Source organism: Solanum lycopersicum, chromosome 3 (assembly GCF_036512215.1).
Source record: "Solanum lycopersicum chromosome 3, SLM_r2.1".
Taxonomy (NCBI): Eukaryota; Viridiplantae; Streptophyta; class Magnoliopsida; order Solanales; family Solanaceae; genus Solanum; species Solanum lycopersicum.
Window position 1 is genome coordinate 13,862,622 of NC_090802.1, and position 72,089 is coordinate 13,934,710.

Genomic DNA, 72,089 nt, shown 5'->3' on the forward strand with positions numbered 1-72,089 from the left:
TCGGTAATATATCAACCGATCACTAATTCATTGGTAAAATTTACCAACATATTAATTATTAGTTAGTAGTTTGACATATGAATGTTTAGTTGAATAGTAACTTTTACAAAATATGTTAAAATTTATTGGTAAATTATTAATTACTAACTTATATTTGAATAGTTGAAGTTAAATGGTTTGGTAAATTAGCATCTAGTGTTGAGGCTTTCATATTCAGTTTATATTGTTAGGCGTTTGAACTTTTAAATTTTAGTCAAATCGTGTCTTAAATTTTTATAAATATGCTCAGATTAAAACTATGTCAGTGTAATTAGTTTTGAAAGGTCATTTTTTATCTAACAGGTAGGTTGGTTCAATTTTTGAGGCTTTCATTTTTTTGTTTGTGTTGTTAGGTGTTTTAAATCTTATGTTTTGGCCAAAATATGACTTTGGTCAATATTTTTGCGAACATGCTCAAATAAGAATTCTGTCAGCGTAATTAACTTCAAAGGCCATTTTTTATCTAATAGGACGGTTCGTTTGAATATTGAGGCTTTCATTTTTAGTGTGTGCCATTAGGTATTTTAACTTATAAATTTTGGCAAAAATTTAATTTCGGTCAATAAATTTGATAAATGTGTTCAGAGTAAAATTTTGCCAGTGCACTTAGATTTCGAAAGGTCATTTCTTTATGTAATAAGACAGGGGTTTGGTTTTGAGGTTTCCGTTAGTTTGTTCCGTTAGACATTTTAACTTTTAAGTTTTGACCAAAATTTCACTTTAATGAATATTTTTGGTAATCGTCCTCGAATTGAAATTTTGTCATCGCATTTAGCCATACAAGTTCAATTTTGATCTTATAGGATGGTTGGTTCGGATTTTGAGACTTTTATTTTCATTTTGTATCGTTAAGCGTTTTAACTTTTATCTTTTGGCTATTTTTTTTAGAAACATGCTCAAATTTGAATTTCTTTAACGCAATTAGCTCAGAAAGATTGTTTTTCGTCTTATAGGCAGGTTGGTTTGGATTTTAGGTTTTCATATTTGGTTTATACCTTAGGCGTTTTAACTTTTAAGTTTTAGTCAAAATTTAACTTTGCTTAACATTTTTTATGAACGCGCTCTGATAAGAATTTTGTCAGTGCGATAAGCTTTCGAAGGTCATTTTTATATCTAATAGGATAATTGCTTCAGATTTTGAGGCTTCCATTTTTAGTTTGTGTTGTTAGGCGTTTTAACTTTTAAGAATTGGTCAATATTTTTTATAAACATGCTCAAATTAAATTTTTGATATAATGATATGTGTCACATTGAGATCAACTTAACTTGTTGTTATAGATTGTGCATTGCTTCATTCAAATGTTATTTCTAAAATTGATATTAATATTTTTTGATTTATGTATGTGCTATTAGATTTTCAAATGCAATAAGTTAATAAATATTTTACTATTGAATAATCATTTAGTTAATAATATTTTGAACATATTGTCAATCAATTACTAACCTAACGTTAAACATGAATGATATATTACCAACAAACTAACTATCAACTAGAAATTTTATTATTAAAATAAATAATCATACTAATGTATTTAAAATTTATTACCAACAAGGGTTGTGGTGCAGTGGTAAGTTCTCTTCATTCTCAATCAAGATGTATCAGGTTTTATTCTTCATGGGTACAGAGTTGCGTTTGTTAGGGAGCGCTTCGCTTTACTCACAATGGACAACCCAACGTGAATTCGTATATAGTTGGACAGACAGGCTCAGATATGGGTGTCGGACCGGACACTGGATGGGAAACTAAAAAAAATATTTAAAATTTATTGGTAAATTACCAACATAATTTTTTTGTTACTAAAATTGCCAAGTAAAGAAATAAATTAGTTGGTGAATTTACCAACGGAACTTTCAGGGCCATGTTTCAAAATTTTTTAACAACCTTTTTGGGTGTTTAGCAACTGATTTTTGGTTGGTAAGTTTACTAAAATTGCCAACCAACAAAATCAAATAAATAAGAAAAAAATTACTTACTTCGCTAGTAAAGGTGCTAACGATATACTAACTAAAAATTAGTTGGTGAATTTTCCAACGGAAATTTCAGCGTCATGTTTCAAAATTTTGTAACAACATTTTTGGGTGTTTACCAACTGATTTTTGATTGGTAAGTTTACAAACAAATTAAAATCGGTGATAATATTTAATGACAAATTTTTTAGTAATGAATTAATATAAGTTGACATTTAGTTGGTAACTCAATTTGCCAACCGATTTGATTAATTTATCAATGAATTTTTTTTGTAGGTAATTGGAATTCACAAAAATCCTGGAAAATTTGGGCCACTATCCCGCCATAGTGGGCCTGTTGCCGTTAGGGTGGCAGCGCCAGAGCGGGATAAGCTGGCGCCAGACAAGGATAAGCAAGACAGAACTTAAAGTCCGAGAAATTTTATTTTCCATTTTCCTAAATAAGTCGTAAAATATCCTAGAAAACTTATACAAGTTGTCACTACAACAAAATCAATTATCATGGACAAATAATTTCGTCATTTATAAATCATATTTTTCATTAAAAATTTTGAGAAACGAAAAATAATTTGTCAATCCATATGTGTTTCTAAAAGTATACAAAGACGATTTAATGCTTCGTCGCCAAAAGTATTATAATAACTACAAAAAGAAAAATCGTCCCCAAATGCTAAAACATTTGTGACAAATTTATTTGTCATAAAATTATATTTTTTTTAGTTAATAGTATGTATTGTCACAAAAAAGGTTATCTCTCCCGACAAAATAATATCGCCGCAAATTATTTTACTTCAATCAGTGTCGACATCAATTGTCTCTAAAGTTATATGTATTAACAAAATTTAGTTTCATCACTAATGACTATATTTTATATACAAGAAGTTGTGTTGTTCTTACATATATTAAATAGGGGAAATTTATTATTATTAAATACCATTTTTCTTTATCTCTATTCTTTTAACCCCTGCGCAGGAGCTTCAACATTATGCTTTCTTGGGAACTTGAACTCACAACGTTAAGGTTAGAAGTGAGGAGTGCTTACAAGCTTATCAAATCTCTTTTCTGTCTCATTTTTATTTTATTTTTAATTTCATTCACTTCTTTAAAATTTAACTTTACTAGATATAATATATTATATTATTATTCATACACATAAACAAATGCATGAAATTACCACCCACAATTCATTCAAATGTAGATTATATTTTAAATTATATTATATATTTTTTAGAATATCTTTAAATATATTCAGTACAATTTTGTCATTTTAATTATTTATATTTATAAATTTAAAAAATTATCTAGTAAATTATAAATTTATCAAAAATTAACATTTGATTTTATTTTTAACAATTTGAATAATTGGTTCAATTTGATCAGTAAATCAATTGTGCTTTCATTTTTTTAGTTTATTTCAATTTGAAAAAAGTTAAAAGAAATTCATGAAATATTCCGCACCTTTTCAAAGTCTAAGTTTGTAAGTGGATGTTATCTTTGTATAGTTTCTGTACCTAAGTCTGTGGAATTACATTAAATATGTAATTATTTTTAGATAGAAGCAAATAGATCAACTTAATCTATGAAGTTTACCCATCAGAAATCAATGGATACATACAAAAACTACACCAAGACTTGAGAAATTTATTTTTCTATCGCCTTTATCGATGAAAGTGTATGAAATAAAAAAAGTGTTAACCCAACAAATATTAGTGATCTAGTGGTAGAACTATATCATACTCACGATACTTCTAACCTGGATTATAGTTTTCAATGATACATTTTATAATTGCGTAATTTTAAAAAAATGATTGAACGGCCTTCATTTTCACAAAATCGACTTAATTCGTTTGTTTTAATATTTTATCTTGTCAATTAACGAATGGACTATGTCTATTTCTAATGAAGTAGTTCTACATTATTCTTTTTACAACTTATCACTTGTGACTATGAACAATTGTAGCAAAAAACATTGAATTTACCTATGATTTTTTTCGTAGCAAATAGTTGAACTATTCACTACAAAACTTAAGTGATCGCCATTTAACACCTCACATATTTTGTGACAATTTTTTTGTTGTCACTAAGTGACATATTGATTAGTGACAATAAAATATTTGTCACCAATTATTTATATTATTAGGTACGAAAATAAATGTCATAATTAAATCTATTTTTCATAGCTAAAACTTATAATATTTAATTACGAACTCTAATTTGTCGATATTGTAACAAAATATTTTTTAGATGAAATTTTTTTGTCTCCTAAAATTAATAAATTTTATGACAAAAAATAATTTGTCAAGAATAAGATACATTATTAGTGACGAAATAATGTGTCACCAATAACTTTATGTTCGTGACTAACACTACTTAACAAAGATGCCAATCAATTTTTTGGTGAAAAACTTTATTGGATAAACTTTATTTGATGTTTCGTCTCTAAAAGTATATATATTATATATTTAAGCATGAAAAATAAATTTTACCACTAAAAGCGAATAATTATTGACGAATTTTATGTCGTAGCTAACAATTTCGTAGTTATATATCATATTTGTTGTAGTGTGCTCTAAGCTTGAAAATGAAGGAGAATGAGATTTCTAGCGATGGGATGATAAAATCTTGTGGATTATTGGCCAAATTCACCGTTGCAAGCCCAAAAAATCAAAAATGAAGTCGAAACCTCTGTGCAACTGCTTGGAGCCTATGTAGGTTAGGTTTTATGAATTGAGTAGATAAAATGTGTGCTCACTGCATAATAATTTGAAACAGTAGTAGGATTTATGCGTAGGCCTTCGTGCTCCGAATGATTTAGGATTTACAACCCTAGATTGAACCTTTAGACGATGAATTAACACTATGGTTGAATAAGGATTTGCATGAGGTGTGCGACTAGAAATCTAATGTAGTGATGATTGTGATTCTATGATTGTGTAATGTATTCTTGTTATTGCTTCATCATGATGCATGTATGGATGTGAATGTCGCATTGTTGATTCACACTTTTCCTGAATGAGATAGACAAATGATTATATGTCATGAATCACTCTTGATTGTATGACTTAAAGTATACTTGTTTTTGTGATTGTAGTGTGTTGATGGATCGGATTTTCACGTTCCGGCATAACTTACTTGAATTGGATTGTCACGTTTTGGCATAACTAACTTAGATCGGATTGCCATGTTTCGACATAAAAGAGGGAATCAAATTGTCACGTTTCGACGTAACTATGGGATCGAGTACCACATTCTGATGCACTAACAGTTCTAAGTTTGGATTCCATGAGATGACCAACTACTTGCCATACTTGTGATAAATATATATTGTTGAAGCATTTGATATTCAGTATTGTATATATTTTACTTCTGTATTTGATGTCATGGTTGTGTTAAATCATATATGTTGTACTTAGTGGTTGTATGTTGTGATGGTTTAGGTTTGATTGTCCTTGTGATTGAGCGAAGACATAGGGTATAGTAATAGGGCAAAGACATTGGGTATAGAGAAAGGGAAAGGGATTTAAGTGACGCGTTGTAATTACGAAAAGAAAGCAGATGTAGCGTTTGTGAGGAAGTGTGCTTAGGTGGGTTTCACCTTGGGGGAAGATATTGGTGTTACTGGTAAGGAAACTAGTGGTGATGTGATATGTGACCATGATTGACTAGAGTGACGAGAAAGTAAAAGTAGGTTGATATTAAGAAGACAATTAGTAATTAGAGAATTTGTGTTCTAAGTAAGGGTAAAGTTGGAGAAGCAAGTGTTTTAATTCATGATCTTATTACATGATATCTTGTGTTATATGTTTGGCGTCGGGTTGACCGATGATGCCTACCAGTATGTGTGTTTGTACTGATACTATTCTTGCTATGTCTTTTTTACATAGTTTGGATGCAAGATTGGTAACGTTTCATTAGGTTCAGACAAATAAATTCTCATGCAGTTTCTATTCTTCCTTTCGCATGGTGGGGAATGTGTTTTATTTATTTTATCTCATTGTACTCTTAGTAGCTCTTGTACCTGTTTAGACTAGATCCATTGGAGTTGTTAATTACTTTACAAGTTTTAACGCAAGTATGTACTAAACGGTTTTTATAAAAGTCTTGTTCTCGATAATTATCTTTATTTTTCTTAAATTTTCCACATGTTTAAACTTTTGGATATGAAAGGTCTCCTACTTAGATTTTACGGTCCGGTGGGTTGGGTTCTGACAAATAATAATATATTATTCTGAAATAATTGAATGTTGGCTAATCCCACAACTGAGATATTGCACCGTGGGAGGTACTAAAACTGACACATAATCATATGACCTACTACGATGAAGTTCAATGTATAATCCACATCAAAAGGCCTAATATACTTTGCTCAGGTATAAAGGTTGAGTTGAGCTAATATAGATCTGCTAAGCTAATGTTTGTAAAAGACTAGTTAGCCTCAACTGAAGGGAGACCCCTTAAATCCTACGGTGACATGTAGTTCTGAGATTCAGGAATCACTACTAAAAGACCCAGCAGGTCTGATCACGAACCTTAATTTCTAATTTTGTTTGGTGCAAAGTAAAACTCTTATAGAAGAACATATATTTTAAACTGAAGCAGAAATAAAATACTAACTTATATTGAATAATTGATACTCCCTCTGTTTAGAAAGAATGACCTGGTTTGACTTGACACGGAGTTTAAGAGTATAAAAAAAACTTTTGAATCTTGTGGTCCTTAATTAAAGTTAGGTGAAATGTACATCACTGTCTTTTGTTATTGTAGCCTTAAATATGTCACGTTGAAAGTTGAAATTAAAATGTTACCCAAAAAAGAAAGAGACCATTCTTTTTTAAACAAACTAAAAAGGAAATGAGATCATTCTTTTTAAACAGAGGAAGTAATAAGTAAGTACCTCTTGAATCATGATAAAACTAATGAAATATTGATATACAATTTATCTAAAAATATTTAAATCATGAAGCCTGATAAATGAAAATGTGATTTAAATATTAACAATCTTCAAAAAGATTGAGTAGTAAGATTTGCTCACCTAGAGATTAAGACTAATTAGGAATATGACACTTTTGTAATTTCATCCTATACAATTATAGTTGGTGAGCATATGCAAGATATCCACCGAATTTTTGAATATATTGATTATATGATCATAATATCTTGAGATGCATAACCAACTATTCAAATTAATTGATTCACATTCTATTGGCATTGTCCATTTAGTGTATGGATTGCAAAGCCACAAATAATCGAGTATAAATTAAAAAAGTAAAACATAACGTTGAAATCCGCTAAACAATCATATAATTAAGCTAAAGATGTCCATAGAATGGTCATAATTCTATGATAAGGACTTTTGGCCGTTCATTTGTCACGATCCAAAAATGGGTGTGATGGCACTCGTCTTATCCCACCAAGACAAGTCAGCCTAAAACTCAACCATTACAATAAAGTGCGGAAGTAAAATATAAGTAACTTAATAAAAACCCCAAAACCTGGTAGTCACGTGTACAAGCCTCTAAAGTATTACAATTGATTCAAAAGAAAACTCAAGTCTCCAATGAAGTTGTTTCTAGAATAGAACAAGATCATAATTAAGGAGAAGAAAGTCTGCTGCGATGGAAACAGCTACCTGACAAATCTCCAAGAAGCCTCGGAAAAGAAGAGAATGACAAGTACAACAAAAATCCAGGCTCATAACCTACAAAAATTTGTAGAAACAAGGGGTGAGTACCAAACCACACGGTACTCAGCAAGTAAACGTCTAAACACAAGCTAAGGGGATGAAATACGGGTAATCCTACCACCCCAACCGAACCTCCACAATTACAACTGCATAAAATTCAGTCTAACCTAACAGTTCATATTTACATAGCACGTAACTCTACAACAACACTTAGACAAATTACATATACATCCTCCACAACCACACTTTACCAAATTACATATCCTCAATAACAAGCTCAGTATTCATTAATCACAAATTTTGCAGAAAGTCAATCACAAGATCAGCAAAACACAATATCAAGTTCACCAATGATAAGTATGCGTAATGCAATGTCAAGTATAATGATGCATGTCTGACCTAGTGATACACATCCGCTGTCTCTCAATCCGGGACCCATGGGGGACATATCTGTCCATGCATCTGTCGCGGCGCGCGACACGACCCTCGATAATAGTAACCATCGCGGCGCGCGATACGTCCCTCGAAATATAGTATCTATCGCGGCGCGCGATACGTCCCTGTCATCAAAATAATGCAATGGCATGTTCATACAAAAATAAAGAGGATATCACTATTTTAATAACATTGCACAATTCACAACAACATCAACAATGATTCAACAAGTCTTTCAAATCATTCTCCATTATCAACACATCACACACAACCCATTATTCACATTGCCTTTTATTACCCTTTTGTTTTCCTCATTAGAATTAATCAATGTGGACAAGTCAACCCATCACCAAGTCCCATTACTCCCAAACATATAGCACAAGGAAATACACGCATTCCATACACTTAACAAGAGTTTAGAAATTCACTTACCTTAGCCAATCGAATAATCACTCTAGGACTTGAGCCTTTCCTTTCTGTTGACCTTCCAATCGATGCAATCTATTCAAGTATATATTCATAATAAGGTTTCGAAACTAACAACACCCACATTACTATAGGTTTAAGCCTATACTCAAAAGATCAATCAATCTATAATCAAGTTCTTAAGTTTCAAGCTTAAGTTATGTCCTAATTCTTTTCCAATATCATAAAACTAATGGTATTTATATAAGATTATACACCTAATATTTAATTACCTATTTCAATATAGAAAAACATGAATTATATGGTTATTATATAAAAAAAAATATGAAACCGAAACCACTTGCGGAATGATACTTAAACTTACAGAACCATACTTAAACTTGAACTAATAGTAGAACGTTATTTGTGCATTTACACTATACTATGCCATCTTCCAATGATTGGATTATCATTGGTCATATTTACTCCATAATTCATCCACTAAAATTGCAAACAAGTGACCCATAAATGATATTTGCCAATTAGTTGTTAAAAAAAATATTGGCAGGGATTGAAGATCAAAATTCCTTAATTACCTACATATTATAATAATAATTTAAAAGGAAAAACATATAACAAATTTGTATCACCTGAAACTCGTCTTTTGATTTCTACGACGGCTCCCTTTCCACAAGTTATTTTCATTCTCTTCTTCTTTTCTCAAAGTCATGACCCAAAAATCCTCAACCCTAATAATTTATTTTCTTATATAGTCAAGTGGTATTAAATAAATTAAAAACCTGATCCATTAATTTTTAACTAAAATTAACTATTTAATAATTAAATTTTAATTAATTTACTCTAGTTAAATAAATATTTGAAAATTTCAAAAATGACCATTTGGATAATTACATCATTATTCGGTTTCACAAAGTTTGAAGAATTCATTAACAACATAGAAAAATATTCTAAGTTAGAGTTCAAAAGTAAAACTAGAATAATATGGACTCTTTTTAAAATGCATAACTATAGTATTTAAATAGTTTTAAAACATCTTGGGGTGCCCATATTCAAAATAGTTTTTCAAAATAGATTAAAATCGGTTTTAAATGACTTTAAAAAAAAAAGTTAAAAAGTAAAAGTAAATCTTCCTTTACTTTTTATTTTTTGATTTAAAAGTCATTTAAATTTGACTTTTTATATTTTAACTTATAAACTACCTTTTTTTTTAAGTCAATCCGAACGAAAGCAAAAGCAAATGAGCAATGTGTTGGGTTTTATTTGCCCTAAATTTCTTACCATAAATAGGTTTTCCTTGTAGGAAAAAGTTTTGGATTGACTAATCTTTTTCTTGTAGGAAAGAGTTTAGGACTCTATAAATAGAGGCATGTTCCTTCTAACTTAATCGGCATTCACAATGTAGTCTTAAGGGCTTTGAGAGTTTTGGTTAGAGGGAGAATTTGTGGGTCACAAGCTTGATACGTTATCACTTGTGTGAACCTCCCATGTATTCCGAGTGAATTGGTTGAGGTTGTTTCTCTCTGTATTTTGTACTCTCATATTTATAATGGATTGCTCATCTCCTTTGTGGACGTAGGTCGATTGACCGAACCACGTTAAATCTCTGTGTCTTTTGGTATATTTCTCATTGTCTTCTTACTCGTGGTCTTTCGAGGTTTGCTTTGTTAGCTTCCGCGTTACACCTGCTTATTTTCGGTCCTAACAAGTGGTATTAGAGCCAGATTCAATGACGGAGTCAGGTTCAGTGGTTCGATAATCGATGATTGAACCAGGTTAGAAAGATGTGTTCAACTTGGCGGTGTAGTTCTAGCAGTAACCTTTTTGACAGTAATGAAGATTTTGTTGGAGAAATTGTTTCAGAGAGATTCTTTGTGTTGAGACACAAATTTTGCAAAGGAGATTATGGAGAGGAGAAGCAAGTTGTTGAAGATTAAGTAAAGAAGGTGGACAAATTTATTTTATCAGAAATTCAGGCCAAAGGGGAGATTTGTTGGGTTTTATTTGCCCTAAATTTCTTACCATAAATAGGTTTTCCTTGTAGGAAAAGGTTTTGGATTGACTAATCATTTTCTTGTAGGAAAAGGTTTAGGACTCTATAAATAGAGGCATGTTCCTTCTAACTTAATCAGCATTCACAATGTAGTCTTAAGGGCTTTGAGAGTTTTGGTTAGAGGGAGAATTTGTGGGTCACAAGCTTGATACGTTATCACTTGTGTGAACCTCCCATGTATTCCGAGTGAATTGGTTGAGGTTGTTTCTCTCTGTATTTTGTACTCTCATATTTATAGTGGATTGATCATCTCCTTTGTGGACGTAGGTCGATTGACCGAACCACGTTAAATCTCTGTGTCTTTTGGTATATTTCTCGTTGTCTTCTTACTCGTGATCTTTCGAGGTTTGCTTTGCTAGCTTCTGCGTTACACCTGCTTATTTTCGGTCCTAACACAATGACAATCCAAAAAGTGACATTGTTGCTTTGCAATAATGTACATGGATGTAGTCAACAATTAACCGAATTGGAAAATTGAGGTTGGGGAAGGCAAGCCTACCTCTTTTCTATTTCTATAAGTGGAAACACCACATATACATATGACCAAATAAGTTGATGACTCAACAACCATTTTTGTGTTGCATATGCTTTCAAAAAATTATTTAAGACTTTAGATTTCACAATGTTAAGTATTAACAAGGTCGAATTATCTATAAAATAACAATACATTAATTGAAATATGTAACTACCTCCTATTACAAGTTATGATTTAGTGGTGGTGTAATAAGTTTATACTTCAAATATGTGTCATTTGACCTAGGGAAAAGGTTGCACTAAACTTTTTGGAAAAAGAACTAAATATGTCATCCGTCCATAATTAGGGTAAAATTAAAATATATCAATATCATTATAGAATTAATTTAAATATATCCTTATTTATTGGCTTTTCAACATTCATGTAACTTTTTTGGACGGGAGAAAAAGGTTCCAATCTATCCTGACACTTACTGAAAATAATACATTATACATATATTTATTCGTGTATAATAATACTTTGTTTGATATATTTTTTATTTTTATATACTCTATTGCAATCTAAGGTATATTATTAATATTAGAGATTTCTAGATATTAATAATACAAACGATTTTAATGCATGCATTAGCATGGTTAAAAATCCTATTGCCCCTCAAAATTTCTTTTATATCTTTCCATTATAATTGTGAAGAGTGTCTTTATAAATTAAATATTGTTATGTAATACATTTTTTTTAATATATCAAATCAAATAATGCTTAAAAATAATTTCTATGTACTAACAAAAACACTATTAACACTCATTTATTTAATACTATTTTTAGACATTCTATTAAACTATTCGAATGATCTTCTTTCTTTTTTATTCTGTTTAAAAAAGAATGATATCATTTTTTTTGGTAACATTTTAATTTAAACTTTTCACATGACATGTTTAAGGTCAAATGATTAAAAGACAATTTTATACATTTAACCTAACTTTAATTTAAGATCACAACATTTAAAAATCTTTTTTATATTCTTAAAATTCATGCCAAATCAAACTAAATTAATCTTCGTGAAATGAAAGAAGTATAAGTTAATAATCTAATATGTAGTGAGTGTGGAAGTAGAAATCCCATAGGGAAAATGCAGTGACCCTCTTATATATAGGTGGGTCAAGTTGATTTGACTGATTGGTCAACAATACCATTATACAAATATTAACTCTACCCTCTTTTTTATCTCCTCTTAAAAATGTTTTACCTTTCATAGTTGCATTTCTTTTTCCTTTTTGACCTATATACTTTCTCTGTTGGGATCAGGGTAGAGCTAGTAAGGGTCCATAAGATTTTTTCCAATCTTCTTTAATAAAAAAAAAGGTTCATTAATTTTGGATATAATTAAAAATATTTTTATGTATATAATAAATATTAAATTTTTTTATTTTTTAATATATTTATATTTTAAATTAATTAATGAAAATTCTAGATCCACTCGTATTTAGAGCATAGACACCCTTTATCTAAACATGGATTATTTGTGTACTTGTGATGCAAAGTGTTTGCACAAAAAAGGCTTACTTTACAGTCTGTCTCTTTTTATAAAAGAAAAACATGTGATCAGCACATCTTCTTTTTTGATCAATATGGCTTTTATGTAGCTATTCTATTGACTACTCCTTAATAATTTATAACCATAAAATTCCATTGACGTTTTATAATAGTATAATGTCGGCATACACTTTCTATGTTTCAAAATAACTGGGCATTTGGTTACTGGTTAGAGTTAGACAGATATTAATTATGCAAGATTTAGTTATGCATATATTAATTATACATGATTCAGTTATATGATATTAATTATGTGAGTATTAAATATATGTAGATATGTTTTAGTTATATAGAGAATACATTACATGATTTATTAACTATTGAATATTGAATTTAATATATTATTTACAAATAAGATAAGAAGGCAAGTAGTAAAAATTCTCCCTTAAAAAAGATAAAAGGAATTTTCTCTAAACTTAATTAGGAATACTGTATTTTTTTCTCTTTATTTTTTTAATGTTTAAAGCTTATAGAATAGAATACCATTAATATATTTAAGTACATTATACTATCATATATCATATTATATGAATTTCTATCAATATGCCGCATGTGTTATTTGTAAAACTTTTAGTATACCAAATATATAAATTATACATAAACTCACATTCTAAATAAAAAATTAATACATGATAATTGAATATGTGAATATATTTAGTAATATATTATGTGAATGTATAATTAACAGTAAACGCGCTATCAAAATTATACATTTCGTTTCATAATATTAATAAATATTTATATTTTGATTTTAAATAAAAACAAATAAAAAGTCGTTTGTATAAAAAAAGAAATAAAAAACAAAAATAGTGAAAAAACAGAATACTTATGTAAGTTTTCAATAAAAAAGATTCTTTAAAAAAATAGTAGAGTAAATGTGTAATTTATCTTTTTAATATATGACTAAATACCACATAATTTATTTCAAATTCTATCTCGCATAACTTGTACATAGATTCTCTCATAAGTTATGCAGGATTACAAAAAATGCAACTAAAAACCATATAAAATTACCTAAAACTAATACATGAATATCTTTTGCACAATATTTAGAACTTACCAACCAAACATAATATAAGCCATGTTGACTTTTCAACCTAATAAATTTTTGAAAAAATACATAAAATTCCTCCTTAATTTACCAAGAAAACTCACTTTAGCATTTTAACTTTACGGATAATTATTTATCTCCTAATCTCTTTTCAAATTAATTAAAATACACCCAAATCGCTGACATGGCAAGTCAAAAAATTAGGTGCCTATAAATTAAAAATTAAGGAAAAAAGAATGAGTGGACCCCAATTATTTTTATTTATTCAATAATCTTTTTTTTTCTTCTTCATACCTTACCACCCCCAACCCCAACCCCACCTCCCGTCCTTTCATCTTCCTCACACCCAATCCACTCCTCTCGCCCTCAGCCACCGCTTGCACTACCCTTTCTTCTTCTTCGACACCCCCCCCCCCCCGCCCCCACCCCCACCTCCAACGAACCCCCACTTCTACCCTCTTTATTTGTCTTCCAATCTCGGTGCTTTACACTTTTCTTCTTCCTCTTTTTTCTTTATTATACTTTTCATATTTTTTCTCCTTCAAGATGTCTCATCCCAACCTCATTTCCTTTAGTTTCTATCAATAAACTCAAAAAATGTGATGAACAAGAAAAAATTGGAAAGTCATCAATTTGTTTTTGCTTCAAATTAATATTAATTTTTATGTCAAGGTTTGAATGGATGAACTTGAAGCTCTTTTCAATGAAACTCTACAAATTTTTCATTTCAAATTAAATTTTCAGTTATTATTTATTTGTTTTAATTTTGTGTCTAAAAAATTGAGTGTTCTTGTGAGAATGATATTATTATATTAGGGTGTATTTTAATTCACTTGTAAAAAGATCTGGGGATAAATAATTATCCATAAAGTTAAAATGCTAAAGTGAATTTTCCCGCCAAGTTCAAGAGGAATTTTATGTATTTTACCAAATATAATAAAACTAATATAATATTCTATACAGATAACATGTGCTCTTATATCGTAACCAGATGATCCTTATTATTTTAGCTTATTTGATACTTATTAAGAAAAAAATTTAAATTCAAATATATAATTTATTAAATATCCATTGTATTAGATGTTACTCACTATTAAAAAATTTATTTTAAAAATATTTAATTCATATTTTATCTTAAATTTTTAAAAAGACACTTACTTTGATTTTATTATAACTCTTTTTGGGAGAAAAAAAATATTTAGTGAATATTTTCTCCAATCCATTTTAGTTATCTTTCTTACAAAATAGTAAGAACTAATAATAAATTGCTTCTAAAATTGAGAATGAAGAAACTATGAACAAATGCTACTACAATGATAGACATGTAGATTGTAACCCTATCGGACGACACCTTCAATTTTGTATTATCACTTGTAGGGTCTGCAAGATCGGGTTAGTTTGGATTTTTTTAAATATTAAATTAAATTATTTTGTTTAATTTTTGAATTCATAAACAAAATCAATAAAACTAGGATTTTCAACTTCGCGTTTTTTAGATTTTTTTCCAGATTTTTGGGTTTTTTCAATAAAGTATTCATAAAAACATATAATTTACTTGTACTTTAATTTTTTCTTTAGTCCTACCAAAATACAACTCTCTAATAATTAGTGACACTAAAATATCCAAAATAAAATAAAATAATAAAATCGCGTAAAACAAATATTGTAAATTAATAAGTCATAATGAAATTGATCAAAATTTAAAATACTAAATCATGCTAAAATAAGTTTAGTAAGTATGAGTTATATGACTAAATATTAAAAGAAAGTAAAAATATATCATGTATTTTATTGTCTAAATCTATGTAAAACTAAAAAAATAAATATAATATTCAATGTTAGTGTTGAATTGATTTTCTTTTTGCATTAGTATTAATTTAATTTTTATTTAAACTTTATTATAATTACCAACATGTATAGAGTATAATCTTATTAGATCATTAAGAATTCTAACTTTCAAACATTAAATAATAATATTAAAAGATAAAAACTATGAAAAAGTATAAGAGATATTTAAAAATTATATATCAAAGTAAGTATGTGTAAGTATAAAATAAATTTTTAAAATTATACATAATGTCGGGTTAATTTGGCCTAGGGTTATTTTTTTTTTTAGTTGAAACCAAACCAATCCAAATGTAATCAATTTTTTTCCAATACCAAACCAAGTTAAACCAAATTACTGATCGATTTTTTTTCGATTTGACTCAATTTACAATTTGATTCGATTTTTAGTTCAATTTTGTACACTCTACTCAATTGTACATACATGGGTGACAATAATTGCGGCCTATTTTATTTCCTCTTTCTTGCTTTTCTACTTTTCTTGTTCTATGCTTTCAAAAGGTAATGATTACCATCAAAGAATTATAAGTAAGGTTTTTCCTTTTTTTAATTAAAGACTTTAAGTTTGAGTTTTGAGTATAATTTTTTTAATAAGGAGTACTTTTCTTTTGAATGAGATCCTACACGATATGATTTCAGATTAATCAAATTCTACTATAGATATCGAATAGTGATGAAAATAGGATAATGACTAAAGAGTAAATGTGTTTATAAAACAAGAGAGAAAAGTTGAAAACACTTTTAAACTTGACTAAAATTATTAATTTTGTCCCTTCAACTATTGACAATCTTAAAACACTTATTTACTTGATTAATTAAACTTAAACATTCCCATGATATGTCACATAACATAACAAATTGTCTCAAACTCTTGTAGGAGCATGTGACTCTGTAAAAAGCCGAGAGCTCAAGTGTTGAAAACACTACAAATTTGTCAAAAATTTAGAGATGTATGTCACTACTGTTGCAAAATCGAGAGTCTATTTATGTTCAATTAGTCAAGTAAAAGAGTGATTTTAAGGCAGTCAAATAGTTTAATGATGAAACTAATAAACAATTCACGACAAATTTAAAAGTGTTTCAATAGTTTTATCATATATAAAACAATCATGTATTTAAAACTATCAAGTTTTATCCTTTTTTATTTAATTACACAAGTCATGGATATCTGTATGTGTAAAATATCTTTATAAAACTTACATGGAAGAGACTCAAATTGGAAATTAGAGAAGCTCATTTTATTTGTGTAATATATCTTTATAAAAAAATACATGGAAACACTAAAATTGGACATTAGAGAAGCTCTTTTATTAGGAATATACAACGGAGTAGCATGTGGCAAGAAATGGGTGAAAACAATATTTATAGCTATATAACTCAACACTATTTATTATACTAATAATACATTTTAAGAGATCATCCAAGAATATTGTTTTCACCATCTCATTCAAGAAAACAATTGTACAAATAACCTACTATACTAATGATACATCTTAAGAGATCATCCAAAAATATTGTTTTCACTTTCATGCAAAAAAAAGAAGAAGAAACAATTATACTAATAATAAATTCATCCAAGAAGAAACAATTATACAAATAAGACTGAAAGTGATTATAATTCATGTATTCAAATTGACACGGACTTAGAGTCTTATTTTGTGCAGTACTTAACAACTTACTCAGGATTCTTTCACGATCTTGTAAGTTCAAGTAAGCTCTTTGAAGCTTACCGATAAGAGAATGCAAAGAAAGACTTGAAAAGATTTAAACGAAGACTGTATTTCTTGGAGAATACTTTACAACTTGATTAATGATTTACGTATGAGAGGCTCTTCTATTTATTCTACTTTCTAAGGATCCAAGTGTAAATAATATTTACTTTTATAAGTACTTACTCATTTACACTTAAATCTATATTCTAAAATTCTCTACTAATTCTACAATATTCCAAAATCTTTTTAAACTATCAAAAAGGTTTCAGAGTCTTCTAAGAAAATTCTATAGGAAGTTCTAGAATGTCCTACTAACCTCTCCACAACTCTTAAATTCTAACCCCTTATTTCAGTGCCAAATTTGAACTGTAAAATGGCGAGATATGACAAAATACTCTAAATGGAAAGGATAGGAAATAAGGAATCCTTGGTCCAAGTACGAGCACCATAAAATCATGTATACTCCTGTCAACAAGTATCATTGATCGACTAATCCAAATAAGATAATATATATGACAACAACAAATAATGGATAATTAACATATATTAGTCATCAACAACATGAAGGTAGGTAATTCACAATGCAATACTTGACTGAATCAACCTGATTTTTAAATACATCAACAACGTAACATATGGAATGTTATGCACAAATCAACACCAAATAAAGTATGGACTATCTTAATCTACATATCAATCACAATAACATACTCAACACAAACTGTGTCAACTTGCATATCATAATCAACTCAAAATCACTTGAGCAAGATATGTCGTTCCAATAAAGCATAATCATCAGGCAGACATTATCGTATACTCAACATGGACAGTCTCAACGAGCATATCATAATCAACTCAGAACTGCTTAATGCAAGGTATAGTTATCTACCTCATGTAGAAAATATCATGAGTTTCGAGGCAAATGCATATAATTAAAGAAAATGACATTTTATGTTATTAACTTAACTACCTAATAGATCAATGAGAATACATGGGGGGAAAATCAAAACTTGAACTGAAAGAGTAATAGCTTAAACACTTTATTAGTAGTGAAGTGTTCAATTAAAACAAAACTTAGTTTGAGCGTCTAAATGAAATATATAAGCCAATAACATTATAGTGGTCAAACATTCAGTGTCATCCCTTTGATGATGTGATGACAACTTACAAGTCTACAGACCTCCTAAAATGTAAATAGACCAAAACTAGAGTGAAAGGGAGCTTGGTGCATTCAAAATATTAGAACCAAACTAACCCGTATACAGAATTAGATGAGTGCACCTATTTACAAAACAAAACTCACAGATATCACATTTTTTTCAGTCAAAAGTAGTGCGTAAATGAGATGCTTACAGGTTACCTGTAATTGTAACAAAAGGAACTAATCTTCTATAATCTCTCCTTCTCCCAAGTGGACAACTATCAAGCACCCTCCCTAGCATCAACCGTGTGTTTTGTAATGCTAATTCTCTTGCTGACAAACCAGATTCAGATGCATTAGATAGTGCCACAGGTGTTGAACCTGGTCCATATCCGAGGCCCATTGCAAACTGCAATGGTCCACTTCGAGCCTTAAGTGATGTTTGAGATGCAAGGAGCTTCTCTTCGGTGCCAATGAGTCCATAATCAAATTGCCCAGGATCATTGGGATGTGATCCGGGTAAAGAGCTACAGCTGTGTAAGAGGGCTTCCAGCACACTAAGGGCCTCCCAACACATAGGGCTTTCCACCAACTGAGATACAATTGCATACAATTGTGGACTCTGAGCAGCATCCATAGACGTATGCTGAAGCAGTGCCTTCAGCATAAGAAGGATAACACGCTGATATTCCACTGGCCCTTTCTCAAGAAGCCGTAGGAGGTGCCCAAATGCCAGAGTTGAGTGCTTGGGGAACCATTCATGGCATAGTAATGGTGAAACACAAGCTAGAAGGTTCTCTACTCGTTTGATCTCACCACGGGAGTAAGCCATGAAAACAGTAGCCAGTTCATCCATTGATTTTGATCGACACCAGACGGCTATATTGGCAGCAACAGAGCAAGCCTTTTGATGTTGCTGCTGTAGTGGTGACATAAAACCCAGAAATACATCCTGGCCGAGCTGTAAGCAGAGCCAGGGAAGCAAGCCAGTGATGTGCATCAATAACCGTGTTTCTGCGTCGCCGAAGATAGAATCACATGAAGGCACTGTAATCCTTGATAGAAGCTCAACAGAAGCACCGTGACTGACAGTGGACATAAGACCTTTAAGAACCAAAGGCTGTACTCCCTCAAAGACTGGGAACTTTGCATTTGATTCAGAAGCATTCCGTGATTCGAGACGTTGAAATTCAGAACTGTCAGAAATACTTGAATCAAGCTCATCTCGAGGCATACTTGAAAGAAGCACGTTCTCTGTTGTTCGATCTCGGAATGATAAACGATCAATAACCCGAGGAAAGAGCTCCAGCACTTGACAGTACACATGAATAAAATCAGTATGCATCATGGCAACACAACCCCAGAAAAGCTGGGGATAGAGTATAACCTTTTCTGGTTCCATATTCTCCACCATCACTTGTAATGTTAACAAGATCTCCATAACAAAACCTAAAACAGCTGGTATAGGATTTCCCAAGCACCTGTGAAGGCAACGTAAAAGGGATACACATGCATCATTTGTTACACAAGGCCTTAGTGAACGGTAAATCTGGTGGGAGCGGCAGGCCAAGTGTCTAGATGTGCACTCCATGGCCCATTTTAGTGCCTCTGCTCCCCAAGTTTCTCGGAGATCTCCTTGAAAGAAGATGGCATCCACCATACTCTGTACCAAAGCAGACAAGAGTGCTGCACTTGGTAGCTCTGTTCTCACTACCGTGGGGTCCTCATTCTCCCACATCATGCTACCACGCTTAGATTGAACATACTTTATGAGGCTCACTACTTGCTGCTTGTTCTCTCCATCACTATTTTCAACATCATATAACTCCAAATGACGCCCTGCAAGTGAATACAAAAGATTTACAAGCAGATGCTGACAATGCTCCAAGACAATATCCTCTGAACTATCCATAGATACAAAAGTGACATGAAAGAGCAAAGGCAAATGCTCCCGGAAGTCCTCATCGTTCTCATAAGCAATTTCAGCAAGTAGAATCAATGCTATGTCTGCGTGAGAGAGAGAATGCTGCTGATGTCCTTGCAATGCTGATTGAAGTTCTTTTGCATTAATCCCGTGCATTACAGACCCAGAATGCAACCCATCTTCCCCCGAATTCGGAGTGTCAATGAGGTAGTCTCCGCTGTCTCGAGAGCGATGACGACTTCGCATACTTCCAGTTGAACTCCGTACCCCCATTAATGGCCCTGACATGTTCACCAATGATGGAAGAAGTTGGCCAGACCTACCAGCAGTTCCAGGGATAATATTTAAGTCAGGAGGCATAGGAGTCAATGGGCCTGAGGCACTTCTCCCTCCAACAGTGGCTGTTCTCCAGCTCAAGCTCCCACTTGTGTTCCTCAGTGGACCATCGAGAGACCCACGTACTAATAAAGGTGACATGTGAGGTTGACTATCTACAATGGATGCAACTTGAACCACAGAATGCCCCTGAGAAAATTCTAACACGGTGTTTCCATTTCCCTCACCTTGGTTTGCACTAGGCCTCAGAGGTTCGATGTTATCAAGCATGCGCTGAGCAAGTTGATATACCAAGTGATCAATAGTACGTTGAGGGCATATACGAGCTAAATATAAACTGACCCTTTTAGCAACAGAGAAGTACGTAGCAAATGCACCACTAATTTCTGCTGATGCATTTGAATCGCAATCTTCAATACCTTTTGCAATCAAAAAATCTAAAACTGGACTTATGTTCCTAGGTTTGCTGGCAATGGTACTCCAAAGCTTCTCAATTTCATCAGGAAATTGATCACCATGCCTCCATGTCACGTAATAAAGGCTTTTCAATAGTCTGTCACTCCAACCCGAGTCCTTGAGTCTCCAGAAATTGAGATTCTCAATCCACGGAGCCATGCATGTCAAGACTTGATGCTGTGCAATTATATCGACTGCGTCAAGCTGCCTCTGCATGATTTCTTCACAAAGCCACTGACTAAGTTCAGGGTGATCTTTAGCAAGTTTACAAGAGAGTTTGTACTGGAACTGCTGATATGAATCGGGAAGATTCCCTACAACAGCAGCTCTGTAGCTACCTGAACTCTCCATGCCATCCTCAGCCCATTCACGGACAGAAAGCGTCTCAAGCATCTGAAGGGCATCATCACGAATTTGTCTAGAAGGATCTACCACCTTGTAGAGGATCAGGCTTAAGAGTCTCTGAATTTCACATTTTGGTATCTCTTGACGCATGTAAACTTCTGCTAGCACACTGAAGTAGCCATCTGCGATTGCAGCATCTGAGTAGTAGCACTGTACCAAATACAAACTTAGGATCTTCAGAGGTATAACAACGTGAACACCAAAAATCGACCAAGGGGAGAAAAGGTTAAATATAATTGTTGCATGTTGAGTTAGATGAATATTCAACCTTATTTTTATATCAAATAGCTAGCAGTAAATGCAACAAGGAAAATGCTAAAAGAATGTGACTGAAAACCTACCATGGAAACAGATGCAATGCAACTATCCCAACAAAAACCGTACAGGAAATAATCAATCAAAAGGGCATACCTCATAGCACCATTATGCATGTGTCTGTGGGCACATGTATTTTAGATAAGTCACACATTAACAATCACATTTAAGTTGGTTGATCTGATTATACAAGTGCAATTTGAACATAAATCGCATTAGTATCTTAAGAAAACAAGTGTTTGAATGAGTTACATGCACAGGGAAGTCCTACGTGTAAAAGGAAAGAAAAGGGCTGACCTGATCAATGCAAGCAGGAAAGAGGTCCAAATTTGTTATAAGAAGATTTCTTAAAGCTAATTTTGCCAGTGAAACTCGAAGATGACTTCCTCTGTGCCTATCACGACCAGTTGTTCCTCTGCCAATTTCACCAGTGAATCTTGAATAAGATGGAGTTCTTGGATCAGCAGGTGAATAACCAAACGGAGCCCTTGGTGCAGGCTCAATGAATAAGCTATTAATCCAAGATATTACACGCCCACTCATCTTTCTTGCATTGTCATCAAAGCAGGGGCCATACAATAGTGAAGCCATTGCATTTGAGGAAGCCCACTGGATTGCCTCTACCTGTTCACTCAGTTCTTTATCAAATGATAGTTTGTCCATGGAGTCTTTTGATCGAGAGTGCTGAGCAGACTTGTATCGCTCTACTTCACGGCGATAGTCATTAACACCATCCTGATTCCAAGTATTGTTAGCATCATCACTCCAGGTAAGCAAAAGATCAAAGAGTCGCCTCCTAGTTCTAATATCAAATTTCTCAGATCTAGAATCAACTAAGTCAGGAGCCAAGGATCTCAATACAGAAGCAAGTGCATAACGGAGGGGTTGCACATCTTGAAAACTCTCTGCAGATGCTGTTAATATTTGTCTGGTTGTATCTTCAATGAATTTTAAATAATGAAGGCGGAAAACTGGTTTTCTACCAAGCATTCCAGGCCAGATATTCTCAGCAACTGTACGGTATATATTCGCAATGTGGATACGAAGTTCTTCTCGACGGGACCTTTGGCTCTGCAACAATAACATTATATATCTACTTAAGAATCTGACAGGACATATATGCATACAAAATAAGTAAAGTGAATATGAATACCTATAACTACATGCCCAATCAGGCTCATAAAAAGTTCAGGGCAAAATCTTGAAGGACTGTTGTTGTAAATACAGACAGTTCCATGCCAGAATCTGTTTGACAGAAAGTTGGAATATTTGTGCAAATAAATAGATGCATCAATTTATGGGACGTCAACTTAGTTTCAGATTGTAGTTTTGTTTAACATCAATTATTAAGGACATAATCAAGATTAATGGACACATCAAGAGTTTTGGATATAACAGCATTGGTTAGAGAACATCATCAGTAATATCATCTTCTGCTATTAGCATACAAGAAATGTGTTTCTCCAAACCTGGGCATTTGTTATAAAGGAGTTGTTAAACACATGGCTGCCAGTCAATGTAAATTGATTAGTATGAAAGCTCTTGATGTTATCCCTTCACTAACAAGTTTCATTACTACAACTTTTAATCAAGTTGGTGGCTGCGTTCTCTGGTTTTAACTTCCAAGGGTTCTACTTAACATGTCATTTGAGAAAGGAAGAAAAAGGCTTCCAATCCAAGCCTTCAGTTTTCCAAGTGGACTAAGAAGGTCCATGTTCATACTGTTTGCAGAAATCTATGCCATGAAGTTGATAGAAACTCATGAAACTCCCGTGTATCCAAAGAAGGAAGAAAAGGAAAGGATGAATCAAGCACTCAATTACTGACATCAAATAATAGGGAAGATGAGACAAAAGGAGAACAATGGTGGGGAAGTATCAAGAGAAGTACCTTCCATTTTGGTTTCCCTTCTGTCTCCAGAGAGACTTCGTCGACGAAAGACGCAAGCTCATTAAACATGACTTCACATATTTCATGATGGGCGTGGCCAAGAGCCATTGTAGCTGCATGCTAAAACAAGCAAAAAGAACAAATTATTTGACACATTGACAACATACAATGAGAAGTTCTGATTCTCTTTTATTTCAGCATCATGAAATACTAATACACGAACCACCACCCAAATTCCTCGGATCTTATTCTCATAAAAATATTTCAGAGACACACAAATCTTTGAACAGCTTTTTCAATGTCTACACATATGACAATATATAAAGGATATCCTGATAATAGCCAGTGTCATCACAGGGAACAGCTCAAGGATTATTTATCAAACTGAAAAACATAAATTGTAACTTGATATCAGCCCAGTGTTTATTTAGTGTATTTCCAATTCTTACAAATTATTAACTCTGGTGCCTTAACATTCTTTCATGTTCCAAAGGAATAATATGTTTGTCCTAGATAGAAGCTGCAGGAAGTTTGAAGACCAAAGTTCATTCAAAGGATTCTTAAATACTCATGAGATACAAGAACAAAGAGAAACTACACCAACTTCATTACACTGATCTCAATCGCAAGTCTTCAACAATCAAAAAATTGCATACCATCATCCATTTAAGATTAGATTGTTAATATATTATCCTATGTGTTAACATTGACATCGAGAAATAAACACATACAGAGCCTAGCAACCTTATTACCACCTGAAAGCTTTTATGTAGCCACTACTTACTATATTTGGTTCGGAACCAGACTTTAAGGATGGGAAGATTAGGTGAAAAAGTTCTTTTGTAGCAGCTGAACCACCACTGTCTTTACTATCAGCTGGACATGAGCATGCAAACATTCCATACATCAGCCACTGATCTAGCTTATTATCTGTGTCCTGTGATTGATAAGCCTTTCCGCCCAAATCAGAAGGAGTGATATGAGCAAGCCGCTGAATTACTTCCAGTCTGCAGGTAGCAAACAAAGTGGAACATTTAGCCATCAGCATAGATTGCTTGAATTTGAAATTTGAAAAACAGGAACTTGAACATGAAATATTTGTTCTCTCTGATAAAGATAAAATGGCACAGTCGAAGGAACGTATCAAGGTAAAACACCAAATAAATACAATGTTCATCTCATCCCAAAAAATAGCAGACATGTATTCCATGTCAATTGCATGCATAGATTTTTTCTTGCAGAGAAGAGACTCTAATTCATGATTCTAATGTCAAGTAAAGAAACGTTTTTAACATGAATCGTTTTTCTTCTATCAGTGGTATTATAGTTGGACCAAATCATACTATAACAGTATTATTTAGACTTTCACAAGTATACCCAAAAAATCACTGCTCAAAGGCACAACTTTCACGTCCAAGATGTCCATACACAAATGGCTTACTTTGCATCCTGAACAGAACTCGGACACAGCTCAGCAGCATACTTGACAAGCTCACTAAGACAACGAGCCCATCTGTGCTTATCGGGGCTATCAAATAGTATAGATTGGAGAGTAACATCAGGGGGTACAGGATCAGACTCTCGCCTCAGATCAAATGGACGGCCTGAATCCCAGTAACAGCTCTGAACTATATCATCCTGCAAAAACAAATAGCTCCTTACCAGATACATACTTGAATTTCTTAATCAGAAATAACAGAGGTACCTGAATGCTCTGAATGCATTTTAAAGGAAAGAGATGTTACATACCCCATTCTCTTCTAAAACATCAATTATAAATATGGGTTCAACTTCATTTCTTAAGATATGATCTGATCGATCGTGCAACGAAAGTTCCCTAATATCGTTTCGCAAGGCACGGACACAACGCAGTAACTCCAGTGCTGTGTGTCGAATCTGACTATCCACAGAACTAAGGAATATAAGACCAACTGCATCAATCTCCGAAGCATGAAATTCGATTGTTTGGGAGTGATGGAAAGAAGACTTCTTGAATCCCTCCGTTCTCTGAACACGCTTTGCATCCGAAACATCATACTCCACCCTATCGTCAGTTAGGCAAGCTCTCCAGAAACACATAAGTTCCAAAAGGCGTTTCAGAGACGTTTGAATGAGAAGAGGGAAGTCATCTGGAAGACGCATAATAAAGTTTGCCATCCCTCTCATAACTGCAAATCGACGATGTGGAAGGTATCTTACAATGCGATTGAGTACCTGTACAGCTTCCTCACGCACACCTGGATCAATACTGATACCATGTTGAGGTATTATCCCGGTTATTTTATCACTTCTGCCAACCTCTTCAATCAGATATGGTATACACTTCAGAACTGAGCGGAATAGATAACCCTGAGACTTTTCCTTTATTACAGCATCTGTGGCACAAAAGCATTTATATTACACCAATATGGCAAAAAAAAAACCCTTTAAGACAATCTAGAGGCAATTTGAAAGAAGAGATCCAAAGATAAGACAAGAAAAATATTCTCTGCGGGATTAAAGGTATGTCAAAAGGCATGTATACTAAGAGGTATGGCCAAAAAGGTGTTGGGTTGTGAACAAACATCCAAAGGTTTCAATTATAAAATCCAAATCATAAACGTAGATTTGGCTTGTGCAATGTTTATTGCTACATTACAATCCAACACATGACTTCTTCCAAACAAAAAAACCGCTGAATGTTGTAAGGACTGCAAATTTAAGCAAAGTGAGGTAGGCTCTGAATACTTCAAGGACACCCTTGGGGCTCAAGTCACACTATACTAATCCCTTGAAAGGTGAGATATTTGTCTAGTGAATATCTCTGTCTTGAGTTGTCAAACTGTAATAACACATTTTCAATGCTCTGGACCTTATATTGTCCACTCCGTGCACCCATGAACACTTAACTCTTGATTATTTTTTAGTATTTGACTGAAAATTATCTTTAATTTATTTTCTGAATTTGGTGACTTAGTATGTCTTTATTTAGAACGTATACTTGACAAAATCGCTGGACATACTGCTTTTGATCTCAGTATATTTTTCAACATTTTTTATCTGAATATATTTAAAATGTCTTTTCATATTTTAAATTTGTGTTCAATTTTTAGAAGTAAAAAAATAAAATATGCACAATGCCTCGGAGCTAACACCTCACTCTAGTTGTTGTATTCTCCTGTGAACCTCATATTGTACTGTAGACAGCCTAAATAAGAATCATATCTCTGCTCATCATTGATTTTTTTGATAGATAAATAAATTTGGTGAGAATTGTTATACGAGGAAGATCTAGAAACCAGGTTAACAAATCCAGCACCTGCCTACTTCATTGAAAGGAGAGGAAATAGTAAGACATAGCCAGTAGGAGGCAGCAAGGCTTCAGAACATAGCCACAGGGAAGGGAGCCTGATTATATCTTGTCTGAAGTACATCAGTACAATATGCAATCATTCACATCACAAAGAAACAAAGGAACATGCATTCAACCAGAAGTATATTTCTCGTATCTGCATTACCCATCACAAGACATCCGAGTCCCAAAATCATATTGAGAACAGCCCAAATCAGAGTTCTACCTGTGTGAGGATTACAGAGGCAATGTCTGGTGTATTTTACTTGAGAAAATTTACATATACTTACCGTCATTCATAGTTCAAATGGCATATACCAATACATGAACACACAGAGAAAGCAAAGAATTCAACAAGGCTTGACCAACTTAAGTAATGTATGCAGCGTCAAAGATGTATGTATCTAGAGGTCTATTGTGAGAATAACAGCTGACCAACAAACAATGTCTTCCGAGCAGTGAGAAGCATCTCAAAAAGACTGTAAATAAACCAAATATTTACAAAGTTCTTAGATTGAATTCTGAGAAATTGGCAAAATCAAGTATGCAACTCTACCATACATACGCAAGTTGCCTCATATAAAGGTTCAAGAACATAAGCTACGTATTAAAATGATTACCAATAGTGGTCCTTGAGGAAGTAAGAAGAGCCTGGCTGTAGGTTTTATGACAAGATCTCAAAACTGACTCAATTGCAGCCTTCACTTTTGGGATGTAGTGGCCAATACCACGAGCTGTCAATTTTGATCAAAAACAAAATTATGACTCCAGAATAACAAGGCCAAAACGATGAACAAAAGAATACCATGAAACTAAGGGCACTATATTTACCATGAAGAATTTCCAATCCAACATGCTGGCTGGTAGGAGACATGACAATGGCAAGCAAAGCACGAAGACCAATAACTTTGGCTTCACTGGGACTATCTTGCTTCAGCAATTCCAAGATCGTATGGTTCATAGCAAAATCAATGTTGTGTTCCGCAATGGTCACACAGAATTCTACTAGTTTATCATGTTGCACATCCTGTGTAAGCATGCCTTTTCTGAGAACTGTAAGGAGTTGTGACGACACACTGTCTAGGTAATCCCATACACGATTTGGAGGCTGGGAATCACCATGAACACTCAGGTAAAATCTTAAGATGCGGTGTAAACAGTCTAGAGCCATGAATCGGTGGCTCTTGTCCTACAGAAAGACCAATGTTATATTATTCTTTTAATGATCTTAACCATACACACTGCATAAGTACATACATGACTCAGTTGATGCAAAAGAGAGTGAGAAGCAACTACAGTAACTTTTACTTTGTTCCTAAAGCTTACCCTCAAATGCTTATAGAGTTGCTCCATATGAGGACCAAAGTTACTGAGGAAAAAATGCGGATCACCAAGACATAGGAGAAGTGTAACTAACGGATAGCCAACCTGAGTTGCAAAACATATACATATTAGAGTAAGCAGAATGAGAAAAAAGCAACCAGAAAACATTGTCCAGAAACAAAAGTGTAAGAAAACAGCATGCACTGTGGACAACAGACTGAGAAGGAGACAACTTGGTCAAAAAGTCAGGAAACATTCAAGCAGTCCAGCTAAAATATTTTTGAGAATTTTCTGTATGTTAATTTGATCTGCTATTCACCTCATCTATTTTTCATTTTAGATGGAAAAACACCAGCGTAAGACAGGTGGAAGTTCTCTCAGATCTAATTGGACTTTTTAAGATGCTTACAGCAATATGTTTGCTTTGCTTGTCCATCCAATGCATGAGCTGAACCCTTATTCGTGCCACAGCTTCATACCATAAAGTTAGTGCAGGATCTATGAATGAAGGAGGCCATTGACCTTTTCCACTATCTGCAAGAGGTGCTAAGATGTTCGATAGCATATTGCATAAGGCATGATGAAGTTCGCTTTTTCGTTTATGTGGAGCACGATTAAGTGGGTTAGCTTTAGCCACAAAGGAAGCTGAAGCATTCAGTCCACCCTCTGTCTTTACCTGGAAATATCTTTATCTTTATAGTACCTCAATTCAAATTAATTCAGTCAAATAAAATACCGCATACCCCAAGCTTCAAGTAGCGTATTCCATTTATAATACTTAGTGTTTCACTTCTAGCAACACTAGTATCTATCCGCCGCGTGTTGAGTTCCATGAAGAAGCGCTCTGTCACTGAACTAAATCTGGTGACAGAGAAAGGGGAAACGTTAACACCTCACATTAATGAAACAGGTGTCTGAACTTGACCTCACTGATCAAAATCATTTGTGAAGTGAAGTACACAAACAGATGATGTGTATAGGGTCAGGTTTTACCGCTCTCATGAAACTTGTTATTTATCCTTGTTAAAATAAATTTCAATCAAGTTGGGATCAAGTGAGTGAGTTTGAAAATATTGGACTATATAGGTAGGAGTACCATTCACTTACCTGATCCTTGATAGGGCACCAAGGAGCTGGGCAACCAAGTCCAGAAGAAGCCCCCTTAAATCAACCAATGAAGGGTAATCAACCTGGCTAACAACCCTGCAATGATAAAGTGTCACAATACAACATAAACTTCAAGGTCAATAGCCTTATTTCCATTATTCTACCATCTGACACAAGAATGAGAATAAGTCAAGGAATCACAGATAGTCTCCCTTGGTCATTGCAATGGCAATTAAAACATATTTATAAAGAGCAAAGTTATAATGCTTGGAAAGATACAAAAACCTGATCTCTCCATAGTATCACAAGCATACAAGACAGGAGTCGTCCAGTTTAGGCCGAAACATGTATTTGTTTTTTGAATAAGTAATATTTGTATTATAACTCAGCACTTAGGTAGTGCTAAACACCTTTACAGAAAGTCAAAGTATAGCAATATAATAAAGAACTCGTAATCCTCGCATGACTCTAACACTTAGGATGTTTTCTGCATCTATAGGAGAGTTCTTTGTACACCCTAAACAGAAAAGCAAAATACAATCTGTTTTAGTTTTCTGCATTTTCTACTCCTGTCTTCGGAACACCTAGCATTTATTTCCTTCCATATGGTCCACCATATACAAGCTAGTATGGTTCTCCAGTAGCTCCAGTTTTTAGCTCCCTTCCCAGCTTCTTCCCAACAAGATAGAGTGTCAACAATCTTTCTAGGCATAGTCCATTGTATGCCTCTGAGATTAATGAAAATTTCCCATAGCTGGTCAGTGATTCTGCAATGATCGTTTGACTAAGATAACGTTCCTCTTTCTTAGGTTTTCATATTCCAAGATAGCTTCTTTAGCTAACAACCATAAGAAATATGCCACCTTCAAAGGTGTTTTGGTTCTCCATATTTGTTTCCATGGCCACATAGGGTTCCGTGCCACTGTCGAGTTCAGAAGTTTGTACCCTGAACTTACTTTGTATGCTCCTTTGTTGTGCCTATTCCACCATAGTCAGCCCCCCGCCCCCCCCCCCCCTCCCATTCTTTAGACTTTGAAAAGCTTCAGAATTTTGAAGAACTCAATCAGTCTAGAAATTTCACATACAAGTTTCGATTGAAATATAATTCCACGCCTTGGAATGCCCACATGTCACCTATTGTTCTGTTCTTGTGGATAACTAAATCAAACAGATCACTGAACTTCTCTTCAAGACTTAACCACCTATCTTTCCAGAAGATGGTTTTATTACCATCACATACTCTAATGGTAGTGTTGTTACGTAAAATGGGCCACCAATTTCTGATAGATCTCCAAACAATGACACCAGAAGGATTGTTTGCTTATTTAGTCATCCACCCATCCAATGCTCCATACTTTGTTCTGATCATATTTTTTCTTAGAGAGTGTCTCATGGGCATATCTCCACAACCACCTTCATGTTCAAAGCTTTACTTTGATTCTTCAAATTTTTAATGCCTAGGCCACCCTGTTTCTTGCTTGAGATGAGTTAATTCCACTTGACTAAGTGATAACTGTTCCTAGTTTTATTTCCTTGCCAAAAAAAGGTTCTCCTGATCTGGTCTAGCCACTGTACTGCCCCCTGCTAGGATGGGGAAAAGGGTAAGTATGTAGGCTGGGAGAGCATCTAACACATCATGGATCAAAAGTGAGTCTCCCCCCTTAGACAAGTATTGATCTTTTCATCTTGAGAATTTCCTCTCACATCTTTCCAGAACATTGTTCCAGGTTCTGATGGACCTCGATTGGCCCCCAATGGCCTCCCTAGATATATAGAGGGTAGATTCCAACTTCTCCTCCCAAAATTGAGGTCAATGTTTGCTGGGAGTCTACCAATTTATCCATCACCCCGTTGATCCTTTCAGTTAACACTTTTAGACAAACTTGTAGAAACTGCCTATGAAGCTAATTGGTCTTGAATCTTTTAGCTCTTTTCTTTTCCTTTTTGGGAATCAGTGCAAAATATGTTGCATTGAAGCTCTTTTCAAATATCTCATGTTTATAGAAGTTGTGGAAGGAATTCATAATGTCATTTTTTAGAACTTTCAGCATTTGACGAAGAAGCCCATTGTGTATCCATCAGGTTCAATGGCTTTATCTACAGAACTTTTTCAGGCAGATGAGCACCCCGCACCTCCTTCTCCTCAAATTTGGCTTGTACTTGTACATTTTTTGCTTCTGAGATTTCTTTTTTTTTTTTGATGACAAGGGAAACCCAGAGCCACTACCCTTTGGGTGCGCATAGGATAAAACTCCCGCTCCTATGCAATAGCTCGCAAGCCACATAGGTGAGATAACCCGCACTAGGCAAGCCCGGCACGACGAGCTCGACCCAGAAGGCAAACCCCTTGCTTTCACTGGTAAGGGATTTCGAACATGAGACCTCCAACACGGAAGTCCCAAGCCCAAACCACTGGGCCACCCCGAAGGGTTTTTTGCTTCTGAGATTGTAGGACAGTTTATCATGTTTCCTACTGGTCTCCATCTCACTGGTTCTATGTACAACTTCCTATAGAACTATATGATTTCCTTTGTTACTTTGTCGTGCTCCTTCACTGTCTCACCTTGTACTTCCAGTCGGTCAATACAATTACTTCTTTTGTGTGCATTAGCTGATCTCTGGAAGAACTTAGTGTTGTTGTCACCTTCTTTGAGCCAAAAAGTTCTGGATCTTTGCCTCCATGCAGTCTCTTCATTCTTGTGTAGCTCTTCATACTCCAAGAAAGTAGTTGCCTTCAATGCAACCTCTTCCTCTGTCTATTGCTCTATTATCAATCATAGAGTCCAGAGTTGCATCTTATTTAACAGATTGGATCTTTGCAAAAACAGATTTGCTTTTTCTTCCTTACTCCACACTTTGAGCTTACCCTTCGCTGCTTTCAATTTACATGCTAAAATATAGTCTGGTTTCACCGTGTATGCAAAAGAATTCCACCAGGACCTGATTTTGGCTATAAATCCCTCAGTATTAAGCCACCAATTTGTATCCCCTTACCCCACTTTACTATGCTAGAACCAAAAGTACACTTTAGGAGAGGCATGCCCTCTCGAAATAACCAACTTTAAATGCACATGAAATTAAGTAAGAATTGTGTCCCTTGAAGGTTAGAGGTGATGTAACAACAAAGTTTGAACAATGTATGTACTATCTGAACATAGCACTGTAGAGATACATAAATTTCAAATAAATATTTAGACATACTGTAGAAACAAATAATAAGAATACCAAGATCCAATTTGTGATTCTAGCATAGAGAGAAGAAACAAACTAGGGACCAAATAGAAGTGGCGCAAAACAGCTGTCAGTATTTATAGCTTTCATTCTGAAAAAAAATGAAAAGGAAGTTGAGTGTCATGACACTATGTATTAGCTTGACTAGTAATTACCTGTCTGCATTTATTAACCAATCGAAAACAAAATTTTCAAGCCCAATCCATAGTTTCTCTGCAGTTTGGAAAAGCACATTAAACTAAATAGAACTTGACTAGCTACCTAGGGAAAGGAATATTTGTTGATGACATTAACTCCACAAACGTACCTGTAAGTCCTTCTTGTGGGCAACACTCTACGAAGCGGATACATGCAGAGCAAAAGATGCATTCCACAGCAAGCTAAACCATCCAACAAGCATGTCAGATGCTTCCGACAGAAACTTACAGATTGAGAATTATTTATTATATGATACAGTTCAGGTACAAACATGAATAGTTTACAAAAATAGAACAATACATATTATATTCAGTTGCTATGAGTCCTATGACAATTGAGATTTTAAAAAAAATACTTCCAAATAAGGAATAAAATTGAGACTTTTGAGTTCCTTTTCTCATAAGTGAATTGTTTTCTGTGTAGTTCTCTTCAAGCATCTTGTAGTGAACCCCATAAGAACTAAAATTGAAAAGCTGTTGAGTATTTATGAAATTTGATGATAAACAAACACAATGTGATTTGTGTATTGATTGTGATTGTGAAATAAGAACCAGGTCCTTAAGACTTATACGAGTGTGTAGTGACACAAGTCCTGTGCTGATATATTTTATTTAACATATCAGTGTGTCTGATTGTCTTCATTCAAATTCCTGTAATACATTTGGGATAAGTACACAAGATTTTTCTAAATAATTGAGTTGTAAAACGATTCAAAAAGTATAGCCAACCCTGTGGTTATTTTGGGTAAGATGCAACCTAGGAATCCTTCACTCGGGTTCGAGCCCACTTGGTACGAAGTCGCCTTTGTTAGGGAGCGCTTTACCCCCAATGTGGGATGACACGAATCCTGATTTAGTCGGGCTCCAATGTGGGCACCAAAGACACCAGGTAGGAAAAAAAAACCTTCAGTGAAGAAGATTCTGATTGATTTGGTTTCATTTCCAGGAGTCCTCCTTTGAAAAAAACTAAGGATTAATTGGTTTCCTTACCTGCATGCTTACTAACAAGATTGGTAGATATTGTGTGTACTGTTTTACAGATTATTGAACGACCGTGCAAGCAGTTCAGAGCATTCAAGCAATTCATTTTTGTACTTTTTAGCCTAATAGTAAGTGATTCAAGCACCTTTTTATTTTTCCCGAACACTACAAAAAGTAGAAAAAGAGCTTAAAATCCAAAAGCACTTAATATAAGTCAATCCAAATGTAAGATCTCGAAAATGACTTAGGTAAACTAGAGCCTAACATGTTGGTCATGATGGTCTAAGGTCCTAAATAAGTCTATAATATGGTATTGAGGTAGTATTTAAGATTTTAGGTGCATTGGAAGTCAAACGTCAAGGGACGACTAAGACGTTCGACGACGACTAAATCACCTATGTGCCTCATATGTGGTGTTATGTGTTTATGTGTGATCATGAGGCTATAAGGTCCTTAAATGAGTTATTACAGTGTATATAGGCAGTGTGTCAAGTTTCGTGAAGTTTGAAGGTCAAACGTCTAAGAACGTCATTCGAAAGTTTTGCCTTGAAACGACCTTGTGTGTCTAGGCATGTTTCATCAAGTTTTACGTGTTTGTTTTGGATGAAATTCATGTGAGTGGTCCTAAACTCATATACGAGCATGTTTGGGTTGGAAACGTCGGGGCAAACAACCCCAAGGACCATCCAAGGGTCCTTGAGGAAGGACCCAAAGTTGGTGCCAAGACTGTCCAAGACAACCCAACCAACGGATGGTTCCTTAAGGGTATTTTGGGTATTTTAACTATGTTTATAAGCCTAAAACACTTAAAAGAATTCATTCTTCAAAATCAAAAACCCAAATTCCCTTAGAAATTCCCTAGAACTCCATTGGAGCCAAAAGGCCCAAAACTCAAGGAAGGGCTTGGATTGGAGAATTGAGTGGAGATTCTTCATCAAATTGAAGAATTAGCTTCATTGAGGTATGATTTTTGATCCTTGAAACTCTATTCATCAAGGAGCCCAACTTTCAAAGATGTTTTCTAAAGTTTTCAAAGATAAATTGTCCAATTTCATGATCTATGCATGGGTTCTTGCATTCATGGTTTTTAAGCATTGATTTGTGATTGAATTGTTATTAATTTGATAAATCAATTAACCTATGAACCCATGAAATTGATGAACCCTAGTTTTTGACTAATTTATGGATTACTTGATATTGATTTAATGTTTATGAATTCTAGTAAAGTTTTCTAGGGGCTCTCTAATGATGTAAGCATTGTGTTCAATTGATATCTAGGTTGTATTAGATTGATGAATATATAGTGAATTAACCTAGTTTCATTGAGTATTGTTATAATTGTATTGAATTGATGTTCATGGTCATTGGTAAGGGCCTTATGGTGTTGAATTGGTTGATTTAGCATCGAATTGAGGTGTTGAGGATGGAGTGGTGGTACGCTGCCCTATTTCTCTTTATCTTATAATAATTTAGACTTCAATTATATTGTGATTGGTATGGTCCACTTATGGTGATGGTGTTATGTGTTTTACTTGCAATCGATGTGGCCTTGTCAGCGTTATTTTATGTAATATGATGATTATGGCCTTGTCTGCAACTACTTGAAGTAATGTGGTTATTTGTGTAGTTGATTATGTGAAGTATGACAATATATACCTGATAAGTAATGTGAAAGTATATCTGTTCTTCTATTGATGTTATTTAGGCAATCATGTTAGACTATGACTTTGGCTTTATGTGTATAGTCTTAGGGTTGATGTATGCTTATTCCTATTTGACTATATGAGTTTATGAAGGTTATATTGATGATGATATGATAGTGTATAGGATGACTTAAAGAGGATATGGTTATGTCTATGTGTTTCTAGCATCACATGTAATATCTGTTAAAGTGAAGTATGTGGTGTCTTGTCTTGGTTGACTTGTGCCCCTTACTTGATGCATGTATGAATGTGAATACGAGATGTCTTGACTTAGGATGTTAAAGTCTCTTAGTCTTGAATGTATTAATGATATGTGACCTTAAATGATGTTAAGAGGGTCCTTATGTGAAACCTTGAACCTAGTGGTAAGGTTATGAATGTTGAAGTCGAAAGTCGTAATGGTATCCTTCAAGTAAAGGAATGATAGACTTAAGGTTAATTGGCTAGAACGGCATCACATCAAACCTTAGGAAAGTCATGATGAGCTTCTTGTCGCCATTGTAAGGTAGCCCTAGTGGACCTTTCTTTGGTAGGGTAAATGTGATTGAGTAATGAACTTGATATGGAACCCCTTTATATGAACCTTTAGTGTGAATTACTCTATGAGAACAAAGGCTAGCATCAAGTGAGTATGGTAAGAGAAGTAGTTCTAGTTAAAGAATGAGACTAGATTACAAAGCATGCCCTTCATATTCCTTAACCATGTGCCTACATGGGATGTGTCCAAGTTCTATCATTGGCAAGTAGAACACCCTCATCGGAGTAGGTTAGAACTTCGGATTCCATGCTTTGCTATTATGGTCTATGTCGGTTATTGCCTATTCTCATCATATGGGATACCTACTAGCATTAGAGAAGTTCTATGAAGTTTAGGTGGTGGTATGGGACGCTATCTAGACATTGCACAATAGGCTTTGAAGGTGTTAGTTAGAGTCCCTAGGTCTTGTCCAAGACAATTACTTGAATATCCTTTATGTGATGAAATGTCTCCTAAATGAACTAATAGATGTAATGACTTAAGTAAGAAAGTAGGTTAAATGAATAAGTACTTAACTAGAGTAATTAAGGGTTGTCTAGTTAAGGTGTGAAGGGGGCATAGGAATGGTCACTTCGTATCTTACCTAGATAAGTCTTAAGAATGTCTCTAGTTAGGGGAGATGTTGATTATGTGGATATGATCTAAACTTAGGTAGTCTTAAGGATTATTTAGGTAGTCTTGAAGAGGTCAATCATGGACATTATCTACTTGATTTACTTAAATAAGTCTTTTGATAGTCTTTGGTAAGAGAATGACATATTATCTATATATTATTGTGTTAGGTGAGAATGATTCTATGCTAGGTAGTCTATAGGATCTCTTAAGTGTGTGTGTAAGGAATTGTATGGGGGGTCGCTTCACAACTCACTCAAGTGAGACTTAGAATCACCTTTGGTAGAGGAAATCTCATGTTCATATGTTTGGTGTCTTTGTAAGTGTGTATGTGTCTTATTATAAGTAGTCTTGAGGGTCAATTAGGCATGCTTAGGGAGGTTGTATGGGCGGTCTCTCTTAGTGTTGCTTAAGTGAGTCTTAAGATAGCCTTTAGTAGGATAATTACATGCTAGAAAGTGTTTAAAAGGAAGAGCAAATACTTCACTGCAACAGTGAAGCAATTCACTGTACAGTGAGTTTAAGTTACTCTAATGTTGCCTTAAAAATGCTATAAATTGCTTAAATGTTATCTTATGTGTTTCTAAGTTAATAAATGTTATTCTTATGATTATGATATGATTTTTAGATGAAAAGACGCATATTTCTAATAAATGTCCGTTATCATGATTTTTATGCAAATGTCATACTTAGTACATGTGGTTGTACTAATTCCATGCTTTTATCTATCTCTACAGTTGTTGGTAGGTGAGGAGCATTTGGGAAGCAAGACTTGGATCGTAGCATCATTTAAGGGAAGTTGAAGTATGTCATCAATTAACTCGAGGGCATATATAGATGTCTTTTATGTTTCTTATTGAAATATTGTAATAGAGCAAGTATTTCTATATTAGTATGTTATGGGTCGTGTCCCGAAAGTATTCTCATGTCTTAAGTTTGATGAGATTGAGACTTAGTATTTCCTATGATTTTATATGAAAGAGATTTTAAAGACTATGAAATGTTTTGTAAAAAGTTTTAATTCCGCCCTACTTTTCATTATGTATATATGCAATGAATGATATGTACGGGCTTGTACAAGACCTCCGAGAGGTCAAGTACGCCGGTTGCAACCCGAGATTGACCCTAACTTCTAGGGTGTGGTTTCGGGTTGTGACACCAAACACCCTCTCAGAGTGTTGGCGTAGATTGCAGGAGTTGTAATATGATTTTGGCTCATTTTGTTTAGTGGAGTTCTAGAGTTAAATACTACGGGGGTAGGTCATGATTTTTACACTTTCTGAACCAAGTCGTCTTCCACGTTAAATCTTGTAATCATTATTACACTGCACTTACCAGTTTTTAGTTGTTTAAACAAAATATTAATAAGAATAAGGTGCATTGGAGACAAACATTAGAAGGTGAAGAAAATTTGGTACGGCCCAATTCTCACACACACACACTAGTCGTTAATGTGTGCTAACTTAACAAAAACTGAGTTCCTGTAATGGTAAAAGGATGAGGATCCTAACCACCTGAAAAAAATCCTTAGGCAATCATTTATTTACAATCTCAAGCCTTCAGGAATAAGACTTCTGTTGCATGTAATCTGCAAATAATATAAGACACATACTAAGTAAACATATTTGTGTGATCCGTAATTGGAGAGCTTTGTTTAGATGTTTCAAAACAATGCAGGTTGCATATCAGTTGATACCTTGAAAGGATAGGTTACTGGCATAGTTTTAACGACTAAGAGGAAAGAGGCTGAAATGGTGATGCAAACTATACTGATATGACGCCAGAAATATATATTTTTAATCATTATTTGATTCACATTTAGAATCTTGTATTTTTTCTTTTTGAGCATGAATTTTATGGAATAGTGTATTTTATTTGTAGGAGTAAATTGGTGTAAAGTTGAAGATGTTTGGAGCTTAAACTAATAAAAGATGGAAGATTACAGAACGAAATCAACAAGACAACTCAATAGATCAAAATGAATATAATAATATATCATTTTAATATATAAGAAGTGTAAGAAGAATTTGAATTGAAGTATTACATGGGCCACGTGTCAAAATTTGAATACACACAGAAATTGAGGCGGCGCAGCATGGTTCAAGCGGAACCCAATTTCTTTTGGGTCTTGGTTTCCCAATTTCTTTTGGACTCAATTATTTTATTTAGAGTTTTCTACATCTATAAATAGTCTATAAGAATAATTATAGAGGGGATATACTTGCGAGATAACTTTGTGAGGGAAGTCGTTTAACTTTTTTGGTTGCTTTCTTCTTTTTCTTTTCTTTGGCATCATCAGCAGTGTTTTGGACGGCGAAAGGCGATAAAAGGCGACAAGGGTCTGCCTCGGCACAAGGCGAGGAGAACGGAGAGACACGCCTTTTTGAAGTGTGACACCATTTAATACCAAAATATTAAAATATTTAATTGCATATGTAAATAATCAAACAATAACATATTAGCAATTTTTTCAATTTAAAAACTAAAAATAGATAGTACATAAAACTCTAGAACTTGAATGAGAAAAAAAAGAACAAAAGTCAAAAAAAAGGTAGAAGTAACTCAAATCTGAAGAAGAAAAGAAATATGTATTGGTTAGACTTTGGAGTCATCGGAAAAGCCAGTAGCTCGAGGAGTCTAGTCGAAAATCCTAAAATTACCTTTTAACTTTTAAACCCCTAAATTGGTCGCCTTTTTTTAAGAAGATACAAAAGGTGACACCTTTCTAGCCTTTCTCGCCTCTTGCCTCTAGACTTTTGTTGTCATGGTGTCGCCTTGCCACAAAGCTAAAAGGCCATGAAGGGTCGCCTCACTTCTTGCCATCGGTGACGAGGTGATCGCCTTTCACAACACTGGGCATCAGTAGCTAAAGACCCTTATTTTGGGGTTGCGGCTACAAATGATTGTTTAGTATTAAATTTTATAGATTGAAGTTGGTTATAAATTGTTCTTATGTTCATGATTTAGTATTTTGTGATTGACCACCACTGAAATAAATGTATTGTCTAAATTGAACTCGGAAGAGGAATAAAGAATAGAACGTGGTACAAAAGAAGCATGATTTTCTCTAGACATTAGGGTTAGTCTATATAGGATATACCTAGAGACCTTGCTTGGTTGCTAAACAAGATGAAAACTTAATGCTCTTGGTGTGGATGCGCTGGAAGTCCTTAAATTATACTTATTATATTTTAAGTAGCTTTATTTATTGTTCTAGAATATGGTTTATGTTTCATAAGTTTATAAGGATTAGGTTAAGCTATAATTCATAAGAATTAGACTTCCTATTGATGTAATAGTACTCCTGTTTAGAGGGTCTTCTAATGAATAAATTGGGAAGTCATTTTTCAGCAAAAGTAAGAGATTAGAATTCTCTCTTACATTGAACTCTAAGTTTCAGTCTCCCTTTGAAGAGCTGAAGATATTAGAGTTCTCTCTTTTAATGAACTCTAAGGTTTCCACCTCCCTTTAACGAGCTGATTTATATATTGTCATGTGAATCAATCCTTCCCCAATGACATACCAGCTCCACAATTGATTCAGTTTATCCCTGCTCAAAGATGTAGTTAGACTGTCTATTGTGGTAGGCGATTAGAGGTGGGGAGACCATCATCATACTAACAACCTTGAAAATGAGAGATTTGATAACTAATTGAATTCGATAGAAGAAGATATATTAATGAATTCTAAGTGAGTTGTAGCCTTGAATTTTCCCAATCATTAGTATACGTCTTTTATTCTTGCATTCTATTAAGGTAAATTCTTTTGGCACTCTTGAATAAATAATTAGACTAGTATAATTTAGTAAAAATAATTAATCCACAAGTCTTTTGAGTTCGATAATATGGTTGTTTTGGAGCCACTATATTACTTGTGTGACCACGCAAACTTGCATGTGCATTTGGAAGCAACATTAACCTAGAAATTTATCCCGGATAAATGTGAAAATTCTTGGAGAAGAACATATTCTAATTAAGAATCTATGTCAGAGATTCTTATGATTATCCATTATGAAGCACTGTGCAAATAGATTGGAGAACTATATTCTTCACAAAGCTTTAAATTTGCAGATTGGTGGTCAATTTTTAATGTTTCATCCAAGAAAATTTATAATGAGTGATCAATAAAATGCAGTGCTCTCACTTTGATACATTTAACTGAATAAAAAAAATGTCTTCGTACACATAACTCAGAGAGGAAGTTAGCTAGCATCAAAGCGTAACAAATGTTAGAGGATGTCAAATCATAAATACTTGTGATGACTTGCTCCCTATAATAGATTTGAGCCGACAATTACAAGTGATCTTATCATAAATAGTTAAAGAAAAGCATTTTCTTTATTTCTATATTTTGTAGTTGCATCCATAAGTTTCATAGCCCACTATATGTCTTCCTTAAGTTTAGCTTTACATCGATATATACACCAAGTTCAGAAGGGCAAAGACCTGGATTAGTAGGTTTATAACACAAATGTATGACCAGTTCGCCAAACTGATAGAAAGGTCTTTCAATCTTTTTTCTATTCAAATAACGGCGTTCATTTTCATGCAACTTGTTTTATGACAGGAAACTGGAAGAGCATATAAAGAACAATATCTCAGCACTTGAATGCAAAAGCAATTGTCACTACAGGTAAATGAAGTAATGTACAGGCATTAGTAAATTAACAGACCTTTCTCTGAAATGTTGATGCGTCATTTGCACCTTTGGGAGATTCACTATAACCAACATAAGAATCATAATAAGAATACAATGTTAATAAGTTAATTTTAATAATCTAATAACCTTGATTTAACTACTTTTTTTTAAAACTGAGATATAAACAAGGAAAAATTATAAAACAGAAAGTTCTATTATGAAAAATTTCTTCAGAGTTAGATTCTTAAGGAAAAAGTATGAGGCCAAATGATCAATGAAAAGGGAGAAGCAGATAGAATGTGGAATAAACTTGGTCAGGAGAAGAAAAGATAGTATTTCTCCATTTTATGTGGCACCCTTTCCTTTGTAGTCCGTCCAAAATGATTGTCACCTTACTATAATTAGAAACAATCTAACTTTAAAACACCCTTTTTACCTTAAATGAAATGATTCTCAATTACACAAATATCTAAGGATTGTTTTAGACCATAAATTTCAATAGTCTTGCTTTTTTTCACAAAACACCATGCCAGGGAGTAAAAGAATACACTCCATGAGACCCAATATAAGTGATTGTTGATTGGCTTGATTCTAGGAGATATTGTACTCTAGCTTAGTTCTGGGAGCAGATTTTATTTTATGGTTATTAGTTGTAATTGATTGTCTAATCTAAATTAGTCACCAAGACTATTTGTATAAGCACCCTGATTATTGCGATGTAAAGACACAGAAAACTTCACAAAATTCAAGAATACAACCTATACGAATACAAAAAATTCTTTCTCTTTCTCAAATAATTCGCGATATCGGAGTTATTTTTGCCTTTTTTATGTGAAATTATTGCACTCTGCAACATTAGGGCTCCAGTTCCATGAATAAATTAGCTTTCTGATGGCCTCTTTTCAGTTAAATTATCTAGAAGAATTCTGGCAGAAAAGGTTGATCATTATCTTTGAATCTAGAGGTTTATCCACTCCATATGGAATTTGTTACTGGTTGATGCAATGTTTACGATTCTTGCAATTTATTTAACCAGTAAATTTCATTCTCGTCTCTTCTTCATCATAGTTTCTATCAGATTGCCTCCCTCAAGTAACTTTTTCTAATAAAAAATACGCCCTCCCCCTCTCAATAGTTCAGCTTCTCAGAAGGTGGAGTGACAACTGACAAGAGTTGTTCTCCATCATATCTTTTTACCATCTGGAGTTTGATATTTGGTATCTGTTTCACAAGCTTACTCTGTTTGGATCATTGTTACCCGTTGTTCCATAATGTACTCAATTGTATTGTACTCTATTGTACTGTACTGTATAACATGTCAAACATTTGGAGAACTTCTCAACGTGTGAGGTGGTTGACTCAGGGGGAAACAAGATGTATCAACACTAGGTAATAGTAACTATTGACGGATAAAGGTTTCTCAAGAAAAGCATTTAAAAACCCATCACTAAGCCTATCGTAGTTCTGTACTTGATACCTCCCTATGAATGTCCCACTCAAGGCAAAATGACATGTCCAGGCTCAATTTGACAAAGGTATTCTCAGGAACAGATGTAAGAATCGTAATTGCTTAAGCAGCAATTTTCTCCACACTTTTGCTTCTCAATTGATCTTCAATTGAGCTACTAGAAATGAAACTACATTCTTTCTGCAGTTTTTATTTATCCACTAGGTGCCTATCAATTAGTTCCAAGAAAGCATGTCGGGAGATGTGGAGGTTGACGATGTGATACTATCGTGTGACTGAAGGAGATACATGCTAACTTGGGAAGAAATAGTTGCATGGCATTATGTTGACATGGTTTGAGTTGTATCGATTAGCACATTATGACCCAATTTATCATGCTGTGAAATGTAAATTCTTCCAAGTAGATAAGTAGCTATTGGCATGCTGGACAGAATATGCAATAATAAAACTAGACATACATCTACCAAACTATTAGAAAATGCATGATGAGTCTGCCCATGCAAGTGCAATAAATCAGCATGATTCGGGGTGCATGACTAAAAATATATATTACTTCAAACAGAAATGGCAACCATGCAGCACTTGAGGACAAATTACAGTTAAGAATATGTACCTTTCTCTCCATCTTAAAAGAGCCTCTAGAAGAGGACCAGGTGTGTGTCGAGCAATCATAGCTAACGAATCCAGTACTTGCTCATAGGCTGGATCTGATGGCCGAAGGTACTGTCCATCCTGTTTAGCCCATGTAAAGTTCCATAATAGCATACAAATCAAGTAAAAATAAAATAAAAAATATGTCCATCCTGTTTAACCCAGGTAAAGTTTCAGAATAACAAAAATCAAGTAAAAATAAAATATACTACATCTCCTTAACTTCACATAAGTTTTTCTTGCATTAGCATGCAGCTCAAATAACATCATTAAGAATCATGCCAATGAAACGCAGAACACATAACTGTAATAGCACCAGTGCCAACACAGAAGAGTTATGCTTACTCTTTTCTCATTCTGGTGCTAGAAAATAATTTGTTACTTTTCTCTCTTACCTTTCACGTGATACATTTCAATTGACACTCTTGTGTCCTCTGAACTCCTTTCCTGGGGAGGGAACAAACAATAGGATTGAGATCACACAGACACACACTAAGCCTATTCCTAACGCATTGTGCTCTTCTTCTATTTTTGGCTCTTTTCCAACCCAAAATATCAGGGAATTCTTATGAAAAGCATTAGGACACTGGCAAGCATCTCTCCTCAGAAACTCTCTCTGATGCTTATCTAGGTGAGACTAAAATATATAAAGGATATGATCCAGAAAAAGATATTATCTGGACTTAACTATTGCTCTTAGAGCAATTCTGAATCAACTGATTAGGCGAGACAAATAGCAAAATATCTTTCCAAGTCATGTGACAAATATAGAATAAAAATTTATTTAATGCACAAATCCACCAAGCATTGTTATACTACCTCCCTTCAATCTTATGTAATAATACCTGATTGACACGAAGTTTAAGAAGTTACTTCGACTTATATATGATACATATTATTAATAGTGAAAGTAAGCACTAAGATAGTGGTTGAGGACCACTAGGTGATTCTTCCCATTTGTCCTAGCCTTGGGTACAGAATTACCTAGTACCTACTGTTGGTGGGAGGTGTGTTGCTGGTAGGAAGTGATAAGTATCCCATGGAGATAGTCGAGGTGCGGTAAAAGTTGGCCCAGACACCACGATCAAAAAAAAAAAAGATAGTGATTGAGGACCCCAATGCCAAGAGGTCGATATTAAGCTCCACTGGTGAAACCAGGATTTTCACCATGGGGATTCAAACTATAAAGAAGTAAGCACATGGAGAAGACGAGTGAATCCTACGTCTACTATGTCTTTGACCTCATATATAAATTGCAATTCGGCAAAAAGTATCCAGATAAACTCCTTACAGCCTTCAACCCATCATGACAACCAAGGTGAGAGTCCAATCAGTAGGACACTAGGCGAATTAATCTCAACTGCCTAAATCTGGACAAAGTTATGTGGTTCTCATGCTAGTAGAAAGTAGAAAGTAACCAAGCTGGCATGAATTCCACCAATAGTGGGTGAAAACTTATTTTGGTAGAGAACATCAAATCAAGTTGAAACAGTTTAATGAATTAGAATTCTTGAGATTAGTATTATGACATTTCAAACTGAAATCTCGGTATGAAATTAGTCCAGGTACAAAAAGCTTATCCGAACATCAGGGTCCACGGTCATCATACAGAAACAAATTGATACTTAACATTAAAACAAGTACCTGAGCTTGAGCAGTTTCAATGCGACGCCTAGCAAGCGGAAGGAACCTCTGTAGCAGTGCATCAACAATCAGCTTTGCAGCACTTGTCTTCATTTCCCCCCAATTTTTTACACCAGTTGGTTCCAACTACAAACTTGTGATTTCATATCCTGCAATTTCAACATGACTATCATCATCGCAATGACCAGAATTTCAAAATTTTAGAAATCAGGTATCACAATTTCGTATTGAGATTGGGCAATTCCGATTGTGGATTCACCAATATTTTCTCTCACCACATGTTGCTATGTTCCAGCTTTTGATTATTTGTTCGATAAAGCCGGAACCCGTTTTATAAAAAAAAATAATAATAAACTGTCTGGACCGGTTCAGCTCTGCTATTTTTCTTACTTTGCACCTGTTGATTCGGGTTGAACTCTAGACCACTTTTATGTTTTTTCTTTTTTTCTGTAACCAGTGAATTCATTCACCCTTTGAGCGGTCATGAAAAATACAAATGATTTAAAAATGGGCTTTGTGTGTGTGAATTTTATATTTTTTTTTTAAAGTTTCTTCTTTTTAAACTACTACTCACTCTATAATTCGCTCATTAGGAATCTGAAACTTCACAACTCGAGTTATACAATCTATTGATGCATAACAGACATGAAGTCAGTCCATACCTAGAATGACATCAAAATCTACCATGTCTTACTCCACTAGGTCAACCATGGTGTTCTTGTGATTGATAGAAATGGACAATCACGATAAACTCTTTCTGCTAGAACAAACTCTCCTAGAAACATAGAAAGGTTCACAAAGTTTCTCAGGATAAATCTCTAACCTATTTGCAACATAAGGAATTACAAAAGAAAAACTTGCTCCTAGGTCTAACAAAGCATAAACATCAAAAGTAAAGACTTTGATCATACCAGTGACAACATCTGGAGAGTTTTCTTGCTTTTGCCGGCTAGTGATTGCATAGAGGCGTTTTACCCCTCCGTCGATACCAGAAGGAGCTCCTCTAGGTGCAGCCCTGTCTGGTTGAGCAACAAATGAAGATTGGGCTCTTTTGCCAGATTTCCACTACTCTACATGTTCTTAGGGCACTCCTTGATGAAGTGACCCTTTGTCCACACTTAAAACAACATGTCTGGCCATCACGACATTTACCTGGGTGGTGCCTACCACACCTAGAACATAAAGGATCCTAACTACCTCCTTGTGCCACACTTCCTTGAGATTGTGCTGGTCCAGCTCTGAAGTTCTGTGAATTCTAGACATGAGTTCACCTTTGTATCTGTGTGCAGGCGCACTAGCAAATGATGGTGCGGACCCTTTTTATTTATGAAATTGTGGCCGATTCATACCACCTTTCTACTGCCTAGATCATTCCCAATCTTGGATTTCTTGCTCCTATACTCTTCTCTGTCCCTTATTCTCTCCTCTTCGGCCTTCTGCACATAAACGATCAACTTGCATATGTCCATATCGACTATTAGTATCGCATCCCTACCTTCTTTGCTTGATGCATGACCCTAGCTAGCGACAAACAAGCTCTTTTTGCTCCTCATATCCTTAACCATTTCAGGAGCATAACGGGACAGCAGGTGAACTTCAACCCATACTCATGTACACTCATAGAGTCATGTTTCAGTGTAAGGAACTCTCGTACCTTAGCCTCTTTCAATTCTCGGGAAAAGAAACGCCCCAAGAAAGCCTCTTCAAAACAAACCCAACTCGGATATGGCGCATCCTCATCTCTTCCCTCCTTCCACTGATCAAACCAAGTCCTAGATATATTTTCAATTGGTGTGCATCTAGCTCAACTCTTTCAGCATCGCTGACATGCATCATATCAAATACCTTCTTCATCTTCTCAACGAAATTCTCTGGAACCTCAGTGGTGCTTGAATAGGTGAAACTTGGAGGATTCATCCTCAAGAATTCACGAATCCTCGAAGTTTCAGCCTCTTCTTGCCTAGCTCCCCTGTGTTGTCCAACTTGATTTGTTACCACTTGGCTTAACATCTTGATAGCCTCAAGGAATTCAGAATTTGTGACTTCTCGTTGAGGTTGCACATTTTATGCATTAGGTAATTTGGTTCCTCTACATTTCTTCTAGCTGGATGACCTCTTGCCACTCCTCGTAGAGGCATGGTTATCTGAAATACGTGCAAACATGAATTAGAGACAAACTTTAGAGATAAACTCTAACGCACAAAAAGGAATATGAAAGAAGTGAAGGAATTCCTAAATGTTACATCCTCCTAAATATAGATGTGGTGCGCTTCACATCGATAACTAGGACTCTACAGAGAGGACTTCATAGATTCCCTAGGAATCTTGAACTCTATGCTCTGATACCAAGTTTGTCACGCCCCTAGCCTGCGCCCTGGACATGACCAACAGCCAATGACCATTGGTGGCCTTGAGCGGACACGTGGCATGACTTACTAACTCAACGGAAAACTGAACTCTATATAAAGCAAGAAACATTCTCATAAAGATAACTTATACTAAAAGTCTTTGCCAAAATGGCACTTAAGTCTCATAATAAAATATTTGTAATGTATTAATGAGAGATTCAAAACTAAACTATCTTTCTATAAAGCCTCCATAATACTAAGATGAATGTTGGGACAGACCCCGCAACATTCTATAAAAGATAAAACTGAAAAATAGTAACTATGTGTTCTCCAGAATGCAAAGAGGCTCACCACTAACTCTGAATGCTTAGCTGGATTAACGAGACGTCGAATGATGCTAATCCTGGTTACATGTTTCTGCTTCATGATACGATGCAAACCAACTGGCATTAGTTAATTGAATGTATGAGTATGCAAGTTGGAATGCTAAACAACAACTTAAGCTTGCAAAGAAATAAGAAGGAACACTTACCTTGGCTCTGCTCAACTCAATATAAAGCAGTAAAACACATACGATATATATATATATATATATATATATATATATATAAATTTAAGAAATTGTAAACAATATTAATCATTAAAATAAAGTGATAAAAACATAACTTTACTCATTTAAAGTAATATAACTACTCATTTAAAGTAATATAGCTTTTGTTGGAGATTCTCTAACCGACAACTATCACTATGAGCCTAAGTGATAGTACAATGTTTTACCTCACGCTGTCAAGGACCATCCTATACCTTGTCATCAATATAGGACCTTACTTAACTTAGTGGATCCACTAGTTTAATTAACTTACGTGATCATCTAAAAAGTATGACCCATTAACACCTATGATGGCTTACTTTAAGATTCTTTGACTTACTTCTTAACTTCTAGGCTTAACTCTTAAATTCTTTGACTTTGATCTTAACTTTACTTGAATTGAATTATGGATTCAAGGTTCTTGATCTCATGTTTACGGATGATTTCATGATGTTTTAATGTACCTCAAAGTGTTAGAATTGATTAGAAACTTAGGTACATCACTTTGGAGGGGAGTGAATGCGGAGAATTGGAGTCCCTGGCGCTCTGAGAGGGTGCGGGGCGCAAGCCCTCAAACTTGAGAGTAGTTCCTATGGCGTACTTGCTGGAATGGCACGCCAGAGGCCAAAGTTCATACGAACTAATCTGGCGCTCTGGCAGGTGCACTCCCTAAGCTTTGCCCACAAAACTTTTGACTTTTCTCCTCCGTTTTTCATCTCTAAACCCTCTAAACTCCCATGGTTCTTCACCCAATCACTTAGGATCATTAGTTGCCTCAGTACGCAATAGATTTGAATCCAAAAACAACCCGGAAACATAAATCAAATCAACACAAGGCATGCAACAACTCAACCAACAAGAATTCAACAAGGTTCTTCAAGAACTTCACTTTTTATTATTCAACCAACCAAAAATCGCTGAATTAAAACAAGTTGGTGTGTGGTTAAATAACCCAGCATGAAAAGATCTTACATACCTTGATAGGGATGACCCCGACGAATTCCACTCGCAAACCTTGGCGTTCTTGGCAATTTTTTGACTTTTCTCCCTTTCCTTCTTCTTTTCTCTCTTCTCCAAACCCTAAGCGTGATTTTGATTTTCTAAAACTGAATAAGACTTTTTTTTACACCAAATATATTCCTAAAATGAAATACTAGTTAAAAGACTAGTTTGCCCTTTCTTAAATCCGAATTAGGACCTTACTCAACCAACGACCCAACTTTCGATAGGCATATCTCGCTCATACGATATCGGAAATGCACAAACTAAGCGGCACTGGAAATATCTATCTAAGAAATTTCCACTCATATCAAGAACTACCTCTAACTCATCCTGAGCTCGGAGTTATGACCGTTTGAAAATGACCAAAATTCACTTTCTTAACTTTGATTTTTCCCCCCAGATTTTCCCCTTTCTTTCGAAAAGTGATTATTTTTAATTTGTTAGCTATTTCGAGTTATGACATATTACAAAGATCCCATAAAATCAAAGAAAAGAAAGAAAGCATCTGGTATAAAGAGTAATCATCCTAGGAAGAAATTCAATGAAAAATCCTTCAATTATGGCAAATGTGGTTATGGGGCTACTGAATATCAAGTTCCTAAAAAGGACAAGAAGAAGGATCAAGCAAATTTGGCTGAATCTAAAGAACGATGGACGATCTCTATGCAATTCTTTATGAATGCAACTTGGTTAAAAATCCAAGAGAATGGTAGATAGATACTGGTGCCTCATGCCATGTTTGTGCCAACAACGAATTATTTGCATCATATACTCCAGCACCTACAAATGAGAAGTTATTTATGACAAATCCACTGTTGCAAAGGTGAAAGAAACTACCAAGGTGTCACGACCCACATTTACACCCTAGAAGTTAGGGCATTCTTAGGTCACAATAGGGAGTACTTTACCTCTCTAAGGTTTTGTACGAGACCTTGAACATCATTCATCGCATATATATGAAAAATAACAAGAATTAAAATTTTCTTTCAAAACGTAATGTGGAAGCCATTTCATAAAATGTCTAACATATGTCTCGAAAACCATCTATGATATCATGAGTACAAAAGTCTTGGATAAAGAACATAAAATACAACATGATGGTGGTGTTCTCGGAAGCTATGAGGACTCACCAATTTTCACTTCTTGAAAGCCTTGGAAACTATACTCTTGCAAGTAACTCAATATCCTGAAGACCCTACATGGATATAGGCAAATATGTGTTAGTACGATATGTACTAAGTATGGAAACTAAAATGCCAAACACAAGATATCTCAAAGGGTTAGTCAATAGTAGACATAATCATAAGAGATAAAGACATAAGCAATACATGAATAACATAAGCATAATAAAGCATTATAGAGCATATAAGAAAGATTAGTCAATAGTAGACATAATCATAAGAGATAAAGACATAAGCAATACATGAATAACATAAGCATAATAAAGCATTATAGAGCATATAAGAATTCATACTTAAATCGTTGTCCTTCTTACTCAAATGAACTACTCACAAGCTACCTCCAAATATACTAGTGCAAGGCTAAGGTAGCATCCCATGCTACTAGCAAAGCTAAGAATATCTCTTTGGTCATTCTTGATCATAGCCCACTTTCATAATTAAGATCTAAGTTCATCATATCATATGAGCACTATGCCCCTAGGCCACCCCAAAGCATACTTGTGCAATGCATGTGAAGCATCTCATACTACCTCATACACTAAACATATCTTGAAGTCACCCTATCTTGTTTTATGTCATCATAGGAGTCCCTAATAGATCTACTTCTTTGTTGAAAATGAACTATCATCTTAAGTCAATCCTGTCATGGAAGACAACTATAGAACTATACAAGCTAAACAAATATCATGAAGTGGTTATGTCATAGGTAGCTTCAAGTCATACTTGTGCCATGTATGGATAGTATCCCATACTACCATACACACTAAGTATTCCTTTAGACTATCCTACTCCAAGCTAACTTGTCTTTCAACCTTGTACACTAAGCTCAAATTACTGCCATAATTTACCTACTACCATGGAAAGCATCTCAATATACTAACCAAGCTACTAAAGGAAGTATACCACTATCCGAACCACTATGCAACCAATCATGTAGATGCAAGCTAATCATAGGAGAGCATGAATCCTAAACCCTAAACTATCTTGAGAAACTAATCTCAAGATATTTCCATGAAATTCACCTTGCATGAAATTAAAGGTACCATGAAATCCACCTTTCATTCAATTTAAACTATCATTAAGAGAGTATAGACCTTTCCCCTAACGCTACTATGAAATGGTTTTGGCCTAACCATGTAAAAAAACCCCAATGAGTTAGAGTGTATAGAGCCTCACATGTGTCTAATAAGATTTTTAACATGTTAATTTAAGTTTTATAAAGAATTTATGATTGATTTGAAGTCATTTGTAAGTCAAACATCCAAGAACGTCCAAGACGTTTGAAAGTTAGCCCTTGAGACGTGCATGTGTATCTTGACATGTTTTACGTGTTTTTTTTGGTTGAAACTGATATAGAAGGTACCTAAAATATTAATAACTTTATATACATTGGAAATGTGTGGGTATGACTCCCCAAGGTCCCCGCAAAAGTCCCTCAAGAAGGACCCAAAGTCTGCCTAGACACTGCCTTTACAGTGTCTATATACGACCCTCAATCGACGCCCACTAGGTATGGTTACACCCCGCTGATGGGAAGGCATCACCCTACACTTAGTATGGGAGATAAACAAACCAATGCCAAGCCTCAGTCCCAAACGATGACCAGCAGAATGTCTTGTCGATGGGCATTAGAGGCGTAGGTTGCTCCGTCAATGCAGCCTGTAACTCCAACTGCCTGCACACTGTTTCATTAAGGGGTGAATGGTAAATTCGCCCCACGTCCTAACCTGACCCTAGGCGGTTTGTTTAGATATTTTTGGGTATACTAAGTTATTTAAAAACATGAAAATCCCATTCCCAATTCCACAATTAAAAAATTAGACTTCCCTTTCCAAAATATCCTCTCGAGAAACCTCCACTGGAGATGGAGCTCAAGAACAACTTGGAGCTTGGATTCTCATGGATTATTCATCATGTTTTCATGGTTTTCTCCTACATTGATATGTAGTGATTCTTCATCTCCAGATAATCTTTCATCTATAAGTTCCTTTCAAAGTTTTCAAAGAAAGTTCATGATCATATCTCCAATTTTCCAATCCAGCCATGGGTTCTTTCTCAAAATGTTTTCAAAAGATTTATCATGATGAATTTATTATAGTGTATTGAATGTAAAGTGAATTTAAATCCAATTGCATGATGAACTCATGTTCCCATCCAAAATCTCGATTTAGCCTATTTTTGGGCGTTATGATCTTGATTCTCTGTAAAGTGAATTATGATTCTAGCATGTTAAATTGATTATAGCTACTGTTTTAAATTCATATTTATGGTGAATTTTTGATGAATAATCCATGTGGATCAAGGTTTGATAGTTTGGTAAGGATAACCTACAATCCTCCACATTCTATAGATTGATGTAGTGTACTTGATACGATCTCGATCTTGTGATGATTAATACATGATTTCGATTATTTTAGCGTACCTTTAGATATTTCCTAGATATGGATTGTGATGAAATATGGATATTGATCAGTGATGATCAAGGCCTTGGTTATTTGGTAAGGATTAGCTTATATTACTCTACTTTCTATTGATTGTCAATGTATTGTATTCAAGATGATCTCGATTCTATAGTACATGAATGTAGGATTTAGTTTATGTAATGATACTTTAAGATAATACCCTATATTGACTATCATTGATGATCAAAGCAAAGGAGTTTTGGTAAGATTGTTTTACCTCTGTACTTCTCTATAGAAATTGCTAGATAATTGGCCTTTTATGACATTGTGTGGTATGGTTCACTTATGGTGGCGGTGTTTATTTTATTTTCATTATATATGTGATGTGATCATGGACTTAAAGGAAATTATGAATATTTGGTGGTGATAATCACCCAATGTGAAGTCTGATGCCTAGTTTGGATCCTTGTTGTGATCTAGGTTGTATTATTCATGTAATATATATGTGAATGACTATGTTAGGATTGTTTTAGGTGCTCCCAATGATTAAGAATAAATTATGAATGACCCCTTACCTACATACCCCTACATGAATGTGTGATTAGCCATAGTTAGGAGTCTTGAATGCAAGTGGTGTAGTTAGGTTGTCTCCTATGCTAAATTATGGTGTGTGGTATATGTTTGAATATGCATTGTGGTCCTAAGAGGGTAACTGCCTCAAGGTATTGTTGATGTCCATTACGTGATCATGTTGACCAATGTACACACACTCGCACTTTATGCATTGCTTACAAGTGGTATAGGTTCATGGTGTCTAATGAAAGGGTATTCTCATATGAACTTGTGTCTACTAATATTAATGTAACATATATGTACATGAAGTATGATTATGTATCCCCTAACTAGGATAACTTCATAGGTGTACTAGTATGGGTAAGGGTATGGGACCTTGTCTATGAATTGCAAATGTGTGCCTTAATAGGATAGGTCCTAGGTTTGGTTTCTATGTACATGAATGTGAATGCATGATTATGTTTATGTATGAACATGTGTGGTCTTAATGTGTTGTTTTGTATGATGATCTATTCAATAGAGGGGCGTTTGGATAGTGTTCCCAATAGTACCCAAAAATAGATGGTGTTTTACATATGTTATGTCCATGTGAAAGGACTTATCACATGACTTAGGTTGATTAACTCTCATATATGACCTATGAGCTAAGCATATGAGGATTGAACTCTCACAAACCTACATTTTATAAAGTAATGAATGATAATGGCTTTCAATAAATGGAACTTATCTTAGCCCCGAGTGAACTTGAAGATGAGGGGTGTCACTTCCCATTGTAGGAAGGTAGGTTCACCATAGTCCTCACGAGGTGGTTAGCCTAATATCCCAAAGGGAATATAGTGATATTTCCATAAGTTGATAACTACAAGCCTCAATAGGCATAAAGAGGGTTTCCACATATACCTCCAAGTTCCATAAATTATGCTTGCCCCATAGGATCAAGAAAGTGATATCACTTAGTATGCTAGCATGTGTTAATGTTCTACTTTGGCTAAGTAGAGAACCTTCTCTTGGTATAAGGCTCTACAACAGCAAATTCCATGTAGCACCCATGGTCTTAGTGTCTGTTAAGACTATAGTTTCCCTAAAGTAAAATGGACAATGGAAGTAAAAAACTAGATCCTAATTAGGATAACCTAAGCGAAGTTGGTTAGTGTAGGTGGGGGTATGGGACTTCACCTATGTATTGCACAAGTAACTCTTGCAGGGAGTTCTAAGAAGGTGTTCTAATGTATGTTTATATGTTTGAGTCTTTATGCATGACATTGTAGTCTTGTCTACTTGTTGTGATGATATGCATAGTTTGAGTCCTAATGAGTCTATATGATGTGTCCTTTTCTTATGTACATAATGTTGGTTTTAATGACTATATGATGAAGGTATTTCTTGGCATGAATGAAGTTGTCTATGTTGCCTTGTTGATGTATGAAGTGAATGGTATGCTTGTGGTCTCTTGATAGGTTTACTTAGTATGTGTGAGGTTATGGGGCTTCACATGTACATTGAACTAGTAGAACTAGACTGCGGTCATGAGTAAGGTCTTATAATGTTCTATGTGAAGTGAAGTTAGCATATGTGCATGTAGGCTATGGTTTACTGTAATGATGTTATAAGCCTTGACTAAAATGTGTCTTGTTATATATTACACTTCTATGAATATATGTATTGGATTAGTAAGGTTAATGTATGAGTACCTTGTGGCCTTAAGGTGATGCATTGCCCCAAGTAACAAGTTAAGGAATTAAGAATAAAAAGGGTTCACTGTAAAATGAGATAAGTTTACTCAAAAGAAAAGGGAGCTTACCGTAAAGTGATCTTAAATGTGTCAAAAATGCAATGAGTGATTTTAGATGATGTATGACCATTGAAGATGTCTATATGATATGTGAACTGTATAATGCTATTGTATCAAAGTTTTATGAGGTTTTCACAAAAAGGCAGTATCCATGGTTTCAAGCAAAATGTCCCTTTTAAATGCATGTTTTGCATGATTGTCATACTTAGTGCATTCTTGTACTAACACCATTCTTCTCTACCTTTTTACAAAAAGTGTAGGTTATGTATACTCAAATGGATGTCTCTAAAGTGAAGGGACTTGATATGTGATTCCCAAGCTCAAGGAAAGGAATCCTTAAGTCGAAGGATTTCCTAAGTTTATATTACTATAAAGTTTAGTTATAAATGTACTTATGATTTATGTTGTATGGTCCTGTCCCTAATGTACTCTAATGATGTTGAGTCTTGGATGGCAAAAAGAGACTAGAATCTTTAACTATGTATTATGATATTTTATATATAATGAAAGTGATGTTCTAGCATATGATGTGCTACGAAAGTTTTGAATTTTCTGCTAAATTTACATATGAAAATGCGATGAATGATAACTATGGGCTTGAATAAGACCTCAGAGAGGTCAAGTACGCCATGTTACTTCAACGGGGTGCTCCCTGGTCGTGACAAATATGGTATAAGAGCATGAAGTTTATGAAAGTGGTTTTAGGGTCCAAAGTCTCATATTTTCACGTCTAGTAGAGTCTTTATAATCGGTGGTGAGTTGCGACATATCTATGAGAGAGAGGCTATAAGACGATAGAGTTTTCCTTCTTCATCATTCTCATGTCAGCCATAGAACTTAACTCTATAAGATCTCTCTCTTATGTTTTCTTGTCCAGTGGTATTTTAGATGGGATTGCTTGGGTGAGATGGCATCTCTATGCTTGAGAGAGAAAAGGTGAGTTTGATGCTTATATTGGTTTTATGGTTTGATGAGTATGTGTGAAGGTGAACTTTGGTTTATGTTGATATGATGCCCTTTGTGGCTATATATGATATCTATGTGAAATGGCATGTTATGAGAAATATATGTCAAGATATGGTTAAAGCATGTTAGAAGTTGTTATAGTTAAAATGAGTCTTTTTTGGAATGGTGTGTTGCTATATGGTTTTGTATGATTATAGTCCTATGATATGGGTTAGACTTGAAATGTTTTAGGAAGTGTGGTAGATGGCAAAAAATGCATGCCTATATATGTATGTTTAATACTTCAATGTAGCCTTATATATGTGTAATGGTTGAAATGTTGCCCTTTATGTATGTGTGCATCTTCATGTTTGCATTGCATGGATTGGAGTCTTTTGTATAGGCTTGATCCTAGAAGTGAAGGTAGTGTGATTACCTAGTAGGGTGATGGTGTGGGTTTGGATGACCTAGAAGTTACCTTACATTAGTATTGAAATAAAAGAAAGAGACCTTGTGGCTATGTCTTCTATTGTTTTCCCCTAATGTTGTCATGACCTGTGGTGTTTAATGGTATAGTTGAGACCTTGGTGTTTAAGGGAATGAGGTGATTAGGCATACCCCAATTAGGGGATAGAGTGCCAAGATGGTAGGATTTTATATGCCTTTGATGTCCCTATAATTTTAAATGAATTAGACCTAGTTAAATTCATATCTACGAGATTCAATTATTATCAAATAGTATAGAATACAATTGAATTAAGAAGATCAACTTAGAACCTTCATCTTCCCTAAATCACCATGATCACCTTCAAGTTCAATTATAATAATTCACCATAAAAACACCATGAAAACAGTGCATAATCCTCATATAAACATCATTGAATTCTACCACTAGATTGGGATCATAATCAAGCATTACCCACAATGCAATCACAACCCTCTCTAGATTGGGGTTCTTTGGATTCGCAATTGAGGAATAACTAGGGGAGTCCATGAATGGAAGAATCCATGGATGAAAAATATTTACATACCTTATATTAGCGCCTTAATCTTATCTTGAATCATTGGAGAAATCATCCTAAGTTGTTGCTCCTAATTCTTCTTCTTCTCTAATGGTGTTCTTGAGAGTTCTATTGTGAGAGAGAGGTTTTGATTTGGAGTCTGAAGTACAGGATAGTCTTTTATTGTTTAAATACTCCTAAAATACCTAAAAGAACCTAATTTAACTGCCCATGCATTTATTTGGACGTGAGGTGAATTTCCCAATTCACCCATCAACTTTACAGTGAACTATGAAATTGTTGCAAGCCTCATCGATGCTTGCCACCTACGGGGCATCACCCAGGAGACGGGCCATCCTGGAAAGATTTTGTTTTGGTCATATACCCTTAATTTGGGTCTTAAGCTCATGGATCTAAGTGTCAACCAGCGCCCCTCACCAACGGGTTTAGGTTTCGGGTTTAGGGTTTAGGGTTTACTTAATGTAATCAATCTCAAAGAACCCATTTCTCAAATGAGTGTGGCATGGAGGCATGAGTCCTCATAGGTGTGCTTGATATTGTGATTGATTATGTAGTCACTTGTTCATGTTCTTTGTTGCTTACCACTGTTAGGTGTCATAGTTGAGTTCATACTATTATTCATTATATATTAGTTTCTAGTTTTGGTTGGCCGATGATACTTACTCAATACATGTTGCTCCGTACTGAGCCCTACTTGTGTTTTTCTTTGTTTTTATTTTATGGAGTGCAACAAGTGTACCAATGACTTCGAGTTGCCCTCGGCTATAGCCAACCTCCAGCATATCAGGTTTTAGGGTGAGCTATTTATTCAAGCTCGTGTTGAATTCTCTCAGTCATGACATGATGTCCTATGTTTTTTGACACATACCATTTTATTCTTTTGTTTTGGGGTATTTGATATTCTTAAAATTAGTATTTGGAGATTAGATGTCCTTGATGTGATAACTTTCAAGTTTTGGGAAAAGATATTTAGTAAGATTTTGAGCTTCCTTATTATGCTGGTATTTTTTAAGTTGGGGTTAAATTTTTTGATTCTCCCACCAAAGAGGTTAAGTGTGGGTGCCACTCACGACTCGATTTGGATCGTTGTCATATATCCCATGATTCAAGCATCAGTGATTGTTATCAATCCATCCCAATTTGTAATAGATTCATATCTTCAAAATTCAAATTTCCATTATATATATATACACATACATACATATATATATTTAAGTTATGAAGGTTACAAAAGTGATGAAATCATTGTTGGACAATCGATTTCATTTATGAATCACACAATCGTCATCTTAATCGAGTTGAAAATTAATGAGATTAGGTAAATCTTAAAATCAGTTACATCGTAGAAGGTGGCCAGATTGAAATTGGATATTCACTACTGTGCTTGATGTTTTGAAATTTGTATATGGCCTATGTTTTTGTATTAATAAATTTGTGATGAGCTTTAATGTTTGCTCGAGGACGAAAAAAAATTTAAGTCTGGAGTGTTAATGTGAGACTAAAATATTTAATTTTAATCATTATTTGCCTCAAATTTTGTATAATATATGTCCCTTTTTAGCATACATTTTATAAATCGTTCTAAATAGTGTATTTTATTTGCAGGCTTAAATTCATGAGAGAAAAATATAGAGCTAATAATAATTAAATAATAAAGATTAAAGAATAAAATCAACCAGGCAACAAATTGCAGAATGCAACCACACTTCATTGCCACATGGCAATTTGTGAAGAACCAAAAATTGACGAAAGAGCTACAGAGTTAATACGACACATTGTTTACGTGGAATCCAACTCTTTTTAGGTTTTGGGTCCTGATTTAATTTGCAGTCAATTATTTTATTCAGGATTTTCTATATCTATAAATAGACCATAAAAATAATTATTGAGAGGAGGAGGATACAATGTAAAAAATAACTTGAGATTTAGGGTTTTATCTTTTATTTTATTTTGTATTTTTCTTTGCATAACTCGTTGTAATTGCTCTATATCTATGAGGTTCTAGGATTATATTTACTTACAATATGATTTTTTAATGATTTTGATTCGGCCTGATTTGTTCATCATATTAGATATTCTTATATTATTGTTATTACTATTTTGATGTCTGATCACCATTGAAATAAACGTATCGTCCGAATTGAACACGAGAGAGGAACAACAGAAAAAAATGTGGAATACAAGGACTATGATTTTCTCTTAATAATTAGGGTAAATTTGTATATAGGATAGGGATATACCTAGAAACCATGCTTGGTCACTGTAAAGAAAGAAATCATAATGCTCAGTATTTAATCCATCATATCCCACTCAATAACTAGATAATCAAATAAGTTAATGAATTATATGCTAAACATGATTGTTAGTTAAATTATAATCCTAATCGATTCATTCATTGATTGCGTAAACATCTATCTTTTCTTGGTTAACTGCTTTTTAGTTATTACTAATTTTTGTTTCCGTTTATGTATTCATCTTTTCAAATCCTCCTATTAAATAAATAACTAGAATTGGTATAATTTAGTAAATAATTAATTGACAAGTCCTTTGAATTTGATAACTCGATTCTTTTAAAAGCGACATATTACTTGTGCGACCGTGTACACTTGCGTGTGCAATTAGAAGCAACAAAAAGCGTTCCTCATTTTCCCTATATTGTTTCCCAATCTCCCGCCTCAGCGGGAGATCCTCGCCACAGTGGCCGCGCTTGAGCGGGAGGGCTGCAGCCCTGGCGGGTCAGCTTGTAATTCAAACACATTTATTTCTTCGTGTGTTGCCTCAAAAGCTTCTTCAGGTCTGCTCGTAAATACCATTTTGTGTGTCAATTAATTGAAAAGTCACATTCGTCATGATTTCGTAGTGGACCAATTCTTTAGTTTAGAAATGATGTCCTGTGGGACGAACGAGGGATAAATTGATATCTAATGTAATGAACCCAACCGTTATTAATTAGGAAATACAAAATGTTGAGAAATTACTAGGACACTATCCCACTAGGGTGGGCCAGATGTTGCTAGGTTGGTAGCGCCAAAGCAAGGTTATTTGGCGCCAGAGCGGGTTATTTGCAACTGCATGGCGCCCAGGTAGACTAGGTTTTATTAATTGGATAGTTATAAATTTGTGCTCACTGTGTAGCATAATGAATCAATGATCGAATTTATATACAAGTTTTCGTGCACCAAACAAAGTATGAATAAATCATAGGAAAAAGCCTTAGATAATGAACTAAGGCTAAGTATGATTGGGATATTGTTTAAGTAATATACGTAGGGGATAGTTGTGATTCTATGATTGTGTGATGTATGTTTGTCTTGATCATCATGATATATATATATATATGTATGTATGTATATATATATATTTGTCGAATGCTATTGAATTATGACTTGATTGTATGATTATGAGAATGTACTTGTGTTTGCGATTGTGGTGTGTTGAACGAATCGATTTCCACGTTCCAGCATAACTAACTTGGATCGGTTTCCACAGTCGAAATAATAGAATCGATTGTCACGTTTTAATATAAAAATTGAATCGGGTACCACATTTAGATATGCTAACAATTTGAATTTGGGTGCCATGAGAGGATCAATGATTTGACATAATTGTATATCTTGAGATTGTAAAATTGACGTTGTCCGTAAGTGATAATTGATGTTGTTTTATCGGAAATTATTGAATATGATGCACCATATTTGATTGTTCTACTATGTGATGCGGTATGTGAAGGAAAAGGTTTCAAGGATCGTAATAATTGAGAGCAAGAGTTGTCTGTATGTTCAAAGAGGGATTCATGGTTGGTAGTTAGGAAGCCTGATATAATGTACTAAGAGACAAGGGCTGGGTAATATAAAGAGAAAGTAAGGATATATCGTGAGTGGATAGTAAGAGTACTTGTAGTTATATTTGTAGACTCTTTGATGGGTTGGAACAGTTAGGCTATGATCAAGAACCTAGTAAGTAGGTCAACGGAGAAGACGGTTGGTAGTAAGGGTACCCGTGTAATTCCGAGATTTTCAAGCAAGGTAAAGGTGGATAAGCTAGTGGTTATTGCATACTCTTCTTAGTTGATTTTCTTATGTTATGTGGCAGCGTCAGGTTGACTGATGATGCTTACCAGTACGTGTGATTTTGTAGTGATACTACTCTTGCTATGCCTTTTGCCATAGACTCGATGCAGGTTGGTAATGTTTCATTAGATGAAGACGAAGAATTCTCCAACAACTTCTACTTTTTCTTCTGTATGGTAGGAACTGAGTCTTTTTGTTATGATGTCATGTTGTATTCCTAGTAGCTCTTGTACTTGTTTAGACTATATCTTTTGGGGGGAAGTGTTAATTACTTTTTAAATCTTAATCAAAATCTATGCTAAAAGTTCTTATTTATAAAATTCTGTTAGTATATTTAGTTCCGTTTTATTTTAATTTTTCCACATATTTTAAATATTGAACCAATGTAGGAGATGGTGAAAATAGATAATTAAGTGGTAGATAAGAGAGTCGTGTATCTCATTGCTGACAATAAATTGGTCAGTCCGATGTAATGAGTTCCAAAGAAGGATGAGGAGTTATTATTGTGGTGAAGAGTGATAAAAGTGACTTGTCCCTACTAGAACAATCATTTGTTGACGTGTGTACTATTGAACATGAAAGACTCTAGTGGTACTTAAGAGAGTGAGTAATTTCACCTAAAAAATTATTTAATTACAGTTTCATAAAAGTAACTAGATCAATGTTACGATCTAGAGTGACAACTCATAATCTTAATTTTGCATTTTTACTAATTATAATCGAGTTTTAGTTCTATGCACAATAAAAATCAAATCTTTCAAACATTTACTTTCTGCTAGAATTTTAAAAATAAAGATCATTCATTTCATTATACCTTCGAGTAATCTTCCTTCTCTATGAGATTTAATTCTAACCTTATTAGGTTCTATATTTAAACAACAATTGCTCTATACTTTATTGTAATTTAGGGATATCAAGATCGTGAGATTGAATCTCACCTCCTTATTTTTTATTTCTTTTATGAATTGAGTTTTTAAAGATACTGTGCATATTTTTTTTGTCATTATAATAAGGCAAGATGTTTGTTCGGCGGTACTCAAGTTTTATATATAAGATTGATATTTGTGTTGGAAAATGCAGACAAACACAATAATATATATGATAAAAGTAATGGAAATAAAATGGAAAAATAATGACACTAAGAATTTTACGTGGAAACCTTTCTGAATGAGGGAAAAAATCACGGACCAAGAAGAACAATTGATATTACTATAGTAAGGAATTTTACACTGTGTAGTCACGAATACAATACTCAAAATTACTACTACACACTCAAAAGGAACAACATTCTTTTGGTTTTCACCTTACTAAAGTATCGCTCACACTCTATTTTTCTTCACACACTATTTTTCTTGTATAGTCTATGGAATACCTCACTTTGCTCTCAAAAATGATTTTTGTCTCTAATTTGGTGTGTTCTACAAATGAGCAAGAATGCTCTACTTATAGAAGAAATTTACAACTAATGATTACTTAAGTTTCAAACTTTGCAACTTAAGTAGTTATCTTGGTTAATTTAATTGGTATGTTGTTATACCAAATTAACACTTTGACAATAAATATGGGGTTGGAACCCCACAAATCTCCCCCTCCAGTCTCATTCACTGGAAGGATGTATCTTCATCCTCTTTAGAGAAAGTTCATACCCACAAATTCTATGCATAACTAGAACTTGTCTTTCGGTATCGTCTTGGTCAGTATCTCTGCATGATTTTCACTTGTGTGGATATTTTTGACATGAAATGATTCATTCTCCACTTCCTTATGAATCCAATGATATTTGACTTTGATGTGTTTTGTTCTTGCATGTTACATGGATTTCTTACTCAAGTTTATTGAACTCTGGCTGTCAAAATAGACAATATACTCCATCTGACTCAAACCAAGCTCTTGAAGAAATCGCTTTAACCATATCATCTCCTTGACGGCTTTAGTAGCCGTAATATACTCAGCTTCAGTTGTAGATAGTGCAACACACTTCTTCAACTTCGACTGCCATGATATAGCTCCCCCTGAAAAAGTAAGCAATATCCAGTGGTGAATTTTTTGTTATCAAGGTCACCTGCCATATCAACATCTGTATAGCCTTTCAAGATTGGATTTGATGCTCCAAAACACAAGAATTCATCTGAGATTCCTCTAAGATACCTGAGTATCCACTTCACAGCTTCCCAATGCTCTTTTCTTGAATTGTGGAGAAATCTGCTAACAACACCAACTGCGTGAGCAATATCAGGTCTAGTGCATACCATTGCATACATTAGACTTCCAACGATGGAGGAATATGAAACTTTTGTCATGTTATCTTTTTCCTCCCTAGTTGTAGGACACATCTTCTTGCTCAACTTCATATGACCAGCAAGAGGTGTACTAACAGGCTTAACATTCTTCATATTGATGCTCTCTCCTACACGTTCAATGTACTTCTTATGGGACAAATTAATCTTCCTTTTATCTCTGAGACGAGTAATTCTCAGGCCCAAAAGTTGCTTGGCATGACCCAAGTCTTTCATAGAAAAAGACTTACACAAATCTTTCTTCAGCTCGTCAATCTTGAAACTATTCTTGCTCACAATCAACATATCTTCCACATACAACAAAAGGATGATAAAGTCATTGTCAGAAAATTTTGTACAAATACACAATGATCTGAAGAAGTCTTCTTATAGCCTTGCTCATCCATAATAGATTCAAACTTTTTGTACCACTGTCTAGGAGCTTGATTAGGCCATATAGACTCTTTCTGACTTTGCACACAAAATTTTCTTTACCATCTACATAGAAGCCCTCCGGTTGTTCCATACAAATCTCCTCTTCTAGTTCACTACGAAGGAAAGTTGTCTTCACATCTATATGCTCATTCCCTAAATTAAGACTAGTAGTCAAACCTAGAATTGTCTGAATCGAGGACATTTTCACAACATGAGAAAATATTTTGTCAAAGTCAATACCCTTCCTTTGACCAAATTCCTTAACAACCAATCTAGATTTGTACCTGGGATTCAAGTTGTGTTCTTCAACTTTAACTTTGAACACCCACTTGTTCTTCAAAGCTCTCATTCCCTTGGGCAATTTTACCAACTCATAAGTGTGGTGCTCATGCATAGACTTTATCTCATCTTGCATGGCTTCCATCCATTGATCCTTGTGCTCATATTCCATGGCCTCCTCATAACATTCAGGTTCTCCCACATGATTTTGGGCATCACCATGATTATCAAGCCCAACAACATCATGCATACTTGTGTGAGAAACGTCATCATGAACTATACCATCAAAACTTGAAGATTCTACCTTCTTCGCTTTGTCAATATCTTTAATTATTTGATTCTCCATGAAAATAATATCACGGCTACTCACAAGTTTCTTTTCAATTGGATCATATATCTCGTAACCAAATTAGGGGTGGCAGGGGGACCAGGATGTCCCGCCTCGGCCCCCGTCCCGACCCGACCTGCTTCGCGCCCGTCCCGTCCCCTTAGGTTTAGGGGGTTTAAGGGGTGGGGGATGAGGGGACCATTCAGGGGTCGGTTCACCCCTGCTCCCGGTTGACCCGGCCCGATTGAACCGGCCGGTTTGGCAGGATCCTCTCTTTTTAATGTTACCATTTTAATCCGTTGGGGAAACGGCTAGTGGGCCCCCAACGAATTTTTACCCCTTTTTGTGTTCCCAAACACCCCCTACCACCCCCCTACTTTTAAATTTTTTTTGAAACCGTCAAGTTATAATAATTACACTTAAACTCATTTTTAATATTATAAATACACCTATCCCATACTATTTCTTACAAAAGCATCTATTCTAATTTCTCTCATCTATTTTTCTATATCCTCTCAACTCTCAACTCTCAAGTGTCAATCTTAATTTCTATTTCATTTTAATTCTCATATTATTATAATTAATATATTTCAATTCAAAATTCAAAATTTTCATATTATATCAATATATATAATTATATTATCCATATTTGTTATCAAGTATTGGTTGGAGTTCAAATTACAAGTTACAACAAACCAGAAGCTTCAACAATTAGTTTAACGTCTTCTATTAGCGCAAATGTTTGGTACATTCGTTTCATAATATTTATATTTTATTTTTCGTCTTTACTTGTGTGTTATTATTATTTTTATATTACACTTTATATATAATTAAGTATGAGTTCCAGCAAAAATAATAGCGGTAAAGGAAAAGAGAAAGCACAAGATAACGAAGAATTATTTAATTTTGGTAAAAAAAAATAGTTAAAAAAAAGAGTAGTAAAAGTGGTGGTACTTCATGTAAATCAACGAGTAGATTTAGATTTAACATAAATGATTCTACTTATGTTGATGATACTCCATATGATATTGATTTAAATGTTCAACTCGATCACGAAAGTTTAGAATGACACGTTATGGTAATATTAATCCTAATGTTAATGAAAATTCAGGTGAAGAAGTAGAAGCTGATTTGGAAGAAGAGGAGTTAGAAGAAACGCCTACTAGTCCGGTGACAGAAGTTCCAAATGAAACTATCAATTTACCGGAGCAAAATTTTGGAGATCGACCCCTTATACCTCCCACAAGGGAAAAGGTGAAGTATCAACGCCCTAAAACTTCTATTGTGTGGCAATTTATGACTTTCGATAAAGAAAATAGTGTTGCTATTTGTAATAAGTGTAAGCAACCTTTTAAACATAAATAAGGTGGGGGTCAAGGTGGAACGGGGGAATTAAATAGACATTTGTTATCTTGTGTGCCGATCCAATATAAAGAAGCTAAAGCATTAGCCAATAGAAAAAAGGGAATTTCAATTAATGAATTTGATATTACCGGTAATGCATAGATAGGGGCTTCTAACATGGTTCAAAAAACATTAAATCTTTTTTAAACCCGCTGTTCCAATAACACAACGTAAATATAATAAGGAAATAGATCGAGAAAGTTTAGCTAAAATGGTTTATGTTTGTGGTTTGCCTTATAGTTTTCCTTCAAATCCCGGTTTTATTGAATATATTCAACAAACTTATAATCCGGATTATAGAGGCTTTTCAAGCTGATGTTTTTGAATTTCAAGGTAAACATTGTCAATTTCTTCGTAGTATATTTATCTTATTAGATAGTAGAGTGTCTATAACTTCGGACATGGGTCGTAGTGTTAATGGAAATGATTATTTAACTATTACTGCACATTGGATTGATCATAATTGGAATTTGCAAAAAAGAATTATAAGTTATAAACTTTGTTTAGAGAAAAAAACTGGTGCATGTTTAGCTTCAAATATTTTAAGTGTTTTAGATTATTACATGATTATAGATAAAATAATGCCTGTCGCATTAGATAATGCATCTAATAATACAAATGCTGCAAAATTATTAAAAGTTAGATTATGTCCAATTGACAATAAATTTTTTTTCCATGTTAGATGTGTTGCACATATATTAAATTTAGTTTTACAAGATGGTATTTCATTATTTGATTGTGATAGCATAAAAGTTGAATATGCCGTTACCTGAGTTTTTCATACAAACAATGCTGCTAGAATTAGGAAATTTAATGAGTGTTGTTTACTATGTGAATTGTCACCTAGAAAAATTCCAAAACATATTAAAACAAGGGGGAATTCTCTTTACGAAATACTTTCGGTTGCTTACAAATATAGAAGACTCATACAACTGGTTTTTAATGCTCATAATGCTGACCCATTAGATAGAATTTGTGATGAAGATTGGGAAAAAACTAAAGAACTATTATAATTTTAAAGACTTTTTTATGATGCTACTATCATGTTTTCGGGAATTCATTATCCTACTATTTCATCCATATTAATAAATATTTGTGCTCTTACAATTCAATTTTATAAATATTAAAAAATAGATAAATTTAGAGTTGCAATTGAAGGTATGATTGAAAAATTTTAAAAATATTTTTTTCCTATTCCTTAAGTTTTTTAACGGCTACTTTACTTCATCCTGCTTATAAATTACAAGGTGTGCATGGCCTTGTTGACACTTTTTATGAAACTTTAGAAATTTTACCGGAAGAAATTCCAAATTGTCAAACGTGTAAGTCTAGCATAAAAGTAGAAGCAAAACTAATGTATGAAAAATGTAGAACTACAGAAAATTTTTAAGGAGAAGTTGGTTAAACTTCTAATGTTGAGATTGATTTGTCACTTCCAATTTCAACTTATATACGAGGTATTCTTTATCCTAATTCTATTAACCGTGATGATTTTGAAGAATATCTTAATCAATCTTTAGAAGTATTGGATATCAAAGATGGAAATGAAGATTTATTAGGATGGTGGAGTAGACGAAATGATGCATTTCCAACTTTGAGCAAAATGGTTCGTGATGTTCTAGCTATTCAAGCTTCATCAGTTACATCGGAGGCTGCTTTAAGCGTGGCAAGTTTTTAAATTGGTGATCATAGACATTCATTGGTGGAAGACAGTTTGGAAACAATAGTTTTATTTAGAGACTGGTCCAATGCTGAAAGGAGGAATAACAATTTACCAAAGTTAAGTATAAAACAAGCAAGTTGGATCATAACACAAATTGAATGCAGTGATGATGAATTAGAGTCACAAGAATTTCTAGCAAGTTTGCCAATACTAGAGGATATTACCATCGATATGATGCGACAATTAGAATTAAATTTTAAAGGAGAAACAGATAATTTTAGATTACATTCGAGAACTAATTGAAACAGAACCCTTCCTAGAAGGTGGCTGCGTAAAATTAGTTACTCATATAATATCTGTAACAAATGTTAGTTGTACGTATGAGAACTTATTGAAACAGAACCCTTCCTAGAAGGTGGCTGCGTAGATTAGTTACTCCACTAATATTTGTTAATTGTAACTTCTAAGTTCTATTGAATAAATTTGAAGGTTTTAACTTTTGTTCAAGTTTTTTTTATACAATTATTATTTTGCATTTTAATTTTAATATATACAATTAAATAAATACTAAAGTACTAAACTAACTTTAAAATACTTAATTTAAAGTTTATAATTTACATTACTTTAAAATATTTAAATTACAAATTTAAAATTCTCAAATTTGAAATTTAAAACTTTAAAGTTGAAACTTGAAATTTGAAACATGAATCTTGAAATTTGAAATTTGAAACTTTAAATTTCAAAGTTTATTTTGATATTTGAAAATCAAAAATTAAATTTAAAATTTATTAGCTAAAGATGTATTATTTCAATACAAATATATAAGTATTTTAAAAAAAAATCCCCCGTCTCGTCCCGTCCCATAAATCCCATCCCATCTCGTATATATAGTGGGACGAGATGGGACCTATTTTTGTCCCCCAAATCCCGGTCCTGGTCCAAATCCCCTCTCCCCAGCCCCCGTCCCATCCCCTCCCCATCCCCTTGCAAACCCTAAACCAAATTCATCTAGGCTATATTCAATGAAGATGCATTGTCTTGTCTTGACATCTAACTTTGATCTCTCATCTTTCAGCACATGTACAAAAATTTTGCAACCAAATACTCTCAAATGGTCACAGGAATTATCCTTTCCATACCAAACACTGTTTGGTACATCACTTTGCAAAGCAACAGCATGAGATAAATTAATAACATGTGCATCGGTCAATAAAGCCTCGCCCCAAAATGTGTTCGGCAACTTTCATCCTTTCAGCCAAACCATTTAGCTAAGGAGACTTGTGAAGAGTCTTCTGGTGTCTAATACCTTGATGCTTGCAGTATTCGTCAAATGGTCCAAAATATTCATTACCATTATTAGTACGAATATATTTCAGTTTCTTTCTAGTTTCTCTTTCAACTGAAGCCTGAAACTGCTTGAAGACACCTAATACTTGGTCTTTAGTCTTCAAGACATAGACCCAACCTTTTCTCGAGCAATCATTAATGAAAGTGACAAAGTAGAGTGCACCACACAACGTATTTGTCTTCATTGGACCACATAAATAAGAGTGTACCAACTCAAGCAATTCTGTCTTTCTCAAAGAAGGGTACGACTTAAAGGAAACTCTATTTTGTTTACCAGCCTAGCAGTGCTCACACTTTTCTAATTTAGCACTTTGGAAATTTGACAATAATTTCTTCTTGGCTAGATCATTAAGTCCTTTCTTACTGATGTGGCTAAGCCTCTTGTGCCATAATGTTGAAAAGTAATCGCTCTCAAGCACATTCATCATATCAACGCAAGCAGAGACCATAGTCCAGTATAGACCACGGCGTTTGTTACCACGAGCTACAACCAAGGAACGCTTAATGAGCTTCTATTTTCCATCACTGTTGGTACTAATATATCCTTCATCATCTAAAACACCAACATAAATCAGGTGCAAACGAACATCAGGAGCATGTTTCATATTGTTCAAAACTAGTTTAGTTCCAATACTAGTTTCCAAACAAATTGTACCAATATCAACCATCCTGGAAACAGTCTCATTACCCATACTCAAGGTTCCAAAATCACCAGGAGTATAGGAAGAGAAAAAAATCTTCCTTGATGTCACACGAGATGCGACACTAGTGTCCACAACCCAGCTTGACTCATCACAAGCAATATTTATCATATCCCTTCAAGGATAGTAACAAGATCATCGATGGTAACGGTAGCTAGGCAATTTTCATTGCCATCTTCTTTAGTTTCCTCTTTTTTTTCTTCTTGATACGCTCAAACTTACTTCTCGAATAAGAAGTAAAGCGGCCGTGTCAAGTAAATAACCCAACTAGTGAGGTTGGGATCGTTCCCACGAGGAAAATAGTCAAGACTTAACTTCAACCTATTATTACTATCGTTTGGTCAATAACTTTCTTGGAAAGTAAAAATATAAAAAGGGGGTTCTATCTCTAAATAAGTGAAAATAAACAACGAACTTGAAAGAGACACTTAACAGCTTTTAATGTTGGGTTTTTATCAATTAATCAAAGTAACTAGGGTTTACGTGTTCCCCACAGGTTCATAACTTGATAACTCTAACTATAACAATTCTTTCCTAGTATCTTGCATGCAAAGTGATAAGTTATGTATTTCTAAATCCTTGGTCCGGCATCTAGAAAATCTCACTCCACACCTTGGTCCGGCTACGTGTGTTGCTATCCTAACCCTTATCCTTACCTCATATTAAGCATCGTATTTGATATTTGACTAAGTTATTACCTAGTACCAATCAATACTAGCCTATTAGATAGTATACACTAAATCTATGTTAATAATTCTTTTCCTATTGTCTACCTCCTTGGTCCGGCAAGTAGCATTAAGGCGAGTTCTAACGTTGGTCATCTGTTAAAAAGACTTCTAAACGAAAGAATTATTAATACATGCAAGACACTATTCTAGAATTGTTCTTTTAATTAGGGTTTATCTCATTATTTGCCTATGGTTCCCACAACCCTAGTTATGGAGTTTAGTTACTCATAGCCATAAGCACAATATTCAAATATATTAAATAAGAATTCATGTACTTACTTCAATGAGAAAGAATAAAGTTCGAAAGTTTGCTTGATTAATCACCAAAAATCACTTGTAAGAATCTAAAAATCTAACACTAATCAACAATCACAAGTTCCAATAATCCAACAATCCAAAATTCTAATAATATGAAGCCTAATAATACGGAGTCTAACCTCAAAAACGAGGTTTTTTAAACTATTTATAAAAAAATAAAAACCTAATTAAACAAGTTTTCTAATTGCTGGAAATCTGCCAAAACGCGGCTGGGTCGACGGACCTTGCGACGGACCGTCGTGGTCACGACGGACCGTCATGGACTCCGTCGTCCCATACTTAGTAATTCCTGCTGCTGCTCTCTTCATTCCCCTCGACGACAAGTATGACGGACCGTCATTGGCACAACGGTCCGTCGAGGGTCTTCGTTTCAAAACACTTCAACTCTTGGAATCAGGGTACTGGGATCACTTCTCTGAACTTCATGACGAACCTGCTGGACGGACCGTCATAGCCACGACGGACCGTCACAAGCTACGTAACCCCACACTTGGTCAAACTTCCCCATCTTCCTTCAGCAGCTTCTCTACGCTGCCACCTACGGACCGTCACAAGCACGACGGATCGTCATCAGCTCCGTAGGTGGTCTCTTCTGCATTTCTTCGCTCAAAATCTCCGCATTCAACTTTGGACAAATTTCCTACAAACAAAGAGAAACTCTTATAAAAACTAGCACAAAAGGACTTTCGGACACACTAAACTTAAGGAAAAAGTATTAATTATACCGTGAAACCACGGTATATCACTTCTCCCTATTCAACTTCCTGCAGAACTTCTTTGTGTGTCTTTTCATGCCACAATTATAGCACTCAATATCTTTAAGTCTGCCTCTGATTAGCTCCTATTTTGTTCTCTATACTGAGAACCACGAGTTTTGTTTCTCTCCCTGGGGTCAGTTATCAGGACATCCGACGAAGAAGAACCTTAAGTTTTTCTTCTCATATCTTCATTCAAGACACTACTCTTCGCAGAATTCATAAAGATCACCCATCCGTAGAAGAATTTGACAATGAAGTTTTAAATGTTTCTAAAGAGTCTGGTAAGGAACCAAGTAAAAGTAAGACTTAAATTTCTTCATCAAATTTGATGCCCATAGCAGATATTGGTTCATGATCCCCTGAAAATTATTCAGATGGTCTGTCATTGGAGAACCATCATGATACTTTAAACTCAACATCTGATTTATTAAGGATATTTTGTTATAGCCAGTCTTTCGAGCATACAAACTTTCAAGATGCTCCCATAGAATTCGAGCATGTGTCTCCCCAGAAATATGGTTCAACACATTATCGTAGACCCATTGCCTAATGAATCCACAAACCTGTATGTGCAACAGATTTCACTCTTCATCTATTTTATTATCAGGCTTTAGAGTGGTAAATACTGGTTTGTAAAAGTTCTTAACATAAAGAAGATTTTCCATTTTCCCCTTCCAAATGACATAATTAACACCATTCAAAGTAACCATTCTACTTGTGTTGGCTTTCATTGTTTTTCCCCAAGAAATATTGTTATTGC

At 34.4% G+C, this 72,089-nt stretch overlaps 2 protein-coding genes and 1 long non-coding RNA gene across 6 annotated transcripts; all 3 read right to left on the reverse strand.

Moving 5' to 3' along the window:
* Positions 1 to 7,285: 7,285 nt before the first annotated feature.
* LOC104646234 (uncharacterized) lies at positions 7,286 to 9,289 on the reverse strand. Of its 2 annotated transcripts, XR_011220279.1 has the most exons (4): positions 9,181 to 9,275; positions 8,558 to 8,626; positions 8,090 to 8,250; positions 7,286 to 7,705 (listed from the first exon to the last, which is right to left on the reverse strand). It is a non-coding gene; the product is annotated as an uncharacterized lncRNA (long non-coding RNA). The 2 variants fall into 2 exon arrangements; XR_740385.3 differs by lacking the exon at positions 8,090 to 8,250 and having other exon boundaries at positions 9,181 to 9,289.
* A 9,004-nt stretch (positions 9,290 to 18,293) lies between these two features.
* LOC101260020 (uncharacterized) lies at positions 18,294 to 45,565 on the reverse strand. 3 transcript variants are annotated; one of them, XM_004234653.5, is made up of 18 exons: positions 45,444 to 45,565; positions 45,169 to 45,317; positions 43,487 to 43,605; positions 41,440 to 41,485; positions 33,044 to 33,116; positions 32,892 to 32,949; positions 29,506 to 29,601; positions 29,142 to 29,259; positions 28,808 to 29,074; positions 28,402 to 28,503; positions 27,907 to 28,264; positions 27,696 to 27,809; positions 25,494 to 26,119; positions 25,186 to 25,382; positions 24,529 to 24,751; positions 23,745 to 23,864; positions 22,152 to 22,925; positions 18,294 to 21,689 (listed from the first exon to the last, which is right to left on the reverse strand). In XM_004234653.5, the coding sequence occupies exons 2-18, from the start codon at positions 45,259 to 45,261 to the stop codon at positions 18,627 to 18,629; spliced, it is 6,447 nt and encodes a 2,148-aa protein (XP_004234701.2). In that variant the 5' UTR covers positions 45,262 to 45,317; positions 45,444 to 45,565; the 3' UTR covers positions 18,294 to 18,626. The 3 variants fall into 3 exon arrangements, with proteins under 3 accessions (XP_004234701.2, XP_010317825.2, XP_069150974.1); XM_010319523.4 differs by having other exon boundaries at positions 45,428 to 45,478; XM_069294873.1 differs by lacking the exons at positions 28,808 to 29,074; positions 29,142 to 29,259; positions 45,444 to 45,565 and having other exon boundaries at positions 45,169 to 45,397.
* Positions 45,566 to 45,909: 344 nt separating this feature from the next.
* On the reverse strand, positions 45,910 to 46,637 carry LOC138347421 (uncharacterized). The gene is made up of 3 exons (XM_069295718.1): positions 46,518 to 46,637; positions 46,366 to 46,423; positions 45,910 to 46,187 (listed from the first exon to the last, which is right to left on the reverse strand). The coding sequence occupies exons 1-3, from the start codon at positions 46,635 to 46,637 to the stop codon at positions 45,910 to 45,912; spliced, it is 456 nt and encodes a 151-aa protein (XP_069151819.1).
* Between the last annotated feature and the right edge of the window lie 25,452 nt (positions 46,638 to 72,089).

Bases quoted from the DNA above. Each gene is read 5' to 3' on its own strand.
- LOC138347421 (XM_069295718.1), bottom strand. From the start codon at position 46,637: ATGGACATATGCAAGTTGATCGTTTATGTGCAGAAGGCCGAAGAGGAG. The intron at 46,424-46,517 runs GTATGAATCGGC...ACTCATGTCTAG, and splicing joins ATCTAGGCAGTAGAAAGGTG to AATTCACAGAACTTCAGAGC. The intron at 46,188-46,365 runs GTAGTTAGGATC...TTGCTCAACCAG, and splicing joins AGGAAGTGTGGCACAAGGAG to ACAGGGCTGCACCTAGAGGA.
- LOC101260020 (XM_004234653.5), bottom strand. From the start codon at position 45,261: ATGAAGACAAGTGCTGCAAAGCTGATTGTTGATGCACTGCTACAGAGG. The intron at 29,602-32,891 runs GTAATTACTAGT...TTATCATTGCAG, and splicing joins TGGTTAATAAATGCAGACAG to GGTTGTTAGCCAGGTTGATT. The intron at 28,265-28,401 runs GTAAGCTTTAGG...GTCTTTCTGTAG, and splicing joins AACTCTATAAGCATTTGAGG to GACAAGAGCCACCGATTCAT.